This window comes from Corvus hawaiiensis, chromosome W (assembly GCF_020740725.1).
Source record: "Corvus hawaiiensis isolate bCorHaw1 chromosome W, bCorHaw1.pri.cur, whole genome shotgun sequence".
Classification (NCBI taxonomy): domain Eukaryota; kingdom Metazoa; phylum Chordata; class Aves; order Passeriformes; family Corvidae; genus Corvus; species Corvus hawaiiensis.
The window spans coordinates 1,427,240-1,499,328 of record NC_063254.1 but is presented as its reverse complement, the minus strand read 5'-3'; the positions used below and the strand labels follow the sequence as shown (position 1 = coordinate 1,499,328).

Below are 72,089 nucleotides of genomic sequence, written 5' to 3'. Positions count from 1 at the left end.
TTTCCTCTCCCCCCTCTGAGGCTCAGTTTAAAGGCACAGAAACGCACAGGATTGATTTTCTGGGCATAGAGCAGGGATAGGGGGATACACATCATAAAGTCACCCCATGACACTCCCACAGAGGGAGTGCTGTTCCTCCGTCTACCAAGCCTCTGACTCTCCATAACAATGCCGCACACCCAGTGGCTGGCTCAGAAGATGACATCATCGAAGCGTGCAGGCCCAGGGACACTGTCCAACCCCTGCAATGAAGTAGGTCCCTGTCAGTGATACCAGGTACCAGAACTGGCCAGGGCAGACCTGACACAGCCAATTCCTTGGAATCAGACAGTTCTCGCTCAAGTAGCTCCTCTGAAGAGGAAGATGAGATAGCTGCTTTAAGCAGGTGTCCTGGGTTGCAGTGCATTCTATTACCATCCTCATGAGCTGTTGAAATCAGGTGGGGCAATGTTTACTTGCCTCCTCCCACCAGATTATCTTCTGTTAATGAGCCCATCAATGCCATGCCGAATGACTCAGAGATAACTGCCTCCGGACTATCTTCTGCTTAATAGGCCCATCAATGCCTTTCCTCATGACTCATCATCCCATTGTGAGATGCTCCACCAAGAAGGAGGAACCAAGCATTCCATCCTAGATATAATCTGAGATTCCAAACACCACAGACAACTCTTTCCACTGGATTCCCAGAGGACAAGAGCTACATACCCACCACTGGACCTTCCGAGGAATAGCAGACCCTTCTACAGAATCACCGCTTCAACAGAACGACATCCACCACTTCAGGAGGACTGCAGCCACCATTTTATCCGACTGCTATCGCCACCCTGACTAACAGGGTGTCAGGTTGTATCCTGACTCTGTCAATTTAAACTAGTGTTTTCTGCCTTTATTTTTTTTAAATTTCCCAATTAAATTGTTATTCTGACTTGGTGCCTCCCACTGGTTTGTTTTCAAACTAGTACAGCAGGCAAAAGAGGGGAAAGATAGCGAGAAAAGCTATAAGGGAGCGGAGCCCAATTGCTAAACGGACCAGAGCAAAAAGGGAGCCAGTTTTACAAGCCTTTCTGAGACAGGCTGTTGGTAATCAAGGGCCAATCTATGTGAAGGTTCCATACTCCCTCATAGAGTTAGAACAATGGAAAAATACAGTGGGAAAATATAAAGAAAGTCCAGACAAAGTGGCTACTTTGGTTCAAAGAGCAATTCAAACACAGAACCCTGACTGGAGTGATTTGGCAGCTATGATGGAGACATTGCTCGATCCCACTGAGAGACAGATGGTAAACAAAGCTATTATAGACTCTGTGGAATTAAGCATAGCTAACAGGACGCTACAAGGTACGGTCGCAGAAATTTTTCCAACAGATGATCCAAGGTGGGACCCAAATGTGCCAGCACAAATGCAAAGCTTAAAATGGTACCAAAATCTCATAGTATATGGGTTGAAGCATGGTGTCCCTAAAGCTCTTAATTGGGCAAAGCTTTACAAAGTGAGGCAAGATTCTAATTAATCTCCTACTGATTTTTTGAATAGGTTAAGAGAAGCTGCTACCAAATACACAAACATAGATCCTGATTCAACCGAGGGGAAAACACACCTAGTTTATTTGTTTGTAGGTCAGGCTTCAAATGATATAAGAAGAAGGTTGCAAAAGTTAGAAGGGGTTCAGGACATAAGTAAATTGTTAGAAGTAGCCTGGAAAGTGTATCGGAACAGAGACCCAAGTGACAAAGGTAAACACTGTCCTAGCAAGAAGGGTAGTCAGGAAAAGTCATCTAAGAAAGCTTCTTCCCCTATAGACAAGGATATTTGTGCTTATTGCAAGAAAAAAGGACATTGGAAAGTCGACTGTGCAATGTTGAAAAAGAAACCCCCAGTTCCCCAACTCCCATTGGGACAAGACTCATACTCAGAACGATGGGGACTGAAGGTTTCTCCCCCAGCAGAGCCTTTGGTTATAGCAAAGCTGGGGAAAGATGATATAGAATTTCTGGTAGACACCGGCGGGCGTATTCTGTGTTAAATACTTTAGAATGGAAACTGAGTCATGAAACTGTTCATGTAGTTGGGGCAACAGGGGTAACTGAAACACGGCCTTTCTTCCAACCTTAGAAATTTGAACTGGGGATGATGCCTTTTCCTGGTCTTAAAATCAAGAGTCATACACGGTTAGAAGGGGAAAAGGGATTTTACCTTGGTATTTATTTTAAAGATCCTTAGGTGCACACGTCCAGGTCATATGCATCGAAATGCACCCCACCAAAATGCCCCCCCCCAAAAGATATGGTATAACATTATAGGTTTTACTAATTAGCATATCTATCAAAATTCCCCAATGAGAGGTTCGAATGAGCCCCCCTCCCCAAGGAGCCTTCCCCTGGATGGTTCTATCTTGGTTTACAGAATGTGTTCTCCAGAGGACCTTGGCGTCTGGGGCACACTGATCCCTAGCTATGAAGCTTCTAAAATGTTTAGTCTCTCAGCTTGACAAACAAGTCCAAGAATGTAGGGAAAAAGCACTAGGAATACAGAAGTTGTAAAAAAGGTATAACAGGGGTATAAAAGAAAAGGCAAAATATCTTCATGGCATCAGGGAAGCACTGGGTAACTCATCAATTCCTTTATATGCCTAACTCCCCTAAACCATTGATAGGGAAGGATTGGTTAGAAAAATTGGAAGCCAAAATTAAATTTAGAAGAGGGGACGGCGTTCGAGTTATCATTCCAGAAACTAAATTTGTCAAAGTTGCTGCACTTTTTATACAGGACAGATGTGGTGAAATCCCCATTGAAGTTGAAAATGCTGTCAATCCAATTGTGTGGGCCAGTGATGTTCCAGGAAGATCCAAACAGGCAGAACCAGTGAGCATTGCACTCAAACCAGGAGCTACACTGGTAAGGCAAAAACAATATCCTTTAAAATTAGAGAGTCGCAAAGGACTGGCACCTATAATTGAAAAATTTCTCCAGCATGGGTTATTAGTGCAATGTGAGTCCAGGTATAACACGCCAATACTTTCAGTGAAGAAAGCTGATGGTAAAAGTTACTGGTTAGTCCAAGATTTGAGGGCAATTAACAAAATTACAGAGGACATACACTCAGTGGTAGCAAACCCTTATACACTTTTGACCACACTGAAAGATGAATTAGGGTGGTTTACTGTTGTAGACCTGAAAGATGCTTTTTTCTGCATTCCTGTACATAAAAACAGCCAAGAGCTTTTTGATTTTGAGTGGGAAAATCCTGAAACAGGGAGGAAAAGTCAGCTTACTTGGACAGTCCTACCCCAGGGTTTCAAGAATAGCCCAACAATATTTGGAAACCAGCTAGCAAAGGAATTAGAAGATTGGAGGAGACAAGAGACAAGACGGATTATCCTTCAGTATGTTGATGACATCTTGATTGCAGCCAAGACCAGAGATGACTGCATCCAATTCACTGTAAGCTTGTTAAACTTTTTGGGACAGAGTGGATACAGAGTTTCCAAAGACAAAGCACAGATTGCCAAGGAAGCAGTAGTTTACTTGGGACTTGAGATCTTCCGTGGACACCGACAGCTCATCAAGGAAAGAAGCCATCTGCCGACTTCTGGAGCCACACAACGTGAGAGAGATGCAGGCTTTTCTGGGAATGGTAGGTTGGTGTCATTTGTGGATAGCAAATTATGGATTGTTGGTAAAACCCTTGTATGGAGCAATAAAGGCAGCTGAAAATGGCCTTATAATATCGACTGAAAGCACAAGGGCTGCATTTAAACAGCTGAAACACTCTCTAATGTCTGCTCCAGCACTGGGCTTACCAGACTTGACTAAGCCTTTTGAACTTTTTACACAAGAGAGACTGAATGTGGCACTGGGCGTATTAGCACAGCGCCTCGGAAGCCAATGGAGGGCTGTGGCCTACTTTTCCAAACAGCTAGACAATGTTAGCCAAGAGCGGCCTGGGTGTTTGAAGGCCGTGGCGGCTACTGTTATCCTGATTCAAGAGGCCCGGAAACTCACCCTTGGACAACACATTGTAGTGTATGTGCCACATGCAGTAGCAGCAATACTGGAACAGAAAGGAGGACATTGGCTGTCCGGCAACCAGATGCTTAAATATCAGTCACTGCTGTTAGAACAGGATGATGTTACGCTGAAAACAACTTCTGTTGTTAACCATGCCATGTTTCTGTCCTCTACCTTAACTGACGATGTGCCTGAGCATGAGTATTTGCAGACAGTCAAGGAGGTCTACTCCAGCAGACCAGACCTGAAGGACATGCCCCTGGAAAATCCAGACTGGGAGCTGTTTACAGATGGGAGAAGCTTCATAAGAAATGGTAAACGAATGACAGGTTATGCAGTAACAACCCAGGACAAGGTGATCGAGGCAAAGGCCCTGCCGGCAGATGTGTCATTGCAGAAAGCTGAACTGATTACACTGACAAGGGCCCTAGACCTGAGCAAAGGAAAGAAGGTAAATATATGGACTGACTCCAAATATGCATTTAGTGTTGTCCACGCCCATGGAGCCATCTGGAGGGAGAGAGGACTGTTGAACGCTCAAGGTAATCAAATCAAACATGCTGAACAAATCCTTGCCCTCTTGGAGAGCATCAGAAAACCCACAGAAGTAGCCATTATGCATTATAGGGGTCACCAGAAAGGGAAAACCACTCCAGAATTGGGAAATCACTTTGCTGATAACACAGCAAAAGGAGCTGCAGAAAAAGGTATTCTTGCAGTAATTCCACAAAAAAAGATTGATTTGTCAGGGTTCACCCCAAAATATGATCAGGCAGACCACAAGTTAATTAAGTTTCTTAAGGCTGAGATCACAGAAAATAGATGGGCTGTCACACCTGCAAATCAGGTTGTAGTCCCACCTCTAATCCGTTGACAGATAGCTCGAAGAGAACATGAAAGCACACATTTCGGGTTGAAAATCTTCTGAAACATCTGAAAAAGGTAGTAATAGGAAAGGGAATGGCAGATATTGTACAATCAGTAGTGAGCAAGTGTGAAATCTGCTGCAAAAACAATCTTGATATGAGGAAAAGAGTTGTGTTAGGAGTAACAAAGGCAGGGGATCTTCCTGGAGATTACTGGCAAATAGATTTTTCTGAGTTACCACGCAAAGAGGGATACAGGTACATACTGGTATTGGTTGACACCTTCAGTGGATAGCCCGAAGCTTACCCCTGTCTCACTAACACAGCCAAGGAGGTGGTGAAAGTTTTGCTTAATCATATAATACCAAGGTTTGGGGTTCCTTTGGGTATGTAATCAGATAAGGGACCACGTTTTGTTGCAAATGTGATTCAAGAAGTTAGTTTGGTTTTGGGAATTGCTTGGGATCTGCACACACCTTACAGACCCCAAGCAAGCGGTAAAGTTGAATGTATGAATGGAACTCTTAAAGCAAAAATTAGCAAAATCTGTCAAGAGACATCCATGACGTGGGTTCAAGCCTTGCCTATTGCTTTACTGAGGATCCGCATGCAACTGAGGCGGAGGGATAACATCAGTCCCTATGAAATATTGTATGGCCGGCCATATCAAATTCCACATGTTCCAGGTGAAATTCACATGAGGGGAAAACTTGATTTGCAGAGATATCTAATGGCTTTAGGTTCCACTTTGCAGAAGCTCCAGAATTACATCGTGTTATCTAGACCCATAGGACTGGACACCCCTGCACATCCCTTCCAGCCTGGAGACTGGGGCTATGTTAAGTGGTGGGACAGTGATCCTCTACAGGCCAAGTGGAGAGGACCATTCCAGATTTTGCTGACCACCCTCACCACAGTCAAAGTTGCTGGCAAAGGACCCTGGATTCACTACTCCAGAGTTGAGAAGGCTTCTGCTCCTGAAACAACTGAGAAAACAGAGACTGATACAAATGAAGATGATGTACTTTAAATTATTTTTTTCCTGTGCTTATTATCTACACAGTTGGTAACCCTGACTTGGGTTTGGAACCAAAATTTGCATATGATTCTAGCCCAAAGACATTCATTTGGATACAAAACTAATAATTGACATGTAAACTGAAGTGGAAAGATCAACAAAATTTGTTTACAATTTGAGAACTAACTCAGATCTTACATTAGATAACATTCAAAGATAACACATTGAGTTCAGATTGTATCTTCCACACCCTGGTTTCATGGTGTCTTGGGGTGATTTTATGATGTGTATCCCATATCGCTGTTCTATGCCCAGAAATTAATTTTGTGCCTTTCTATGCCTTTAAACTGAGCCTGAGAGGGGGGAGAGAAAAGTGTACTTTTTCAAAGCAGTTTGCAGTTTGTTTTCATGTTTTCAAAGACACAGATAAACCTCTCTTGCCTCTAACAGCAGCAGAGGGAGCGGGAGGAAGCAGCTTGCTTTCCAGCCAGTTTTTCAGCTCCATTTTCTCCGGAGAGAGACAGAGTTGGACCTTTGTGTTCCTGGGACTTTGGGTTTTTTTTCCCCTTCTTCTTTTTTGGACTGTTTCAACATCAGAACACATCTGGACTTTTTCCATTGAGGTGGAGGCCCTGGAGAAGGGGTCCCACCCTGTCCCAGCTCCAAGGAGAAAGAGAGGAGAGAGATCTACAGAAGGACTCTGAAATTTTCCCAGGTTTCTCTCAGCAGAGCAAGAGGTTTTATTATTTAGCATTATTATTCTTTTCCTGTGTGTTTGTTAAATAAATAGTTTTTATCTCTTTCACTTTCCTTTGAGGAAAATTTATTTTTTCCCGAACCTGGTGGGAGAGGGCTGGTTGTAACCTGCTTTCTATCAGAGGATATTTTCCTCCAAATTTGTCCAAACTGGCACAAATAATTAGTGGCGCCGAACTGCGTGGCTTGAAGGAAAGTGAAAAACCGGTACTAATTACATTTTGGTGTCAAATTCCCAGCGTGTTCACTTGTCAGAGGAAATAACTTTCAGGGATGGGACTACGTGATTACACAGATTTCTTGTTTAAAATAACAAAACACATCAGTTGAGGCGTGAGATTTTGCAATACCTCCAAATAACGGTGACTAGTCACAAGATTTAGAGTTACATCGTAATTTATAACTTTCTAATCCAATAGACACTTAAAACGACACTTTGTTTTGGATTTATGACCTATCACCTGTGGCACTTCTCACTGCAATGCAGCTATGTCTTGACCAATAACTTCTCATGTCACGTACACACAGATGTCTCTCTTATACCATCTACATTCTTAAACTATATAAAATCACACTATTATATTTAAAACCCTCCACCAGAACACCCAGTGTTCATTTTTACTTATAAGAACACTGGCGTGTGATCCTCTTGCTTAAGATCTATAAATCTCTGTCAATTAAGCCAGACCTAGTCTCTTCCAGGGTTGTAAATCAAAACCTCCTTTAATTGCAGGAGTTTCTACTCCTCTGTCTCCCACATCTCCCCCTCCTTTCTGCACCAAAATAACTCCTTTGATGGATTTATCAATCATTCGCTGTACACATTGAAACAGACATGGCACCATTATGAGAACTATTACTATAACTTCCAAAATGTATAGGCCTGTTGTAAGACATTTCTTTACCCACGATGCTAAGCCCCATCCACTAAACAAATTATCTAGCCAAGTTCCATCATCAATTCTTATTTTTGACACACCCTCTTTAAGTTATTGTATGCTCTTATGAATAGATTCTGAGTGGTCAGACAGATTCATATAGCACATCTCTTCAAAGTCTTTGCATACATGTCCACGGGCCAGCAAAAGAAAATCAATGGCTGCTCTGTTTTGCAAAGTTGCATGCCTCACATCTTTGACATCTGCTAAAAGGCCACTTAATGCAAGGGATGTGGCATTAGATTGTTTACTCAGCCAACATCCCAACTGATCCAACTGCTTTAACACAGCTACTGAGGCAACTGGTGGCATAAGAAGAGATGTTGCAAGCCTTTTTCCATAACCCCATGGGGTAAAATCATCTTTACATTCTGGTCCATATTGATGCGGAGCAGATCTTTTTTGTCTGTGTCTCGTTGGGTAAGCTCTCCCAAAGTACACGGACCACCTTTGATGTTTGAAGGGATAGCTGGCCATGCTCTGTCTCCACATACAAAAAACATTCCTCTTGGTAGTTGCAGAGGAATAGAGCTAGGTGCAGATGAGACTATATAAGTACAATTACACCAAAAGGAGTGGTTCTTATACACAGGGTGATGTGGAGAAACATCTCTCATCAGTGATTGATTAATGTTTGTAGAATGGTACTCAACACAGAATTTTACATTTACAGAACCAAGGATTTCTAATTCTTGGGGTTCATCAGAGGCTTTAGGAAGATAGGGAGTCCACCATTCCCATGTATTTACTGGGGTATAGTGTTGCTGCCTGTTCTGAGCTTTCCCTCCCCCTCCCAAAGACACGTGCTCCTGCCCATGTGCTCCGAGCTCCTTTGTTCCAAGCACGGGCAAAGCCAAATGTAACTCAGACTCTTTAGCAGTGTCTGATTGGCCGGTCACCCCGGGTCTGCCCCCAGTCCTCCCCTTTCCCCTTCTCCTAATAAAAGATGGTCTAGGGGAGGCTCCGCCTCTCTCTCAGCTCAGCTACTTTCCTGTGAACATCTCTGGTTGTCTGTCTCATTTGAAAGCTTCTAACTGCAGGGAATTGAGCGAGCAGGGAGCTATATTTCTCCCTCTTTGCTTCTGCTGATGGTATTTGCTCTGCAGCTGATTCAGGTACCAATTTTAGAGCTACTAAAGTGCTAGATCGCCCGTGCTACCTCTCAAGGCTGCTCGAGGCTTTCTAAGGCATTGAAATACAAGCGCTAGCCGGTATAAAGCTGAAAAGATACCTTCCACATTTGGCGCCCAACGTGCAATCTCTGAACGCCAGTTCTGAGAGACTTTCAGGGTGTCCCGGCAGCTGTGTCTGCTGGAGTTAGCTCTGCACGTTCTGCTGTGCCAGCTCTGTGTAGCGAGGTGTTACTTTTTGTGTAACATCGAGCCCAGAGCCTCAGCCTGTACCCTCCCCCACACCACGCGGAGAGGGAACGGCTGGTAAGCAGAAGACCCTTCTTGCGTGTTTTTTTTCTCCAGACCTGCTTTCCTGTGGTAAAATCCAGAATTCTGGTGAGTATTTCCCTGCTGGTTTAGGGGCTCCTGTCTTAAGCTGGTGCCTGTGTAAACTTTCTCTTTTTTTTCCTCCTTTTTGGCGAGTAAGGGGTTGAGGCTTGGTGGTGCATTCATAATGGGATCTGAAGTTTCTGCACACCATAGAGAAATATACCACCAAGTTCAAAGTTACCTTTCTTTAACTGGGCATAAATACCCTAAAAATCTAGTTCAATCTTTTGTACACTGGCTTTTTCAGTACTTTCCTAATCTGACCTCTGAAGACATAAGATCTGCTGAATTTTGGGATAAGGTGGGGAGAAAACTCTCCTCTCTTAGGCATGCAGGAGACGAAACAGTTTCAAAATTCTTTCCTCTCCTGTTACTAAGTTATACTCTGCCAGAGAAAAAGGCAGTACATGAAAAGCCACTGCAAAACCCCCCTGTTAATTCCCTTATACCCTCTTCCAACCCCTGTGTCCCTGACCCCTCTTCCCCTACGCTGGAAAACACAGCTAGAGCAGACTGCTTCTCAGCACAGGAGAGCTATCGTCCTCCTGGCTCACCCGTGTTTCCTCAGCACCCTGCCTTGGATGGGAATCCGGAGCCCGTCCCAGGACCTTCCCAACCCCTTTTCTCCACTCCCTTTTCCCCAGTTTCTAGCCCTCATGTTTCAACCGCGCGTAAAAACCCCTTCTCCCCTGATCTCTTTGTTCCCAGGGACAGCCATTGCCATGTGCTCACAGCCCGGGAAAAAACCCCTCCCCCCAACCCCTTTTCTCCGAGTTTGTTTGTCTCCAGTAATGGCGGACGCAACGTTTCTTCACCCCCAAACTACACCTCCCACAATCCCTTTCTCCCCCATCCCACAAATCCCTTCTTGTCCCCATCCCCTCCCACTCCTGCGTCACAACCTGACCCCGCCCCTGACCCCGCCACCACAGTGTCGTGTTTCACCCCTCCCTCTGTTCCCGCCCATGGCTCAAGTACCGCCCCTGCCTCCCACAACCCCGCCCCCAACCCCTCCCCTCCTCCAGCCCTGTTCCTGTCTCCACTCCCCGCCCCTGCCCCTCCACTCCCCGCCCCTGCTTCCCATTGTCCCGCCCCAGATTCCCACAATCCTGTGACTGCCCCTCTGAATCCGGGAACCCATGGCTACCAGGAAGTAACTGCAACTGCTTCTACTACACTCTCTTGTACTAGCAATGGAGCTAACCCTGACTGGAAACCCCTTCCTTATTCTGATATTAAGGATTTGTGCAAGGCAATTAAGGAGTTTGGAATGCATAGTAATTGTTTTAAGAGCCTTTTAAGTGCTACTTTTGCAACTCACTTACTTGTACCTCATGATTTACTTACATTAATGCAAACTCTTCTCACACCTGGTGATTTTATGATGTGGAAAAAGCAAGGGAAAATAATTTTATCTGATTTATTGAAAATTTTGTGGCAAACTCCAGATAATTACCTGGATTTTGAAAACAATTATATCACATTAGACCTTTTATCTGGTGACAATATGGCAAATCCTCAAAAACAAGCAATGCTTATCCCTCGTCCAGTTCTTACTGAAATCACACGTGCTGCTGAAAAGGCCTTAACATTACTACCATCTCAAACTCCTAATTCTCATTATACTACCATCAAGCAATTGCCAAATGAAAATATTATTCACTTTTATAACCGTTTGTGCGAAGCTGTCTCTTCCCAGGTCCCTAATCCTAACCTCCAACAAGCGCTCCTACTCGAACTTCTCCAAGTTAATACAAACGATGCTTGCAAACAAGTCATTCTCACTCTCCCGCTGTATCCTCCTCCTACTGTTGAATCCATCCTCGAAGTCTGTACGAAGAAGGTGCAGCTGAACACAGCTGCTCCCTTTTTGAAAAAAGTGGGGATGGTTGGGGAAGTTGTAGAGAATGTTACGGGTACAGGAGAAACTCAATCGCGTGGTAACTTTATATGCTATCGTTGTCAGAAAAAGGGACATGTAGCTCACAATTGCAGAGCGATTATAAATGCTGATAAAAACTCTTCAAAGACTGTTTCCCCAGGTCAACAGCAGGGAAACTAGCGACTCAACGCGTCCTAAGGGCTCCGCGTTCAGACATAAATAGGGCTGCAGACAAAGCAACTTGGGCTTCTGGACTCAGGTTTAAGGTAACCTGTGATAAAGCACACCATTTCAACAACAACAAACAGACTGTCATACCCATCTCATTCCAGAATGTGGACCACATGCCAGAATTTACATACCTTTTTGTTACTGGGGACACTCGGGAAACACCTGCTGGGATAGAGGTTACACCCACACTCATGAAAATGGATCAGAACGGGTGTTCTAACCTAATGGTACAATGTATATATCCACCGTACTTTATGCCAAAGGGTCAAGTCATTGCACAGGCCATTCCACTGCCCAAATACCTGCCCACAGATGGTCATATCCCAGCCATCTGTTGGACTGAGGTTTTGGGAAACGACAAACCTGTAATAGAATGTAAGCTCCGTTACAAATCACATAAAATCGGTATAATGGGAATGTTAGACACAGGTATTGATGTGTCTGTCATTCCATTTGATAAGTGGCCTACGCAATGGGAGTTGCAATTTCAGGGCATCATACAAGGGATTGGAGGTACCCAAATTGCAAAGCAGTCCAAACACACCATCCAAATTGAAGGTCCTGAAGGACAAATAGCGACACTTCGTCCATATGTCCTAGACACCAAATTCACCCTGTGGGGAAGGGATGCCATGTCTCAGTGGGGAGCAAAAATTGATATCACCCCTAGACATCAAAATTTTCCCTTGCAGGCCACTGAAGCAGAGTGCCATCCACATAAATTAACTTGGAAAACAGATGAACCCGTTTGGGTTAACCAGTGGTCGCTAAAAAAAGAAAACTTAGAGGCACTCAAAACATTAGTAGCTGAACAATTGGCTGAAGGAAATATAGTTCCAACTAACAGCCCATGGAACACACCCATGTTTGTAATACAAAAACCGGGAAAGAACAAATATAGGCTACTCCAAGATCTTAGGGAAATTAATAAGGTTATTGAAGAAATGGGACCCCTTCAACCAGGTATGCCATCACCTTCAATGCTCCCACAACATTGGCATTTAGCTGTTCTTGACATTAAAGATTGCTTCTTTCATATTCCACTCCACCCTGCAGATGCCCCCCGATTTGCATTTTCTGTACCATCTCTTAATTGTGAAACTCCCATGGAACGTTATCATTGGCTTGTGCTTCCCCAAGGTATGAAAAATTCCCCAACTCTCTGCCAAGAGTATATTGCTAAAATTCTATCTCCCATCCGTGCCAAAGCAGAGAAAGCCATCATCCTGCATTACATGGATGATGTGCTGGTGTGTGCTCCCAATAATCAGTATCTCGAGCAGGCACTTAACATAGTGATTGAGGCCCTAGAGGCCAAGGGCTTTGAATTACAACCAGAAAAAATGCAGAGAACAAGCCCTTGGAAATACCTCGGACTCAAAATCACAGAAACCTCTCTCACCCCAACACCTGTCACCATTAATAATAACCCAAAAACACTAGAGGAAGTGCAACAGATCTGTGGGACGCTGAAGTATTTAAGGTCCTGGTTAGGACTCACCACAGAGGATGTAGCTCCTATTGCAAACCTAGTAAAAGGGGAAGGCGGTCCAGCAACCCCTAGATCCCTGACAGAAGAGGCAAGGCAGTCTCTCAAAAAGATACAAGAGCTCATTTCCACCAGACAAGCACACAGGTATCAGCGCTCCCTCCCCTTTAAGCTTGTCATTCTAGGGAAGGTACCACGCTTTCATGACCTCATATTTCAGTGGGACAAAGAGCAGAAGGAACCCCTCATCATAATTGAATGTGTATTCCTTCCACTCCGACCTCCTAAAACCATCACACAGCCACAAGAACTAATGGCAAAAATTATCACGAAGGGTAGAACAAGGCTCTGCACCCTGGCAGGATGTGACTTTGCATGCATTTACTTACCTGTAACAACTGACGCATTAGATCACCTACTCCAAAATAATATAAATTTACAATTTGCATTAGATAGTTACTCAGGCCAAATCTCAAATCATTACCCAAAACATGACATGTTTAATCTGCCATTCTCTTTCATCCCTCGAGAGATTCAAAGTAGAAAACCCCTCGATGCGATTACCGTTTTTACTGATGCTTCAAGAAAGAGTAAAACGTCTGTGGTCACATGGAAAAATCCAAAGACGCAAAGGTGGGAATCTGACATCGAGGTAATCCAGGGATCACCACAAGTAGCTGAACTAGCAGCTGTCATTAGAGCATTTGAGAGGTTCAAAGAACCCTTTAATTTGGTCACAGACTCAGCATATGTAGCTGGAGTAACTGTTAGAGCTGAGCATGCTCTCCTAAAAGAAATCTCAAACAAGAAACTTTATGATTTGCTCTCAAAGCTAATTTATCTGGTTTCCCACAGAGAGCATCCCTATTTTGTCATGCATGTGAGGTCACATACAAACCTGCCAGGATTTATTGCAGAAGGTAATCGTAGAGCTGATGCTCTGGCTATGCCAGCAGACATAGTTCTATCAGCCGACTTACCAAAGCTCCCCCAAGTTTTTGAACAAGCAAAATTGAGCCATGCCATGTACCATCAAAATATTCCTGCTCTTATCCGCATGTTCCATCTGTCGCGGACACAGGCAAAAGCAATAGTGGCAACATGTCCCAACTGCCAGAAGCTACAGCTTCCATCACTGGGCATGGGGGTCAATCCCAGAGGCATTAATAGCAGTGAAGTGTGGCAAATGGACGTCACACATTTCCCTGAATTTGGGAGATTAAAATATGTTCATGTTTCTATTGATACCTTCTCTGGTGCTATGTATGCCTCTGCACATGCAGGTGAAAAGGCTAAGGATGTTGAAAAACATCTTGTCCAAGCTTTTGCTGTGCTCGGCATACCTGAGGAGAGAAAAACTGATAATGGACCTGCCTACACCACTCAGGAGTTTAAAAACTTTCGTCAGCAGTGGGGATTTCGACATGTTACAGGTATTCCTCACTCCCCAACTGGACAAGGCATTGTTGAACGTGCCCATCAAACCCTCAAGCGAATGCTGCTACAACAATCAGGGACCACCAAACTCAACTCACCTGTCCTCAGACTCAGCAAAGCACTGTTTACCATAAACTTCCTGAATGGCACCTTTGAGGATCTAAACCCTCCCATCTATCGTCATTTCCAGAACACCAGGAGACCGAAACTGAAGGAAAATCCAGAAGTCCTGATCCGGGACCCAGAGACTCAAAAAATCCAAGGACCATACAAACTTTTAACTTGGGGACGTGGGTATGCCAGTGTATCTACCCCTCAAGGACTGAGATGGATCCCAGGGAAATGGGTAAAACCTTATGTCACTTCCTCAAAAGTTAAGGAGGTTAAAACTGCCTCCTGGAGGAGACGCCGTAAAAAGAATCCTGATTTTGCACCTTCATGTAAACCCCCTACTGCAGATTTTGATGTTAACCCCTTAAGTTAAGTTGCACTGTTTTGCACTCAGGTTTTGCACTGTATTTTGTAAATCTTCGTCCTGATACTCCATACCATAGATGTCCTGACTAAACCCCTGAGTTTTGACTGGGGAACTAGTTTAAAGGCATCCTAGGTACTGTCGAGTTGTAGGGACGATAGATTACAATTATATTTTGCACTGTTGTTTTGTTACTGTTCTATGCACTTTTAAGTTACTAAGAGTTACAACCCAGCTTTAAAGAAAAAAATAGGGAATTGTTGCTGCCTGTTCTGAGCTTCCCCTCCCCCTCCCAAAGACACGTGCTCCTGCCCATGTGCTCCGAGCTCCTTTGTTCCAAGCGCGGGTGTACTAGTTTGAAAACAAACCAGTGGGAGGCACTAAGTCAGAATAACAATTTAATGGAAATTAAAGAAAAGGGGAAAAAAAAAAGGTAAAAGAAAACACTGTCAAACTGACAGAGTCAAGGTACAACCTGACACCCTGTTAGGCAGGGTGGTGGTAGCAGTCTGGTAGAATGGTGGCTGCAGTCCTCTGAAGCAGTGATCCTGTAGTAAAACAGTCTGCTCTTCCTCAGGAAATCCAATGGTGGCTGTGTAGCTCCTGTCCTCTGGAAATCCAGTGGGAAGCCGGTGTCTCTGGTGTTCAGCCTCAGATTATATCCACGATGGGATGCTTGGTTCCTCCCTCTGGGTGGAGCATCTCACAATGGGGTAACGAGTCATGAGGCAAAGTGTTGATTAGACTCGTTAACAGAAGATAGTCCGGAGGGAGTTATCTCTGAGTCAGGCAGCAGGACAATGATGGGCAATTAACAGAAAGATAGTCTGGGGGGAGGAGGCAAGGAAACACTGCCCCACCTGATTTCAACAGCTGATGGGGATGGTAATAGAATACACTGCAACCCAGGACATTATCCACCCCTTATTCTATTACCATCTGCATTATCCCAAATCAATACCTTCTTAAACTCTAAAACACACATACATATATATATATATATATACACAGTGAAACCTACACACCGTTCTCACCTAAGATTAGGTCTCCTTGTGGTACACAACGGGTTTCCCCATCTTTCTGCATTACCCACCAAGTGCAACCAGGTCCTTGAGCAAAGACAATCCCACGGATGGGTTTGTCTTTGCCTGAGGTGGGATTAATCCAAACAGTCTTTCCTAAAATACCTCTCAGGTGTACCACAGGGACTCTATCTCCATCCACTGTGTGCAAGGGTTCAGACTCGGCGGGACCAGCTCGATTGATGGACCCTCGGGTATTGACTATCCAGGTGGCTTTTGCTAAGTTCACTTCCCAATTTTTGAAGGTCCCCCCACCAAGTGCCTTTAGGGTAGTTTTAAGTAGTCCATTGCAGCGTTCAACTTTTCCAGCAGCTGGTGCATGATAAGGAATATGATATATCCATTCGATACCGTGTTCTCTGGCCCAGGTGTTGATGAGGCTGTTCTTAAAATGAGTCCCGTTGTCTGACTCGATCCTATCAGGGGTGCCATGTCTCCACAGGACTTGCTTTTCCAGGCCCAGGATGGTGTTCCGGGCTGTAGCATGAGGCACAGGGTAGGTCTCCAGCCATCCAGTGGTTGCTTCAACCATGGTCAACACGTAGTGCTTGCCTTGGCGGGTTTGGGGAAGGGTGATGTAGTCAACTTGCCAGGCTTCACCATACCTGTACTTTGACCATCGTCCACCATACCACAGAGGCTTCACCCGCTTGGCCTGTTTGATTGCAGCACAGGTCTCACAACTGTGGATGACCTGTGAGATGCTGTCCATGGAAAGGTCCACCCCTCGGTCACGGGCCCATCGGTATGTTGCATCTCTCCCCTGATGACCAGAGGCATCATGGGCCCAACGAGCTAGGAATAATTCTCCCTTGTGCTGCCAGTCCAGATCCACCTGTGATACTTTCACCTTGGCAGCTCGGTCCACCTGCTCGTTGTTGCGATGCTCTTCATTAGCCCGACTCTTGGGTACGTGCGCATCCACGTGTCGAACCTTCACGGTCAGCTTCTCTACTCGGGCGGCGATGTCCTGCCAAATCTCAGCGGCCCAGATGGGTTTCCCTCTGCGCTGCCAGTTGGCCTTTCTCCAGTGATCCAGCCATCCCCACAGAGCATTAGCTACCATCCACGAGTCGGTGTAGAGATAGAGCCTCGGCCACTTCTCTCGTTCAGCAATATCCAAAGCCAGCTGGATGGCTTTAAGCTCTGCAACCTGACTCGATCCACCTCGTCCCTCGGTAGCTTGTGCAACTCGTCGTGTGGGGCTCCATACTGCAGCTTTCCACTTTCGATTAGCGCCTACAATTCGGCAGGAACCATCAGTGAAGAGGGCATAACGTCTTTCAGTCTCCGGTAGCTCATTATATGGTGGGGCTTCCTCAGCACGAGTCACTTGCTCTTCCTCTTCTTCAGAGGATAATCCAAAAGTCTCACCTTCAGGCCAGTTTGTTATAATTTCTAGAATCCCAGGGCGATTCGGGTTTCCAATACGGGCACGCTGTGTGATGAGGGCGATCCATTTGCTCCATGTGGTGTCGGTGGCATGATGCGTGGAAGGAACCTTTCCCTTGAACATCCAACCCAGCACCGGTAGTCGGGGTGCCAGAAGCAACTGTGCTTCAGTGCCAATTACCTCTGAGGCAGCTTGGACTCCTTCATAGGCTGCCAAGATTTCCTTCTCTGTGGGAGTGTAGTTGGCTTCAGACCCTCTGTAGCTTCGGCACCAGAATCCCAGTGGTCGGCCACGAGTCTCACCAGGCACCTTCTGCCAGAGGCTCCAGGACAGACCATTGTTCCCGGCTGCAGAGTAGAGCACATTCTTCACCTCTGGTCCTGTCCTGACTGGGCCAAGGGCTACCGCATGAGCGATTTCCTGCTTGATCTGGGCGAAGGCTTGCTGCTGTTCGGGGCCCCAGTGGAAATCATTCTTCTTGCGGGTAACCAGGTAGAGAGGGCTCACGATCTGGCTGTACTCGGGAATGTGCATCCTCCAGAAACCTATGGCGCCTAGGAAAGCTTGTGTTTCCTTCTTGCTGGTCGGTGGAGACATCGCAGTGATCTTATTGATGACCTCGGTGGGAATCTGACGTCGTCCATCTTGCCACTTTACTCCCAGGAACTGGATCTCTTGGGCAGGTCCCTTGACTTTGCTCCTTTTGATGTCAAAGCCAGCTTCCAGGAGAATCTGGATGATTTTCTCTCCTTTCTCAAACACTTCCTTTGCTGTGTTTCCCCACACGATGATGTCATTGATGTATTGCAGATGTTCTGGAGCCTCACCCTTTTCCAATGCAGTCTGGATCATTCCGTGGCAAATGGTGGGACTATGCTTCCACCCCTGGGGCAGTCGGTTCCAGGTGTATTGCACACCCTTCCAGGTAAAAGCAAACTGGGGCCTGCATTCTGCTGCCAAAGGAATGGAGAAGAAGGCATTGGCAATGTCAATAGTGGCGTACCACTTCGCTGCTTTGGACTCCAGCTCGTACTGAAGTTCCAACATGTCCGGCACAGCGGCGCTCAGTGGTGGCGTGACCTCATTCAGGCCACGGTAGTCCACCGTCAGCCTCCATTCTCCACTGGACTTACGCACTGGCCATATAGGGCTGACCACCCCTTGGCTCTCCAGTTTGCGAATCATCTCATGGATGGGAACCACAGAGTCTCTGTCGGTGCGGTATTGCCGACGGTGCACTGTTGCTGTGGCGATTGGCACCTGTTGTTCTGCAACTCTTAGCAGTCCCACGGCAGAGGGGTCATCTGAGAGGCCAGGCAATGTACTCAGTTGTCTGATATCTTCTGTCTCCACAGCAGCTATCCCAAAAGCCCAACGATGTCCTTTTGGGTCCTTGAAATATCCATTTCTGAGATAGTCTATGCCGAGAATGCACGGGGCCTCCGGGCCAGTCACGATGGGGTGTTTCTGCCACTCGTTCCCAGTTAAACTCACTTCAGCTTCCAGTACAGTCAGCTGCTGGGATCCTCCTGTCACCCCAGAAATAGAAATGGGTTCTGCTCCCACATACCTTGATGGCATCAGAGTACATTGAGCACCGGTGTCAACCAAAGCCGTGTATCTTTGTGGGTCAGATGTGCCAGGCCATCGGACCCACACAGTCCAAAAGACCCGATTCTCCCTTTCCTCTACCTGGCTAGAGGCAGGGCCCCTCTATTCCTGGTCATGTTGCATGTTGCTCCCTTCCGGTGAATATGTTCCTGAGGTCCCTTCAAGAGGATCGGTCATATTATCATTCCGGTACCGTCTGGAGTTCTGTGTGCGGGAGACCGGAGCAATATTGACTCTAGATGCGCTTCTTGTGGTAGTTGTCCCTCTTTTTAGTTCACGTACCCGAGCTGCTAAGGAGGAGGTGGGTTTTCCATCCCACTTACTCATGTCTTCTCCATGTTCCTGAAGGAAAAACCAGAGGTTACCTCGTGGGGTGTATCCTCTCTCCCTGGTTGGGGGTCGCCGGCTCCTAATGGCAGAGACTCTTGTTGGTTCTGGCGAGATCTGGTAAATCTCTTCCTTAAGTTCCTTTTTCAATTTCTGATGGCCTTCTTCAATCAAGCTCCGGACTTGCTCAGCCAAAAGACTTGTTTCCACGGATGAGACATGGGTGCGAAACGGGGCTGTGACGGTGTCCTCGTAAATCCTCAGTTTGTTCACCAAGACGCCCACCCTGTCCTCGCCTTCCCTCCATTGCAGCGTTGCCAGGTAACGGGAGTATATCTCTGGTCCAAGGCGTGCGAACCTCAACCACATCTGTGACGTGCACTGGACACCATCTGGGCTCTTAGGAAATCTCTCATCTTCTGAGAAAATGATCTCCAGCACAGCCAATTCCCTCAGGCACCGGATACCTTGTTCCATTGTGCTCCATTTTCCTTGGTGCACCTGGAGGTCTTCTTTACAAAGGTACCTGTCCCTTACACTTGTAAGCAGTCGCCGCCAGAGGCTGAGGGTTTCTTGGGTTCTCCCGATCCCCTGGTCAATGACCACATCCCAGGACAGAGATCCCAGTTGCCTGGCCTCACTTCCGTCCAGAATGGTGTCATTGGCTGCAGTGTCCCAAATGCGGAGCAGCCAGGTCAGGATAGACTCGTTCGTCTGGCGGGTGAATTCCCTCCGCAGGTCTCGCAGCTCACCCAGGGATAGCGACCGAGTGATGATCTCTGGCTCTGCCTCTTCTGCTGGGTGCGAAGGTCCTGCTGCATCCTCGTCAGTCACTATGCGGACTGATTTGCTTTTTGATTTCTTCTTCTGCACAGGGGCAACTGCAATCGGTTTAGGCTGTTCTGGTTCAGTGATGGTTTGCATGGGGACGCTGACAGTGCTTTTGGTTCCTTTCTCCTCTGAGTCAGTCTGCGTAGACATGGACGCTGTTGTTTTGCATTTGGTTCCTTTCTCCTCTGTGACAGTCTCTGTAGAAATGGACACTGTTGCTTTTTGTTTGGTTCCTTTCTCCTCTGTGTCAGTCTGCGTAGAAATGGATGCGGTTGCTTTGCTTTTGGCTCCTTTCTGTGTGACAGTCTGTGTAGACATGGTATTTGCTGCTTTGCTCCTTTTTACCTCCTCCTCAAGCAGACGTTGCACCACACTAAGTAGTGTTTTGTTTCTAAGCACGGTGTACACAATGCAGGCCATAGAGAAAAAAAAGAAGAGAACTGACAAGAAGATTATACCATCCTTAACATCCAGAGGGAACTCAATTTTTTCAAAAACTGCTGTGCCTGGCCTGAAAGGCTGGAAGAAACCACTCTCTACTCCTCCCACCAGGGGCTGGCTGTGATTGTTGAAGAGGTCCCAGACATAGGAGCCCAGACTAGGACAGCCAAACAAAATTGAGTATATATTCCGAATGGTATTCATCGCCTCGCAGGTTATTATGCTATAGACATAATAAACCAATAAAGCAATTCTCATACCATTCCCTGGTTTTAACAGGAGTAATACAACAGGCAGGTAGTTCCCCAAGTGAGGAAAAATATAGAGAGCAAGATACAGTACCCATGCAGACCAGCTGAGCACCATGGTGAATAGGTTTCTGTTTATACAAAATTGTAATTCTGACTTTTTCTCAGAGCAAGCCTCACGTTGGGCGCCAAATTATGTACTAGTTTGAAAACAAACCAGTGGGAGGCACTAAGTCAGAATAACAATTTAATGGAAATTAAAGAAAAGGGGAAAAAAAAAGGTAAAAGAAAACACTGTCAAACTGACAGAGTCAAGGTACAACCTGACACCCTGCTAGGCAGGGTGGTGGTAGCAGTCTGGTAGAATGGTGGCTGCAGTCCTCTGAAGCAGTGATCCTGTAGTAAAACAGTCTGCTCTTCCTCAGGAAATCCAATGGTGGCTGTGTAGCTCCTGTCCTCTGGAAATCCAGTGGGAAGCCGGTGTCTCTGGTGTTCAGCCTCAGATTATATCCACGATGGGATGCTTGGTTCCTCCCTCTGGGTGGAGCATCTCACAATGGGGTAACGAGTCATGAGGCAAAGTGTTGATTAGGCTCATTAACAGAAGATAGTCCGGAGGGAGTTATCTCTGAGTCAGGCAGCAGGACAATGATGGGCAATTAACAGAAAGATAGTCTGGGGGGAGGAGGCAAGGAAACACTGCCCCACCTGATTTCAACAGCTGATGGGGATGGTAATAGAATACACTGCAACCCAGGACAGCGGGCCAAGCCTAATGTGACTCAGACTCTTTAGCAGAGTCTGATTGGCCGGTCACCCCGGGTCTGCCCCCAGTCCTCCCCTTTCCCCTTCTCCTAATAAAAGATGGTCTAGGGGAGGCTCCGCCTGTCTCTCAGCTCAGCTACTTTCCTGTGAACATCTCTGGTTGTCTGTCTCATTTGAAAGCTTCTAACTGCAGGGAATTGAGCGAGCAGGGAGCTATATTTCTCCCTCTTTGCTTCTGCTGATGGTATTTGCTCTGCAGCTGATTCAGGTACCAATTTTAGAGCTACTAAAGTGCTAGATCGCCCGTGCTACCTCTCAAGGCTGCTCGAGGCTTTCTAAGGCATTGAAATTCAAGCGCTAGCTGGTATAAAGCTGAAAAGATACCTTCCACAGTATAGTGTTCCCAAACTTTTGATCCTGCAAAGGTATCTCGTAGGGGTCTATCAATTTTCTCTGGGATTGGCCAATTCTCTATTGGAACATTGGCTACACAAGTTGAAAATGGATTTTCTGGAGCTGTAGTGGACAGACATAGCTACACAAAGCTACACTACTAAAAGCAACTAAAACAAACAAAGCAAAAAACAAACTTAACATTTGATTAAATTTCATGTTTCTTGAAAGTTCTCTTGGCAAAAGACTCCTTCTCAAATTTCAATGTCTAAATGAATTTTTAAGAATATTTTTTGTATTTTCCCAATTTTGTTTACACTTCATTTAATGATGAGACACAAAAATATTTTGTACCTTCTTTAAATAGAAAGATGAGGATTATTTGCCAAAAGAGCTTTACAATATTTTCATTTATGCACTCTTATATTGACCTAAAACCTAAAATTTACAGCTTTAGCAATAAAACAAAAGATTGCAGGTATGGGCTGTAGTCTCTGCAAAGTTCACGTCTGCGTACTCTCTTCTCTACTCATAGAGTTGTCAACCTCTTTCTGCACGTGGTATGGTTTCACATTCTTGGCAGGAAGCCACCCAGGTCCTGTACCTGTAGAGACACAAGCAAACCCTTTGCCCCAGGTTATTAGTGGGAATGTACCTTCTATTTGTCCTGTTTCTGGATTTCTAATCAGAACTAAAGGATTTTCTTTCAATCTTGCATGTGTGCTATTAAAGAAATGCCTAAATATTGGAGGATCAGGCTCTGCAGAAGAACTATTCAAAAAGTTATAAACATACAAGGCTTTACTTAATCGCATCTTCTGGTTGAAGTGGAATGTTGAAAAACAGTCCTTTAAATCAATGATAACTAGCAACCAATCTCTTGGAATCATAGAGAGAGAAGGAAGTCTAGGTTGGTGATGTCCCTTATCTCTTAGCTGTATCAGCTTGTGGCATTGCTCAGGGATTGCTTACAGCAAGAGCATTAAGTGCTGTTATAAGTCTCTTATCCAACACCTCAGCTTGAGCAGAGAGCCTTTTGTCCATCATTTCAGCTTGATTGTTAATAGCTCTTTCCAGTCTTTCTCCTAATGTATCAGCTTGAACTACAGCCATATTCTGTGCAGTACCAACTTTACTACATGCTTCAAGCATATCTGAAATACTTGGTTGTATCCCTGGTAAAGCTCTAATAGTTCACTGACATTCCTCATTAGCATTAACATAAGCAAGATTCTGTAACAAAATTGGATGAGCAACATCATCATCACACTGTCTCTCCAAAGCCTGGGTCAGCCAATCAATGAAGGAAGAAAAGATCTCGGTAGGACCCTGCTTAATTTGTGTGTAGGCACCTTGTGGAGAAACCACAGGCTCAATTTGCAAAAGTGCCCTTTTAGCTGCTTCTTTAAGGTCAGCAAGGACTGTCCTTGCCAGATCTGCTTGATCTTCTGGCCTGTCATGAGGTGGATCACCTGCCAGTTGTGCATCAGAGCTGCATTAGGACCTCCTGCATAATTCTCTATTAGTTTTCCAAGAAGTCTACGCCACTTTAAATCCCACAGTAAACACTGTGAACCAGTTAAAAGCATTGAAGCAATGTTTTTACAGTCAAAAGGTGTCAAGCCCATGTGATCTAAAGTTGCTTTTAACAGCTGCTTAAAGTAGGGAGATCCCAAGCCACTCTCTTTAATAGCTCTCCTTAAATCCTTAATGTCATCATGTGCTAGGGCTTCCTGTGTCGGGTTTGCTCCTCTTCTCTCATATCTCACTGGCAACGCTAACAACAATTTACGAGCTGGGATAAGATCATCCTCTTTAGATACCTCCCGATGTATAACATTCCAATTTGTTAAAACAGGCTTTTCTCTCAGATTTACTTCTCTCTGCTTATCAGCAGAGGAAAGCCTATTCATATCTTGAAGGCTTAAATTAGATTCATCCACTGATGGTAAACACTCATCCTGAGTTTGCACATCTGCTTTGCTACTAACAACACTCCAAGTTGTCATGGGGGCATCCATCTTTGTTTTCATCGTTTCCGGAGTTGTCATTTCTGGGGATGCCACTTCCGGAGATGTAATTTCCGGGGCCTCCTGCCCTCCAGCATCACGCATCACTTCCGAGGGCTCCCCCCTCCCTTCTTTACCATCCCCCCTGTCGGGTGCAATATCACAAGCAGCGGGAGGGGGGCGACTGTAAGGGACCCCGTGGCACAGTTAAAATTTCAGAGCTGCCATTAATCACTGAGCTGTTTAACAATTCTATCACCACTCGGCAAGCAGGGATCAACACAGCCGCCACCTTATTGCATTTAGAAGCAAGATTGTAAAGTCTAGTTGCAATATCATCCCAGACTGATTTAGTAAGAAGAAGTTCAAAGCTAACGTCAGGGCAATTACGAAAAACCCAAACCAATAAATCCTTCACTTCCCTGCTGGGAAGAGGCTCAGAATGTAACTTGAGCAAGGCATCTAATTTATTATAAACATGTCTTTGTTCTTTTGAGATATTTTCACCCATCTGGTCCCTTCCTGGTCCCTACCTTCACTCAACTCAGAAGGCAGTTCTTCTACCAGCATGCTATGGGATAAATCGGCCAGCGATCCTCCTTCAAGCTACCTTTCAGCTTTAGCTGCCGCTGGATCACCCTTCCTTTCAGGGTTAGACTAAATCAGGCTCACTTCGACCGGGGGCATCCTCTTCCTGATTCCGACTTCACCGCCATAAATCCGCCACACACCGGGCACCAATTGTCGAATTTCCCGCGTGTTCACTCGTCAGAGGAAATAACTTTCGGGGATGAGACTATGCAGTTACACGGATTTCTTGTTTAAAATAACAAAACGCATCAGATGAGGCGTGAGATTTTACAATACCTCCAAATAATGGCAGCTAGTCACAAGATTTAGAGTTACATTGTAATTTATAACTTTCTAATCCAATAGGCACTTAAAACGACACTTTGTTTTGGATTTATGACCTATCACCTGTGGCACTTCTCACTGCAATGCAGCTATGTCTTGACCAATAACTTCTCATGTCACGTACACACAGATGTCTCTATTATACCATCTACATTCTTAACTTAAACTATATAAAATCACGCTATTATATTTAAAACCCTCCACCAGAACACCCAGTGTACATTTTTACTTATAACTATAGGAACACAGGCGCGTGATCCTTTTCCGGTTTGGCCAAATTTAGAAATATATCCTCTGAGAGAAGGCAGGTCACAACCCCTCCCCCACCAGGTTCGGGGAAAATAAATTTTCCTCAAAGGAAAGTGAAAGAGATAAAAACTATTTATTTAACAAACACATGGGAAAAGGATAATAATGCTAAATAATGAAATCTCTCGCTGTGGAGAAAAAACCTGGGAAAGTGTTAGAGTCCTCCCTTTGGTCTCCTCGGAGCTGGGGCTTGGCCCAGGGCCAGGCCCTCTGTGCCCGGTGGAAAGTCGTCCCAATGTGTTCTTATATTGAGCAGTCCAGTGGAAAAGGGAGAAAATCCGAAATTCCAGGGAAGGGAAAAAAATTCAACTCTCAGTCTCTCTCCGGAGAAAAAGAAGCTGAACAACGGGCCAAAAACTGACTCGGGAAACATCAAGCCGGGTGCTTCCTCCCTCCCCTGCCGCAGCTGGGCAAAAGTTGCTATCTCTGTGTGACCTTGAACAAGCTGCAAACTTCTTTGAAAAAGTTTTGCTCAGTTTTTCCTTCCCTCTCTCAGGCTCAGTTTAGAGGCATAGAAAGGCACAAAGTTAATTTCTGGGCATAGGGCAGCGATATGGGATACACATCATAAAGTCACCCCAAGACAGATCCGTTTGCTTAAGATCTATAAATCTCTGTCAATTAAGCCAGACCTAGTCACTTCCAGGGTTGTACATCAAAGCCTCCTTTAATTGCAGGAGTTTCTACTCCTCTGTCTCCCACATTTCGGTTTGAATTTAACTGCTTTGTGCTAGGGTAAAGTAGACACCATGTTGGTTGAGTTCATAATGTCTCTCTGGCTTGAAGTCCGCATGTCTTTCTGGTCCTTAGGCTTGTCTGAGGCACTGATGCCTTTCTGGTCCCTAGTCCTGTTCGCCTATCCACAACATGCTCCAATCCTGTACCTGATACGAAACTTCTACCGAGCAGGGGCACGAATCAGGATTTCTATTTTGCTGTGCTCTGTGATAATGATATGTATGATATGTGATTTCTCCGTCCTAACCCCAGTCCGAGTTTCAGTAGCCTCTTTTGGGGGTTTATTAGTAATTGCACCCAGTTTCTTGGAGGCAGAGGAGACGGGGTTTCCCAGCCTTTCATCTCCTTTCCCTTTAAATGTGATACATTATCTTTTGAGAATGTTCAGTTTCCCCTGTATGTTAAAGGGACAACCCTCCTGGTATTTTGTTGCAGTGGGGATACTGCAACATACATATATCAAACCAGGAGTCCCGTGGAAAGGAAATATATATGGACAGATTCTTGCTAGATGTTTCAGAGATGTTTATTTCTCCAGCTGCATGGCCAGGGCTCTGCCCAGGAACTGTTCCAGTCACCGGACCAAGGGTCCTTTTGCCCGCGCAGGGAACACAAACCAACCAATGGGGAACAAGGCTGAGCAGGGGCAGGGAAACCCCGTGTCTGTCCCCTCAGGGCCCCTCTCCCAGGGCTACACGGCGGGGGATGAGACCCCAACACCTCACCCGTTTTATTTTAATAGAAGGAGAATGAAAACAACTGGATAAACATAACAAGAACAGTTTCAAAACAAAACAAGCCACCCTCCTGAGTCTTTAAATGTCCAAACAGATTCTGTGGAACATCTTAGGGCTGACAGAAGGGAGACAGAACTCTCTGAGCATGCTTTGTGGGGAAACTGAGGCAGGAGAGGGTTTAACTTCTTCCCTCCCCCTTTTCATCCCCCACTCGGCATTGGAAAGGGATTTTTGGGGAAACAATTGGCAAAAGCATGGTTTTGTGAGGGAAACCATGGGTGAAAAAACGGATTGGGAATACACTGGGGGTAATAGGACATAGGGTAAAAGGGAAAGGTGGGATTAGGAAAGGGAGACTGTAGGGGGGGCTTACAATGGAGATATTATCTAACATGATGTCCTGGGTTGCAGTGTATTCTATTACCATCCTCAGGAGCTGTTGAAACCAGGTGGGGCAGTGTTTCCTTGCCTCCTCCCCCCAGACTATCTTTCTGTTAATTGCCCGTCATTGTCCTGCCGCCTGACTCAGAGATAACTCCCTCCGGACTATCTTCTGTTAATGAGCCTAATCAACACTTTGCCTCATGACTCATTACCCCATTGTGAGATGCTCCACCCAGAGGGAGGAACCAAGCATCCCATCATGGATATAATCTGGGACTCTGACCACCAGAGACAACCCTTCCCACTGGATTTCCAGAGGACAGGAGCTACACAGCCACCACTGGACTTCCTGAGGAAGAGCAGACCCTTTTCTACAGGATCACTGCTTCAGAGGACTGCAGCCACCATTCTACCAGACTGCTACCACCACCCTGCCTAACAGGGTGTCAGGTTGTACCTTGACTCTGTCAGTTTGACAGTGTTTTCTTTTACTTTTTTCTTCCTTTTCTTTAATTTCCATTAAATTGTTATTCTGACTTGGTGCCTCCCACTGGTTTGTTTTCAAACTAGTACATAATTTGGCACCCAACGTGAGGCTTGCTCTGAGAAAAAGTCAGAATTACAATTTTGTATAAACAGAAACCTATTCACCATGGTGCTCAGCTGGTCTGCATGGGTACTGTATCTTGCTCTCTATATTTTTCCTCACATGGAGAACTACCTGCCTGTTGTATTACTCCTGTTAAAACCAGGGAATGGTATGAGAATTGCTTTATTGGTTTATTATGTCTATAGCATAATAACCTGCGAGGTGATGAATACCATTCGGAATATATACTCAATTTTGTTTGGCTGTCCCTGTCTGGGCTCCTATGTCTGGGACCTCTTCAACAATCACAGCCAGCCCCTGTTGGGAGGAGTAGAGAGTGGTTTCTTCCAGCCTTTCAGGCCAGGCACAGCAGTTTTTGAAAAAATTGAGTTCCCTCTGGATGTTAAGGATGGTATAATCTTCTTGTCAGTTCTCTTCTCTTTTTTCTCTATGGCCTTCATTGTGTACACCATGCTTAGAAACAAAACACTACTTAGTGTGGTGCAACGTCTGCTTGAGGAGGAGGTAAAAAGGAGCAAAGCAGCAAATACCATGTCTACACAGACTGTCACACAGAAAGGAACCAAAAACAAAGCAACCGCATCCATTTCTACGCAGACCGTCACCGAGGAGAAAGGAACCAAAAGCAAAGCAACCGCATCCATCTCTACGCAGACTGACACAGAGGAGAAAGAAACCAAACAAAAAGCAACAGTGTCCATCTCTACAGAGACTGTCACAGAGGAGAAAGGAACCAAATGCAAAACAACAGCGTCCATGTCTACGCAGACTGACTCAGAGGAGAAAGGAACCAAAAGCACTGTCAGCGTCCCCATGCAAACCATCACTGAACCAGAACAGCCTAAACCGATTGCAGTTGCCCCTGTGCAGAAGAAGAAATCAAAAAGCAAATCAGTCCGCATAGTGACTGACGAGGATGCAGCAGGACCTTCGCACCCAGCAGAAGAGGCAGAGCCAGAGATCATCACTCGGTCGCTATCCCTGGGTGAGCTGCGAGACCTGCGGAGGGAATTCACCCGCCAGACGAACGAGTCTATCCTGACCTGGCTGCTCCGCATTTGGGACGCTGCAGCCAATGACACCATTCTGGACGGAAGTGAGGCCAGGCAGCTGGGATCTCTGTCCCGGGATGTGGTCATTGACCAGGGGATCGGGAGAACCCAAGAAACCCTCAGCCTCTGGCGGCGACTGCTTACAAGTGTAAGGGACAGGTACCTTTGTAAAGAAGACCTCCAGGTGCACCAAGGAAAATGGAGCACAATGGAACAAGGTATCCGGTGCCTGAGGGAATTGGCTGTGCTGGAGATCATTTTCTCAGAAGATGAGAGATTTCCTAAGAGCCCAGATGGTGTCCAGTGCACGTCACAGATGTGGTTGAGGTTCGCACGCCTTGGACCAGAGATATACTCCCGTTACCTGGCGACGCTGCAATGGAGGGAAGGCGAGGACAGGGTGGGCGTCTTGGTGAACAAACTGAGGATTTACGAGGACACCATCACAGCCCCGTTTCGCACCCATGTCTCATCCGTGGAAACAAGTCTTTTGGCTGAGCAAGTCCGGAGCTTGATTGAAGAAGGCCATCAGAAATTGAAAAAGGAACTTAAGGAAGAGATTTACCAGATCTCGCCAGAACCAACAAGAGTCTCTGCCATTAGGAGCCGGCGACCCCCAACCAGGGAGAGAGGATACACCCCACGAGGTAACCTCTGGTTTTTCCTTCAGGAACATGGAGAAGACATGAGTAAGTGGGATGGAAAACCCACCTCCTCCTTAGCAGCTCGGGTACGTGAACTAAAAAGAGGGACAACTACCACAAGAAGCGCATCTAGAGTCAATATTGCTCCGGTCTCTCGCACACAGAACTCCAGACGGTACCGGAATGATAACATGACCGATCCCCTTGAAGGGACCTCAGGAACGTATTCACCGGAAGGGAGCAACATGCAACATGACCAGGAATAGAGGGGCCCTGCCTCTAGCCAGGTAGAGGAAAGGGAGAATCGGGTCTTTTGGACTGTGTGGGTCCGATGGCCTGGCACATCTGACCCACAAAGATACACGGCTTTGGTTGACACCGGTGCTCAATGTACTCTGATGCCATCAAGGTATGTGGGAGCAGAACCCATTTCTATTTCTGGGGTGACAGGAGGATCCCAGCAGCTGACTGTACTGGAAGCTGAAGTGAGTTTAACTGGGAACGAGTGGCAGAAACACCCCATCGTGACTGGCCCGGAGGCCCCGTGCATTCTCGGCATAGACTATCTCAGAAATGGATATTTCAAGGACCCAAAAGGACATCGTTGGGCTTTTGGGATAGCTGCTGTGGAGACAGAAGATATCAGACAACTGAGTACATTGCCTGGCCTCTCAGATGACCCCTCTGCCGTGGGACTGCTAAGAGTTGCAGAACAACAGGTGCCAATCGCCACAGCAACAGTGCACCGTCGGCAATACCGCACCGACAGAGACTCTGTGGTTCCCATCCATGAGATGATTCGCAAACTGGAGAGCCAAGGGGTGGTCAGCCCTATATGGCCAGTGCGTAAGTCCAGTGGAGAATGGAGGCTGACGGTGGACTACCGTGGCCTGAATGAGGTCACGCCACCACTGAGCGCCGCTGTGCCGGACATGTTGGAACTTCAGTACGAGCTGGAGTCCAAAGCAGCGAAGTGGTACGCCACTATTGACATTGCCAATGCCTTCTTCTCCATTCCTTTGGCAGCAGAATGCAGGCCCCAGTTTGCTTTTACCTGGAAGGGTGTGCAATACACCTGGAACCGACTGCCCCAGGGGTGGAAGCATAGTCCCACCATTTGCCACGGAATGATCCAGACTGCATTGGAAAAGGGTGAGGCTCCAGAACATCTGCAATACATCAATGACATCATCGTGTGGGGAAACACAGCAAAGGAAGTGTTTGAGAAAGGAGAGAAAATCATCCAGATTCTCCTGGAAGCTGGCTTTGCCATCAAAAGGAGCAAAGTCAAGGGACCTGCCCAAGAGATCCAGTTCCTGGGAGTAAAGTGGCAAGATGGACGACGTCAGATTCCCACCGAGGTCATCAATAAGATCACTGCGATGTCTCCACCGACCAGCAAGAAGGAAACACAAGCTTTCCTAGGCGCCATAGGTTTCTGGAGGATGCACATTCCCGAGTACAGCCAGATCGTGAGCCCTCTCTACCTGGTTACCCGCAAGAAGAATGATTTCCACTGGGGCCCCGAACAGCAGCAAGCCTTTGCCCAGATCAAGCAGGAAATCGCTCATGCGGTAGCCCTTGGCCCAGTCAGGACGGGACCAGAGGTGAAGAACGTGCTCTACTCTGCAGCCAGGAACAATGGTCTGTCCTGGAGCCTCTGGCAGAAGGTGCCTGGTGAGACTCCTGGCCGACCACCGGGATTCTGGAGCCAAAGCTACAGAGGGTCTGAAGCCAACTACACTCCCACAGAGAAGGAAATCTTGGCAGCCTATGAAGGAGTCCAAGCTGCCTCAGAGGTAATCGGCACTGAAGCACAGTTGCTTCTGGCACCCCGACTACCGGTGCTGGGTTGGATGTTCAAGGGAAAGGTTCCTTCCACGCATCACGCCACCAACACCACATGGAGCAAATGGATTGCCCTCATCACACAGCGTGCCCGTATTGGAAACCCGAATTGCCCTGGGATTCTAGAAATTATAACAAACTGGCCTGAAGGTGAGACTTTTGGACTATCTTCTGAAGAAGAGGAAGAGCAAGTGACTCGTGCTGAAGAAGCCCCACCATATAACGAGCTACCGGAGACTGAAAGACGTTATGCCCTCTTCACTGATGGTTCCTGCCGAATTGTAGGCGCTAATCGAAAGTGGAAAGCTGCAGTATGGAGCCCCACACGACGAGTTGCACAAGCTACCGAGGGACAAGGTGGATCGAGTCAGGTTGCAGAGCTTAAAGCCGTCCAGCTGGCTTTGGATATTGCTGAACGAGAGAAGTGGCCGAGGCTCTATCTCTACACCGACTCATGGATGGTAGCTAATGCTCTGTGGGGATGGCTGGATCGCTGGAGAAAGGCCAACTGGCAGCGCAGAGAGAAACCCATCTGGGCCGCTGAGATTTGGCAGGACATCACCGCCCGAGTAGAGAAGCTGACCGTGAAGGTTCGACACGTGGATGAGCACGTACCCAAGAGTCGGGCTAATGAAGAGCATCGCAACAACGAGCAGGTGGACCGAGCTGCCAAGGTGAAAGTATCACAGGTGGATCTGGACTGGCAGCACAAGGGAGAATTATTCCTAGCTCGTTGGGCCCATGATGCCTCTGGTCATCAGGGGAGAGATGCAACATACCGATGGGCCCGTGACCGAGGGGTGGACCTTTCCATGGACAGCATCTCACAGGTCATCCACAGTTGTGAGACCTGTGCTGCAATCAAACAGGCCAAGCGGGTGAAGCCTCTGTGGTATGGTGGACGATGGTCAAAGTACAGGTATGGTGAAGCCTGGCAAGTTGACTACATCACCCTTCCCCAAACCCGCCAAGGCAAGCACTACGTGTTGACCATGGTTGAAGCAACCACTGGATGGCTGGAGACCTACCCTGTGCCTCATGCTACAGCCCGGAACACCATCTTGGGCCTGGAAAAGCAAGTCCTGTGGAGACATGGCACCCCTGACAGGATCGAGTCAGACAACGGGACTCATTTTAAGAATAGCCTCATCAACACCTGGGCCAGAGAACACGGTATTGAATGGATATATCATATTCCTTATCATGCACCAGCTGCTGGAAAAGTTGAACGCTGCAATGGACTACTTAAAACTACCCTAAAGGCACTTGGTGGGGGGACCTTCAAAAATTGGGAAGTGAACTTAGCAAAAGCCACCTGGATAGTCAATACCCGAGGGTCCATCAATCGAGCTGGTCCCGCCGAGTCTGAACCCTTGCACACAGTGGATGGAGATAGAGTCCCTGTGGTACACCTGAGAGGTATTTTAGGAAAGACTGTTTGGATTAATCCCACCTCAGGCAAAGACAAACCCATCCGTGGGATTGTCTTTGCTCAAGGACCTGGTTGCACTTGGTGGGTAATGCAGAAAGATGGGGAAACCCGTTGTGTACCACAAGGAGACCTAATCTTAGGTGAGAACTGTGTGTAGGGTTTCATTGTATATATATATATATATATGTATGTGTGTTTTAGAGTTTAAGAAGGTATTGATTTGGGATAATGTAGATGGTAATAGAATAAGGGGTGGATAATGTCCTGGGTTGCAGTGTATTCTATTACCATCCTCAGGAGCTGTTGAAACCAGGTGGGGCAGTGTTTCCTTGCCTCCTCCCCCCAGACTATCTTTCTGTTAATTGCCCATCATTGTCCTGCTGCCTGACTCAGAGATAACTCCCTCCGGACTATCTTCTGTTAACGAGTCTAATCAACACTTTGCCTCATGACTCGTTACCCCATTGTGAGATGCTCCACCCAGAGGGAGGAACCAAGCATCCCATCGTGGATATAATCTGGGACTCTGACCACCAGAGACAACCCTTCCCACTGGATTTCCAGAGGACAGGAGCTACACAGCCACCACTGGACTTCCTGAGGAAGAGCAGACTCTTTTACTACAGGATCACTGCTTCAGAGGACTGCAGCCACCATTCTACCAGACTGCTACCACCACCGTGCCTAACAGGGTGTCAGGTTGTACCTTGACTCTGTCAGTTTGACAGTGTTTTCTTTTACTTTTTTCTTCCTTTTCTTTAATTTCCATTAAATTGTTATTCTGACTTGGTGCCTCCCACTGGTTTGTTTTCAAACTAGTACACATGACTACGATTTTTTGCATATATACTGCCTTTTACAGGAACACCATCAGGCCCAGTGACCTGCGATGCTTGTAACCCTTTTCTACCTTGTATAATTTTGAATTCCACCACCTCTCCATCTCCCAAGCTTGGGATGCATTTTTCAGGGTTATTCTTTTTAATAGCAGTTCTATGCACGAATATGTCTTGCTGGTTGTCACACCTTGTTATAAAACCATAGTTTTGCTTAACATTATACCATTTTACTATCCCTAAGATCTTAGCTACTATGATCTTTTCCTTTTCCCGAGTAGCTGCTGTTTTCTGTCTCACTGCGTCTTTGCTCTCTCTTTTGGTCGCTCCCGTGTTGGAATTGTCGGAGCTGCTCGTGCCTGCGCGCTCTTCCCGGGGTCGCGTTCGGGGCTGCGCGGGCCGGGCCGAGCCCCGCCGCTCAGTTCTCCGTGCGTCACCTCCTCTGGTCGCAGCTTCGCTGCCGCTGCCAGGCGCTGCAGCCACGTCTCGGCCGGGCCCCTGAGCGACGACTCCCCCGCACCCTGCCCCAGCGCGCATTTCGGCTCGGCACGGCTCCGCTCCACCGCCATCGCCGCCAGCTGCCGCCTGCGCGCCGCCCCTCTCGGTCGGGCGTTCACGGGGATCACTCCACAACGCGCTGCACGGGGCCAGGTGGGCTCCGTCGGGTTGCGCCGCTCCCGCCGTGCCTCGCTCCGCTGCCGTCACTGCGGCTCGCTTGGCTCCGCCCGCGCGCGGGAACTGCCATGCTGCTGCTCGGAGAGCGCTCAGTGCACGTGGCCTGGGTCGCATGGTCCCTGCGCCAGGCTTCCCTTCGCCAAGACACAGCTGACATTGCTCAACAGTCTCGGTAACTAAATAACATTCACGAAAATATTCTTCCATCGGCATATATTTTGACTCCAATATTAACTGTCTCCAAATGGTTTTCCAAAAGCCCTTCGCAAGAATTAAATCCCAAGAAACATAGAAAAAGTTCTTAAACAACCATGCCAGGAAGTGTTTCAGTTCTTTTTGAGCTTGAATCCAGCTAAAATTTGCAAATCGTTGTTCAAGAATCTTTTCAAGTTTAAGATAAATGTCCATATGCGGCTCTGAGAGCCAAGAGTCTTCCCACGGTTCCTCCATAGTTTAGATATGGAATAGCAAAGCAAAACCAAGAAGAGGAATCCAAAGTTTCCAGGGTTTACTCACACAAATCAGTCGCTTAGGGATCAGGGTGGCAAATCTGCTCGCAATTCGCCACCATTATGTTGCAGTGGGGATACTGCAACATACATATACAAAACCAGGAGTCCCGTGGAAAAGAAATATATATGGACAGACAGATTCTTGATAGCTGTTTCAGAGATGTTTATTTCTCCAGCCGCATGGCCGGGGCTCTGCAGAGGAACTGTTCCAGTCATGGGACCAAGGGTCCTTTTGCCCGCGCAGGGAAACACAAACCAACCAATGGGGAATGAGGCTGAGCAGGGGCAGGGAAACCCCGTGTCTGTCCCCTCAGGGCCCCTCTCCCAGGGCTACACGGCGGGGGAGGAGACCCCAACAGTATTTAATCTGGTATGCTTCCTCTATGTGGTTTGCAGCTTGTCTAGAATGAGAGCTCAGATTTCCAGGGTGACTGCTGAGACACCTGATCCAGAAATGAAAAATCCTGAGTGATGTGGGGAATGGGAGGATATGGGCCAAACCCAGAAGAAATTCTCTGACCCAATAGCTTGGAATTGTTGCCCTGAACAAATTTAGAAACCAGCTGAGATGGGGAAATATCTGAAAGAGAAATACAATGACAAATCTAATGAGAAAAAGCTCACTGCAATATGTTGGGCCTTGGCAGATGCCTATCGCACACTGCTAGGCACTGTAGAGCAGCAGATAAAGGCAGAGGGGCAGGATGATAAATCAGCAGACACCCCAGTCACTCAGACTGCAGCCAAACCAGACAGCAAGCACAAGCCAGATGGAGAGTCTAAGCCATTGACAGTGGCTCCTGTCACAAGGAAAAAGCAAACCACCAAAACTGATCGTCCAGTGAAAGATGATGATGATGCAGGGGAAGGAACCTCAAAGCCACCAACTGACTCAGGCACAGAAACCGTTACTGAGTCCATGTCAATAAAGGACCTTCACAGCCTAAGAAAGGATTACACCCGACGGTCTGATGAATCCATAATAAGTTGGATGGTCCGTATTTGGGATGCTGTAGGTGATGATGTGATGCTGAACAGTGCAGAAGCGAGGCATTTGGGATCCCTGTCACGTGATCTAGCTATTGACCAAGCGATAATAAGGGGGGCTGAGTCTGCCAGTCTCTGGAGACGGGTCTTGAATGGCACGAGGGATAGATATCTGTGTGGAGATGATCTCTATATGCAGAAAATCCAGTGGAAGAGCCTATGAAGGAATCCAAGCCACCTCAGAGGTAATGGTCACTGAAGCACAACTCCTCCTGGCACCCCGACTACCAGTGCTGGGGTGGATGTTCAAAGCAGAGGTTCCCTCTACCCACCATGCCACCAATGCCACATGAAGCAAAGGGATTGCTCTCATCACACAGCGTGCCCGTATCGGAAAACTGAATCACCCAGGGATTTTGGAAATAATCACAAATTGGCCTGAAGGTGAAAACTTTGGTCTCAGTGACGAGGAAGAACAAGAACAAATGACACATGCTGAAGAAGCTCCACCATACAACCAACTGCCATCAGAAGACACACTCTACGCTCTTTTCACCGACGGTTCTTGTCGCATCATAAGGATGAAATGAAAGTGGAAAGCAGCCGTATGGAGTCCCACACGATGGGTTGCAGAAGCTACTGAAGGAGAAGGGTGATCGAGCCAACTCGCTGAACTCAAAGCTGTTCAACTGGCCCTGGACATTACTGAAAGAGAGAAGTGGCCAAAGCTCTACCTCTACACTGATTCATGGATGGTAGCCAATGCTCTATGGGGATGGCTGGAAAAGCGGGAAAAGGCTAATTGGCAGCATAGGGGAAAACCAATCTGGGCTGCTGAAGAGTGGAAAGACATTGCTGCCTGAGTAAGAAACCTAACTATGAAAGTCTGCCATGTAGATGTCCATGTCCCCAAGAGTAGGGCTAATGAGGAAGACCAAAACAACAAGCAGGTAGATCAGGCTGCAAAGATAGAAGTGTCACAGGTAGACTTGGACTGGAAACACAAGGGAGAGTTGTTCCTAGCTCGATGGGCCCATGATGCCTCAGGTCATCAAGGCAGAGATGCCACCTATAGGTGGGCATGAGACCGAGGGGTGGATCTAACCATGGACAGTATCTCCCAGGTTATCCATGATTGTGAGACATGCGCTGCGATCAAGCAGGCCAAGCGGGTGAAGTCCCTGTGGTATGGTGGGCGATGGTCCAAATACAAGTATGGGGAGGCCTGGCACATTGATTACATCACACTGCCTCAAACCCGCCAAGGCAAGTGCTATGTGCTCACAATGGTAGAAGCCACCACCGGATGGTTGGCGACCTACCCTGTGCCTCATGCTACAGCCCGTAACACCATCTTGGGTCTTGAAAAGTCCTTTGGAGGCATGGTACCCCTGAGAGAATTGAATCTGACAATGGGACTCATTTTAAGAACAGCCTTATTAACACCTGGGCTAAGGAACATGGCATTGAGTGGGTGTACCACATCCCTTACCATGCACCAGCTGCAGGCAAAGTGGAACGGTGCCATGGATTGTTGAAAACCACCCTGAAGGCACTGGGTGGGGGAGCTTTCAAGAACTGGGAACAGCATCTGGCAAAGGCCACCTGGTTAGTTAACACCTGAGGTTCCACCAATAGAGCTGGTCCAAGCCAATCTGAATCCCTGCATACAGTAGATGGAGATAAGGTCCCAGTAGTGCATGTCAGAGGTCTGTTAGGAAAGACTGTGTGGATAAATTGTGCCTTGAGTACAGACAAACCCATCCGTGGGGTTGTCTTTGTTCAGGGACCTGGTTGCACATGGTGGGTAATGCAGAAAGATGGAACAACACGTTGTGTACCACAGGGAGATCTGATTGTTGTGTGAAAACCATCTGTAATGTGACATGCCTGTATACCACTGCTTGCTGAGTGTCACTGTCACTGTTTGTACATAGTTGTGCATATATATATGAATTAATGTGTGTGTGTACAGTTAGAAAATAGTTTGGGCATTGAGCCAATGATATGGGATAAGGGGTGGAATGTCTTGGGGTGACTTTATGATTTGTATCCCCTACTGCCGCTCTATGCCCAGAAATTAATTTTGTGCCTTTTCTGTGCCTTTAAACCGAGCCTGAGAGGGGGGAGAAAAAAAAACAACTGAGCAAAACTCTTCAAAGCAGTTTTTTCCAGGACGCTCTGATGTCTCTGCTCCTGCAGTAGTGAGAGAGCGGGGAAGCACCCTGCTTGCTTTTTTCTGCCAGTTTCTTGGGTTTTTTCCTCCGGGGAGTTGAACTTTGTTTTCCTGGGACTTCGGTTTTTCCCTTCTTCTCTTCTGGACTGTTTCAACATCAGAACACATCGGGAGAATTTTCCACCGAGGCCCTGGAGGTGGGCCCACACTGACCCAGCTCCGAGGAGGAGAGAGACCACAAATACAGAAGAACTCTGAAATCTTCCCAGGTTTTCTCTCTACAGTGAGAGGTTTTATTATTTAACATTATTATCCTTTTCCTGTGTGTTTGTTAAATAAATAGTTTTTATCTTTTTCACTTTCCTCTGAGGAAATTTTATTTTTCCTGAACCTGGTTGGTGGGAGGGCTGGTTGTAACCTGCCTTCTATAAGAAGATATTTTCTTCCAAATTTGTCCAAACCAGCAGATGTTCCCACCTTCCTTGACAGACCCCTGTCTTTCAAACCAGGACACAAGGACATTTTGTTTTCCACCAGCACCTCAGAGACATAATAAGAAATAGGGCAAATAAGCCCCTGGAACAACTCCAAAGGGGCAGACCCAGGGGTGGTTACTGGGGAAACTGATTGGATGTACCTGCTAGATATACTAATTAATTAGCCTTATAAAAATTGTAAAAATCCTTTATCATGTGTGCATATAGCCATATTTGTGCACCTGAGAGCTTTCATTAAAGATCTGCTTTTTATCTAACTCCTTTAACACTGTTGCAAGGTCTTTCCTTTTGTCTTAGGCAAGAATGGGAGATGTGATGTTACGTGGCTGTCTTGAGCACACTGATCATTAAATGGTTGAGTTTAAAATTCTCAGTGTAATGAGAAAAAAAGACTGCAGAGTTGCTACCCTGGACTACAAGAGAGCAGACTTTACGCTATTGAGGGAATTATTTAGCAGAGTACCCTAAGAATGTACATTTGAAGGCTTAAGGGTCCATGAGTGCTGGTCAGTCTTTAAGAACCACCTTTTAAAAGCACAGGAACAGGCAACTCCAGTGTGTCACAAGTCAAGCAAACAGGGCAGAAGACCAGCTTGGCTGAACAAGGAGATCAGGAAGAAAAAGAAATTGCATGATCTCTGGAATCAAGGTCAGGCTGCATAGGAAGATTACAGAGCTGTGGTTCATATATGCAAGGACAAGATACAAAAATGTCAAATCTCAATTAGAGTTGAAACTGGCCAGTGTTCTTTCAGACAACAAGAAAGGCTTTCTTAATGTATGTTAATAGCAAGTGGACGTCTGTTCCAGTTTGGCCAAATTTAGAAATACAACCTCTGAGAGAAGGCACAACCACCCCTCCCCCACCAGGTTCGGGAAAAATAAATTTTCCTCGAAGGAAAGTGAAGGAGATAAAACTATTTATTTACCAAACACACAGGAAAAGGAAAATAATGCTAAATAATAAAATCTCTCGCTGTGGAGAAAAATCCTGAGAAAAGTGTTAGAGTCCTCCCCTTGGTCTCCTCGGAGCTGGGGCTTGGCCCAGGGCCAGGCCCTCTGTGCCCGGTGGAAAGTCGTCCCAATGTGTTCTTATATTGAGCAGTCCAGTGGAAAAGGGAGAAAATCCGAAATTCCAGGGAAGGGAAAAAAATTCAACTCTCAGTCTCTCTCCGGAGAAAAAGAAGCTGAACAACGGGCCAAAAAACTGACTCGGGAAACAGCAAGCCGGGTGCTTCCTCCCTCCCCTGCCGCAGCTGGGGAAAAAAAAGTCTCTATCTCTGTGTGACCGTGAACAAGCTTCAAACTGCTTTGAAAAAGTTTTGCTCAGTTTTTCCTTCCCCCTCTCAGGCTCAGTTTAGAGGCATAGAAAGGCACAAAGTTAATTTCTGGGCATAGGGTAGTGACATGGGATACACATCATAAAGTCACCCCAAGACAGAGATAAAAACTATTTATTTAATAAACACACAGGAAAAGGATAATAATGCTAAATGATAAAACCTCCCACTCTGCTGAGAGAAACCTGGCGGAAAATTCAGAGTCCTTCTGTAGATCTCTCTCTCCCTCCTTGGAGCTGGGACGGGGTGGTGGGCCCACCTCCAGGGCCAAGGCCTAGGTGGAAAGTCCTCCCAATGTATTCGGATGTTGAAACAGTCCAGCAGAGAGAAAAGGAAAAAACGAAGTCCCAGGAAAACAAAAGTTCAACTGAGCAAAAAAACTGCCGAAAGCTGGCTGGAAAGAAAAGCAAGCTGGGTGCTTCCCTTCCCTCTCGCTCTCTTCTCCCACTGGCAATGTAAGAAGACAACCCTTGAGATGTTCAGTGTTTACCACTTCCATAATAACCTTGTTCAGTTCACTTAGGGAGAGGAGTCTCTCTTGCTCATGCTATGGAGACATCTCCACAAGAAGTTCTCTCATGGCTTCAGTATCACGAGACAGTCGCCTGTGTTGGTTCTTGTCATAGGTTAGCAAGCATAGTCCTGGAAGGGATGTCCTTGCTAAGGGGTGCTTACAGCTTCCTCTGGGGCCTGACAGAACCTATCAGCTGGCCAGTTTGAATATGGACAATTCTTTAAGCCACTTAAAATTGTGACCGCCTCTGTGATCCACACGTAAGAATAGACAAACCCCCCACAGCTCTCTCTCTCTCTCTCGTTTCCGGTGCAGGGACAGGTGGCTACGGGACCCGTGCAGGGGCCAGAGGGCCCGGACAGGCCCTGCTCGGGCCAGGCTGGGCCGGGCCACGGCCATCCTGGAGTCGATGGACCTGTTCCATCCGTGGAACCCCCCCCCCACTGCCTTGCCGTGGGCAGCCGGAGCGGCTTGGCTCTCCCCTCCTCTCCACTGCGATAAGAAACACTCAACATTCCAGCTGCAAAGCTGCAAGGCCGAGGCGAGATTAACCCTTTTATTGTTGTGAAGAGCTGAAAAACTGAGGGAACAGAGAGAGGAGATGCTTAAAGCTGAAATTCTGTTGTGAAGCTATGATATATCAGAGTATCCCGTTGTAATTCCATGAAGATATGGGGGGGTGGAGTGTTCAGCTCGTAAGCAAAAGCACCTGCGTTGAGATAGGCAGATGCTGATGCAGCTGTAATTTCATGAGAAGTTTGGACAGGGAGAGATGGACCAGATGAGGACTTTTGCTCCAAATGGGAAAGGAGAAAACCTCAGTTCCTAGAGATGCTCCCAGAGATAGTCCTAACAATGAAGATGAGGAAGACCCTTTGCTCCCAGGGAAGGAGAAGGGCCTCTGTTTTTGTTTCTGAACGGCTCAACCTTAAAATTGTACCCCAAAAAACTTCAAGAGTGGACCCTCGAAAGCAGTTGCGGGAAAAGCTGCAAGTTGGGGGAAAGGGACTCACATGCAGGCAGAGAGACTCCTCTTCCTAAATGGACTGAACAATATTTGGAAGTGGGTGGCTGTCTCGTTGTGATAATGTTTTCATAGCATGAGCAAGAAGAGACTTCTCTTTCTAAATGGACTGAACAAGGTTATTATGGCAGTGGTAAACAGACTGAACATCTTAAGGGTTGTCTTTTTACATTGTCAGTGGGAGAAGGGAGGAAGGTGGGGGGAGGAGGAGAGTTCTGAAGGTATGGTATAATTTTTTTTTCCCTCTTTTAGGTCTGTTAATAAACTTCTTTATATTCTTTCAAGTTTGGTGCCTGCTTTGCATTTCTCCTAATTCTTATCTCACAGCAGATAAACAGTAATGAGTATTTTGGACCAAACCACTACACTAAATTGGTGTTTCTGCCCGGTTACAAACCCAACTCACTACAGTTCTCTGCTCCCATGTGAGAGTCCCTTCCCCCGACTGGCAGCTTTCCCACAACTGCTTTCAAGGGTCCAATCTTGAGCCACTGGGGTACCATTTTAAGGTTGAGCTGTTCAGAAACAAAGGTTCTCTTCACCCATCTCTGGGAGCATCTTCATCTCTAGGAATAGAGGCCCTCCCCCTTCCCTGGGAGCAAATGGGTCCTCATCATCATCTCTAGGACTATCTCTGGGAGCATCTCTAGGAACAGAGGTCTTCTCCTTCCGATTTGGAGGAAGAGTCCTCATCACTTCCATCTCTCCTTGTTCAAACTTCTCATCAAATTAGAGCTGCTTTAGCATCTGCTTATTTCAGCACAGGTAGTTTTGCTCACAAGTACAGTTTGAATGCTCCACCCCCCCATGCTTTCATGAAATCACAACAGGTACTCTGATATATCATAGTCTATCACCACCATAGCTTTACAACAGAATTTCAGCTTCTAAGCATCTCCTCTTTCTCCTCCCTCAGGGTTTCAGCTCTTCCTTCTTTACTTAATGTCTGCAGGCTTCATCGGTTCTGGAGGAAACTTACAGCACTAAAAGGGTTAATCTCACCCAGGCCTTGCAGCTGGAGTTCGCTTATCGCTGTTGGTCACATGATCTTTGCCAGGCGTCGGTCAGCTTCAGCTGAATCTTTGGCCGCACTGGAGCGGGGGGAGGGGCGCGATGTAGAGCCAGGCCGCACCGTCTGCACATAAAAGGGCTGGGGGGGGGGGGTCATGGATGGAACAGGGCCGCACGGCTCCAGGATGGCTGTTTCCCAGCCCAGCCCGGGCCGAGCAGGGCCCAGCCCGGCCCTGCTGGGCCACACGGGCCCAGCCCAGTTACCTGTCCCAAGGCCGGAAGCAAGAGAGAGCTTTCCCAGGGTTTGTCCATTCTTAAATGTGGACCACAGAGGTGTGTCAAGCTTTTTAAGTGGCTTAAGAAATTGTCAATATTCAAACTAGCCAGTTGATAGGTTCTGTTAAGTCATAGAGGAAGCTGTAAGCACCTCTTTGCAGGAAAACCACTTCCGTAGCTATGCTAACCCATGACAATGTCTAAAGAAAACGTTGGACTGATGCTTGTTGAAGATGGTCACCAGATTAATATGGATGAAGAAAAAGCAGAGGAGTTCAATGCATTTTTTGCTTCAATCTTTAATAATATTGATAGCCCTTGGGCTGCCCAGTCCCCTGAGTCAGAGGACCACGAATGTGGGAACAGTGACTTTCCATTTCTGGACACTGAAATTGTAAGGGAACAGCTGTCTCAGCTGAATGTTTACAGGTCCATGGGGCCAGATGGGATTCATCCCAGAATTCTGAACAAGCTAATGGATGTTATGGCAGGGTCCCTCTCAATCATCTTGGGCCTTGGGAGTCTGGATGCAGGAGTTGAATGCACAATTAGCAAGTTCGCTGATGATACTAAACTGGGAGGTGCTGCTGACTCTCTAGAGGCACAAGAGGACTTGCAGAGGGATCTAGATAGATTGGAGCATTGGGCTATGATCAGTGGGATGAAATTTAACAAGAACAAATTCTGTATTCTGTGCCTAGGATGGCATAACACCAGGCACAAGTATAAATTGGGAGAGGAGTGGCTGGCGAGCAGCCCTGCAGAAAGGGATCTGGGGGTGCTGGCTGACAGCAGGCTCAGTATGAGTCAGCAGTGAGCCCTGGCAGCCAAGAGGGCAAACCATGTTCCTGGGTGCATGAAACACAGCATAACCATCCAGTTAAAAGAGGTGCTTATCCCTCTGTATTTAGCATTGGTGCAGCCTGTCTTGGGGTGACTTTATGATGTGTATCCCCTATCCCTGCTCTATGCCCAGAAAATCAATCCTGTGCGTTTCTGTGCCTTTAAACTGAGCCTCAGAGGGGGGAGAGGAAAAAAAACAAGCGAAATTTTCAAAGCAGTTGTTCAAGGACACAGATACACACTCCTCTGCGTTCTCCTTCTGCAGCAGTAAGAGCGGAGGAAGCACCCTTCTTGCTTTTCAGCCAGCTTTTGGCTCCTTTTCTCCAGAGGGAGACGGAGAGTTGAACTTTGTTTTCCTGGGACTTCGGTTTTTCCCTTCTTCTCTTCTGGACTGTTTCAACATCAGAACACATCGGGAGAATTTTCCACCGAGGTGGAGGCCCTGGAGGTGGGCCCACATCGACCCAGCTCCAAGGAGGAGGAGAGAGACCACACCTACGGAAGGACTCTGAAATCTTCCCAGGTTTCTCTCCACAGCAAGAGGTTTTATTATTTAGCATTATTATCCTTTTCCTGTGTGTTTGTTAAATAAATAGTTTTTATCTCTTTCACTTTCCTCTGAGGAAAATTTCTTTTTTTCCTGAACCTGGTGGGGGAGGGATGGTTGTAACCTGCCTTCTATAAGAGGATATTTTCTTCCAAATTTGTCCAAACTGGCACACAGCCTCACCTTGAATATTGTGTGTGCTTCTTGGCCCCACAATCAAAAAAGTATGTTGTCTCAGTTTGAGACAAATTATGAGGAAATGTCTGAAATGAATGTGTCCTCTAATAGAAGGCAGGTTTCAGCAGCCCCTTTCCCACCCAGGTTCAGAAAAAAATTTCTTGGAGGAAAGTGAAAAAAAAGCTGTTTATTTAACAAGCAGGGTGCACGCAGGCACAAGAGAACGAATAATGTTAGATAATAAAACCTCTCACTGTGGAGAAGACCTGGTAGATTCAGAGTCCTTTCTGTAGGTGTGGCTCTGCTCTTTCTGGAGCTGGGGTGCAACGTGGGCCCCTCCGGACCGCAGTGTGGGGGCCTCCAGGTAATGATGTTCCAGACCGGAGCAAAGCTGAACAGTTCCAGGAAAAGAAGAAGAAACCACAGTCCCAGGAAAAACTTCTTGCCTCAGCTAACGAACAAAAAGCTACCTAAAAGCAAGGAATTTTAAACTCTCTCTCTCTCCTGAGAAAAAGAGCCAAGAGCCGGGGGAAGGCAGGAAGGTGCTTCCTCGGCTCTGCAGTGGTGAGAACGCGGGGGAGTCTGCGAGTCCTTGAACACAAACCATGCTGAAGAATTTGCTTGGCTTCCCCCCCCCCTTTCTCTCGGACCCAGACTAAAGGCACAGAAAGGCACGGGATTCATGTCTGGGCAATAAGCAGTCGGTAGGGTATACAGCATCATAAAGTCACCCCAAGACAGATGTGAAGGTCCTTGAAGTGCCCCCAGAGGAGGGCAACAAAGCTGGTGAAAGGGCTAGAAGGAATGTCCTATGAGGAGTGGCTGAGGACTACGGGCTTGTATAGTTTGGAGAAAAAGTGTCTGAGGTGTGACCTCACTGCTCTCTACAGCTTCCTAAGGAGGGGAAGTGGAGAGGGAGGTGCTAATCTCTTCTCTCTGGTATCCAGTGACAGGATGTGTGGGAATGGTTCAAAGCTGCAGCAGGGGACATTTAGACTTGACATTAGGAAGCGTTTCTTTATAGAGATGGTAGTCAAACACTGGAAGAGGCTTCCTAGAGGTGGCTGATGCCCCAAGCCTGTCAGTATTTGAGGCATTTGGACAATGCCCTTAACAGCATGTTTTAACTTTTGGTCAGCTCTGAATTGGTCAGGCAGTTGGACTAGATGATCCTTGCCTCTCCTCCTATTGTTTGGAACCACCGAGAAGAGCCTGGCTCCATCCTCTTGACACCATCAGATACTTATATACATTGATAAGGTCCTCTCTCAGTCTTCTCTTTTCCAGTCTGAACAGGCCCAGCTCCCTCAGTGTTTCCTCATAAGTGAGGTGCTCCAGTCCCCTAATCATTTTCATAGCCTTCCACTGGACACCCTCCAGGAGCTTCATGTCTTTCTTGTCCTGAGTAGCCCAGAAGTGGACACAGTACTCCAGGTGAGGCTTCACCAGGGCTGAGTAGAGGGACAGGATCGCCTCCCTCAGCCTGCTGGCAATGCTCTTCCTAATGCACCCCAGGACAGCATTGGCCTTGGCCACATGGACAGCTTGTTGTCCACCAGTATTACAGCAGGCCTGGGCCCTAGGGTATATCACCGTGTCCCGCAGCCATAGGGAGGAGGAGGAGGAGAAGATCCAGCAGGCAGGAATTGTGCTGCAAGATTGATCTATTTAATTATTTTAAAAACTCTTTTATAGACTTTTTTTCTTCATAGTCTAATTGGACAAAGGACCAGCCACCCCTTGGGGGTGATTGACTAAAATCCTAAAACATCCATTGTCAAAATATTTTTCTACTATACCATAAATAGGACTTTTCAAGGTTGCAGGTGGCTTAGTTGTTTACATTCTCTGCTACCTCTTCTGTGAGAGAGAAAAGTCTCTCACGGACTTAGAAAATAGCAAGAAAATCCTTGCTAGCAGCATTTTTGTATCTACAATTCCCCCTTTTTGTTTTATAAGATAACAACTCTACTATTAATCCTAAATAGAGATCTACATCAGTTATTAATTCTAAATATGTCCTTAAGGCTTTAACTATCTGACTCCATAACAAGAATTTTAAAGTTAAGTCTCTGCTTGTGGAAGGACCATCCCAGTCTCTGCTTGTAGAAGGACCATCTGCCTGATGGTTGACATCTTGGTCATCATCAGAAGAGTCATTAGGCCGATGATCTACATTCCGGTCGCCATTTGGATGGTTGGAGTTCTGGTCATCATTTGGAGGTTGCCTGTTCTGCCTCTGGTGCCGTAGGTCAGGGCAAACGCATTTTGAAGGTAGCCACCGTACCCCAGTATCTGTGGAAACGCAAGCATACCCACGACCCCAAATGATAAGCTCATGCGGGCCTTCCCACTGGTTAGTGAGTAAATTCCGCACCCAGACTTTTGCCCGGGGCAGCTGTCTCTCGCCTGCAGACTGCAATGAGAGAAAATGATTCAGAATAACAGTATTATTTGAATTTTGTGGTACTGTAAGGCGATTAATTGTATACAAAGCTTTTTCTAGTCGGCCTCAGTAACCAAAGGTTCCTGTGAGAATCATTGAAAAGCCATGATAACAGCTCTTAATTCAACTAACTCAGCAGAGTCTGACTCGGATTGGTGTGTCGATGAACCACTGAAAAGGCAGTGTAGGATACTGTGCACCCTTGCGCACAGTGACCCGTGATAAAAATTTGTCCCAATCCGTATGCCCCAAGCTGCCAACACATCCTGTCCCCAAAGGTTAAGGGAACTGGTAGTAACATAAGGCCTAATTGTAGCTGTGTGCCCCTCTGAGTCCTTCGCCACCACAGGCCGTTTGCTTAAATAGCTCTGTGTGGTTCCTCCTAATCCTGAGATGGCTGATCCCACCGGGACTAAAGGCCATGAGGGAGGCCATGCAGAGAAGGAGATGATAGTTACATCATGCTCTTGAACTGCTTAACACACAGCAAGGGCAAACTCGAACAGCACATCACCACCCGTATCAATCAAACCTCGAAGCTGAATCCGGGGTGGACAGGCGTTCGGCAGGACCAGGGTACATATCATCTGTGGCCTTTGGTCAGAGATGTTTGCAGTCCAGAAGGCCTGCGGAAGTCCCGTAGATCCACTGCTGTTATCTTCGTGAGTTTGTTGTTCGATCCTGGGGACACAGAACTTAAAAGGCACTAATTTAGTAAGACAGGTCTTTTCAGGAATAGTTACAGGGGGTTTTTGCGTGGAGACCATAGCGCAAATCTGACCTTTAAAGTCAGCATCAATAACTCCTGAGTGCACTAAGATTCCTTGATGGGCAACATCAGGTTTTCCCACCAGCATCGCACTGGATCCCTGGGCTAGGGGTCCATATGCATCCAAGGGAACCTTATAAATACCGCTAGAGTCTAAGACGACTGCGGCTGCGGCGTGGACGTCAAAACCGTCTGATCCCTGGGTGCCGTCTCTAGGGTGGCTGGGTAGGCCTGTGTCTGTACCTGTGCCACTCTCTGGGGGAGCGACTGCATCGGAGAACAATTCCCCCTCCTTGCACCCCGGCGGAAGTTTCCCGACAACGGTTGACCATTGTCATGAGTCTGGGATCTACAGTAGTCCGAGCAATGCCCTGGCCTGCCACACCTCTTGCACTGAGGGATCGGTGTGTTCTCTTTTTGGTTTGGCTTAGGCCGCTTCCGTTTTTTTGCCTGTTTTGGTTGCTTTGGTTCACGACCAGAAGATGCGTGAACAGGCTGCAGGAACGCAGCCAAAGCAGACCTTCTCTGGTTCCCAGATCCCACCTTAGCACAGGCTTCGACCATGTCTGTTACCTCAGGATCCCCTGGTAAGGCATCTATGATTTTTCTGCACTCCTCGTTTGCGTTATCTCTCACTAACTGCCTTAATAACAACTGTCTTAACCCGTCATCCTCAACCTGCTTCTCGAGAGAAGCAGTGACTTTCTCTACAAAAGAGAGGAATGACTCTGATTTCCCTTGAACTATTTCAGTATATCGCTTTCTGGGTGCAGACAACTCTAAGGTTTGCAACAGGGCAGCCATGCCGACCTGTTGAGCTGGCTGCAGGACGCTAGAGGACAAGGTACCCTTTAGACTGGGATCAGAGAAGGGACCAGTCCCCATAAGAGCATCCATTCCCACTGTACGTCTAGGATCGGCAGCAGGGAGCCGCATATTCGCTAATGCAGCCTTGTTGGCCAGCTTTCTCCAGGTTTTCTCAAAAACTGTAAATTGTACAGGTTGAAATAGAATTTGACCTAAGTGTCTGATATCAAATGGAGCAAGCAAATCTGTATTTATCACCCTTATTATCTGCATAACCTCAGCAGAACCTAGCCCATATTGTGCCACCTTGGATTGGAGGTCCTGGGCAACTTTCCAAGCAATTACCTCATGCTTAGCATGCTCGCCAGAATTTGGGAGAGCCTTATACACTGGGAAAGCTTGGATCTCCCCTTTTGGGGAATCCCTACCATCTGGAACTTCTGGCACAGCCTGTGGATGAGGTTTAACAGCTTCCCGGTTACGCCCAGAATCCTCAAATCTATTTGGCATTCCAAGTGTTTCCAATAACTTCCAGTCACCCTCCTCCAACGCCCGCATTTTAACTGACTCTAAGAAGCGACTGTAGTGGGTCAGACGCACTGTTACCGTGCAGTCCTGAAAGGTCCAGGGGCGAGACCGGCGCAGCCTTTTCCTTCGCCGCCCGGCTACAGCTGCCTGACGACCTGGGGCCAGAACCTCATCTGCCTCACTTCCTCACGATGAGTCATCAGGCAAAGGCAACTCAGAGACGCTGGGAGTGAACAGAGATGGACGGGGAGGGGCACTTTGGCTAAGTTCGCTAGAGCCAGAACAGACAGTACAGACTACAGCTGGCTGTGCTGCAGTTTGAACAGCAGCTTCTTTACGGGATGCCATCTCGGCCGGTCCCGACCAAGCCGGTACTGGAGCTGATGCCGCCGTCTGTGGGGCAATGGCCGCGCCTGGCGCCGCCGCTGGCCCTTGGTCCGCGGCCGCGTTCAGTGCCACTGGCGCCGCTCCTGTTTCGAGTTCCCTGGCCACATTCAGCGCCGCCGCCCCCGGCCGCCCCTCCACAGCCGCCGCCCCTTCCGGGTTTTCCAGCGGCAGGGCTACTTCTAGGTTCGCCGCTGGCCGCACCGCTTCCTGGTTTGGAGCCACGTCTCCCGCGGGCGGCGCGGGCAGTGCTGGCGGCGCGGGTGCCTCTGGCATCCGCAGCAGTAGCAAGCTGAATAGGTCCTCCACCCTTCGGGATATGTTCGGTAACTCTGTCAGCAAAGGCAGATGCTGTATTAAAAGGTCGATGGCTCGGTTCTGCGACTGTGCAGAACAGTCCAGAGCCAAGAAAGGCAGCGGACCACGCCCAGGCAGTCTCGGTGCAGGCATGCCTGGCGCTATGCCGGCTAAGAAGTTAGATCCAGGCGATTTTGGCTCTGTTGGTGCATACACAACCGGGCTAGGAGCCGCTCTGGGGGTCCAATTCACTAAGCCGCTAATTTGCGGCCCTGGATAAGCCGTGGCCACCGCCGAGCTGAGTGGTAATGCAGGCTGTGCACCCTGCCGCTGCCCCGACACCCCCTGCCTCTGCCGGCGTGGAGTCCCTAGGGACCGTGGAGTCCTGCGATTGTGCAGGGTGAGGCGGTGCAGGCTCTGCCTGTGGAGCCGGGGAAGTTTTTCCGAATCTACCATCATTTGCCCCGGAAGCCCAGTCAGCGGGGTCCCCCTCGGACATTCCTCCGTCACTCATCACCAAAATAGGCGAGCCAGCTCTGCTGCCACAGTCAAAGTCGGTCAGCAGAATAAATAACGAACGCCAGGTTTGATATAATTCTAACACTGCTGGCTCCTCAGACGGGAGCTCGTGTCGGACAGCATAGCCAAGTTCCTGCCATAAGGCAAAGTCCAGGGCAGTATCTCTGTCCATGGAAATCTCTTTTAAGGTAGCCCAGTCTAATAATTCCCGAACTGAGTTTTCAGGAATGGAGGTGTGCATTATACTAAACACACCTTTCCCGACCAGTACGACAGCGTCGGTTTGTGAGCCGCTGTTCGCCATTTCTCAGTCCTGTCAGACTTCCCGGTCCTGGGGGGGAAGGGGAACAGCGTACCTCTAGAGGAATTCGGCTTGGCTCGCAGCAGCAGGACACGTCAGAGAGTGCAGATCACGTTGGGCAGCACCAAATATTACCACTGGCCTGGGCCCTAGGGTATATCACCATGTCCCGCAGCCATAGGGAGGAGGAGGAGGAGGAGAAGATCCAGCAGGCAGGAATTGTGCTGCAAGATTGATTCATTTAATTATTTTACAAACTCTTTTATAGACTTTTTTCTTCACAGTGTAATTGGACAAAGGATCAGCCACCCCTTGGGGGTGATTGGCTAAAATCCTAAAACATCCATTGTCAAAATATTTTTCTACTATACCATAAACAAGACTTTCCAAGGTTGCAGGTGGCTTGGTTGTTTGCATAACTCTGCTACCTCTTCTGTGAGAGAGAAAAGTCTCTCACGGACTTAGAAAATAGCAAGAAAATCCTTGCTAGCAGCATTTTTGTATCTACACAGCAAAAGATTTTGTTATTTAGCATTATTATCCTTTCCCCATGTGTTTGTTAAATAAATAGTTTTTGTCTCTTTCACTTACCTTCGAGGAAAATTTATTTTTTCCCGAACCTGGTGGGGGGAGGGGTGGTTGCGCCTTCTCTCGGAGGATATATCTCTAAATTTGACCAAACTGGAACGCCCAGGCAGCTTTTGCTTTACATATTAAATTGTCTTTAACTCGATCCATTAATCTTTTTGCCCTCCTTCAACTTCTTTCATCCCCCAGGAGAGGGGAGTGAGTGAGAAGTAGGGTGGGTGTTTGGCTGCTGGCTGGGGTCAACCCACCACAACAGTGAAGGGATTAAGCGAAGATTGTTACCTTCTTTGAATTATAAAGGGAAAAAGAGGGAAAAAAATAAAAAGTAGAAAAGTAAACACAGTGTCTTGGGGTGATTTTATGATGTGTATCCCCTATCGCCGCTCTATGCCCAGAAATTAATTTGTGCCTTTCTGTGCCTTTAAACTGAGCCTGAGAGGGGGGAGAAAAAAACTGAGTGAAACTTTTCAAAGCAGTTTTTTTTCAAGGACACACACACTCGTCTGCATTCTGTGGCAGCGAGAGAGCGGAGAAACACTCTGCTGGCTTTTTTCAGCCAGTTTTTTGGGTTTTTTTCCCTCCAGAGAGTTGAACTTTGTTTTCCTGGGAGTTTGATTTTTCCCCTTCTTTTTTCTGGACTGTTTCAACATCAGAACACATCGGGAGGATTTTTTTTTCATCAAGGCCCCGGAGGAGGGCCCACCCCGTCCCGGCTCCGAGGAGGAGGGGAGAGGCTACCTACAGAAGGACTCTGAAATTTTCCCAGGTTTTCTCGCCACAGTGAGAGGTTTTATTATTTAGCATTATTCTCGTTTTCCTGTGTGGTTGTTAAATAAATAGGTTTAGCTCTTTCACTTTCCTCTGAGGAAAATTTCTTTTTTTCCCGAATCTGGTGGGGGGAGGGATGGTTGTAACCTGCCTTCTCTCAGAGGATATATCTCCAAATTTGTCCAAACCGCCACAAATAATGAGTGGCGCCTAAATGCGTGCCTCAAAGAAAGTGAAAAACCTGTACTAATTATATTTTGGATTGAATTTACTTATTCTGTGTTGGGGTAAAATAGTCACCATGTTGGTTGAGTACATAATGTCTCTCTGGGTTGATGTACTCATGTCTTTCTGGTCCTTAGGCTTGTTTGAGGCACTGATGCCTTTCTGGTCCCTAGTCCTGTTCGCCTATCCACAACATGCTCCAATCCTGTACCTGATACGAAACTTCTACCGAGCAGGGGCACAAATCAGGATTTCTATTTTGCTGTGCTCTGTGATAATGATTTATAAGACGTTAACAGAGGTACAGGCAGCTGTTCAAAGTGTGTATGATATGTGGTTTCTCCGTCATAATCCCGGTCCGAGTTTCAGTAGCCTCTTTTGGGGGTTTATTAGTAATTGCACCCAGTTTGTTGGAGGCAGAGGAGACGGGGTTTCCCAGCCTTTCATCTCCTTTCCCTTTAAATGTGATACATTATCTTTTGAGAATGTTCAGTTTCCCCTGGATGTTAAAGGGACCACCCTCCTGGTATTTAATCTGGTATGCTTCCTCTATGTGGTTTGCAGCTTGTCTAGAATGAGAGCTCAGATTTCCAGGGTGACTGCTGAGACACCTGATCCAGAAGTGAAAAATCCTGAGTGATGTGGGGAATGGGAGGATATGGGCCAAACCCAGAAGAAATTCTCTGACCCAATAGCTTGGAATTGTTGCCCTGAACAAATTTAGAAACCAGCTGAGATGGGGAAATATCTGAAAGAGAAATACAATGACAAATCTAATGAGAAAAAGCTCACTGCAATATGTTGGGCCTTGGCAGATGCCTATCGCACACTGCTAGGCACTGTAGAGCAGCAGATAAAGGCAGAGGGGCAGGATGATAAATCAGCAGACACCCCAGTCACTCAGACTGCAGCCAAACCAGACAGCAAGCACAAGCCAGATGGAGAGTCTAAGCCATTGACAGTGGCTCCTGTCACAAGGAAAAAGCAAACCACCAAAACTGATCATCCAGTGAAAGATGATGATGATGCAGGGGAAGGAACCTCAAAGCCACCAACTGACTCAGGCACAGAAACCGTTACTGAGTCCGTGTCCATAAAGGATCTTCACAGCCTAAGAAAGGATTACACCCGAAGGTCTGATGAATCCATAATAAGTTGGATGGTCCGTATTTGGGATGCTGTAGGTGATGATATAATGCTGGATGGTGCAGAAGCGAGGCATTTGGGATCCTTGTCACATGATCCAGCTATCGACCAAGCGATGATAAGGAGGGCTGTCTGCCAGTCTCTGGAGACGGGTCTTGAATGGCGCGAGGGATAGATATCTGTGTGGAGATGATCTCTACATGCAGCAAACCCAGTGGAAGACCATAGAACAAGGGATCCAACGCCTGAGAGAACTAGGGGTGGTAGAGATTGTCTTCACTGATGACCCAGGATTGAAGAGTCCAGACCGGGCCAGAGTTAATCCATTCATGTGGCGAACACTCATACAACTTGGGCCACAAGAATACGCTTCTGCTTTAGCAATAATGAAACCAGACTACGGTGCGAATGAGACTGTGCAGGATATGGCGACGAAGCTCCGAGCATATGCAGATTCCGTGCATGGCCCAACACATGCAAATATTGCAGCTGTGGAAACACACATGCAGAAATTGGAAGATAAGATGGAGAAGAATCACCAGGAACTCAAGAAGGAGATTAAAGAGGGCCTTCTCCAAATCTCAGCAATACAGATCAGAGATTCTGCTACCAATCGTTCCCCAGAGAAAGAGAAAAGGTACAACCCACAAAGAAAGCTGTGGTATTTCCTGTATGATAGTGGGGAAAACATGAGGAGGTGGGAAGGACAACCCACTTCTGCTCTGGCAGCACAAGTGTGTGAATTGAAGGAGCGCAAGTCTCAGAAAGGAAGTTCTACCAAAAAGAAAGTAGCTCCAGTTGCCTGTAGCCAAACTGCTGGAAATGATGGAAAAGACGATGACATGTCCGATGTCCTTGAAGAAACCTCTAAGATGCAGGCCCAGGGAAAGAAGGATAACCAGGCATAGAGGGGCCCTGCCTCTAGCCAGGTAGAGGCCAGGGAAAACCGTGTTTTTTGGACTGTGTGGATTCGTTGGCCTGGTACATCAGAACCACAAAAATACGATGCCTTGGTTGACACTGGTGCACAGTGTACAATAATCCCATCGCAGCATGTGGGAGTAGAATCTGTTTCTATTGCTAGTGTAACAGGTGGATCACAAGATTTGACCCTGGTGGAAGCTGAGGTGAGCCTGACTGGAAATGAGCAGAAGAAACATCTCATTGTGACTGGCCCAGAGGCCCCGTGCATTTTGGGCATAGACTTCCTCAAGTGGGCTTTTGGAATAGCTGCTGTGGAGACAGAGGGCATTAAGCAATTGAACACTTTGCCTGGGCTATCAGACAACCCATCTGCAGTAGGCCTTCTGAAGGTGGAAGAACAAAGAGTACCAATTGCTACCTCGACAGTGCATTGCCGACAGTACCGGACAACTCGAGATGCTCTGATTCCCATCCACAAGATGATCCGTGAGCTGGAGAGCCAAGGGGTGATCAGCAAAACCCACTCACCCTTCACCAGCCCCATCTGGCCTGTGCGCAAATCAGACGGAGAATGGAGATTGACTGTAGACTATCGTGCCTTGAATGAAGTGACTCCACCGCTGAGCGCTGCTGTGCCGGACATGTTGGAGCTCCAGTATGAGCTGGAGTCCAAAGCAGCAAAGTGGTATGCCACTATTGGCATTGCTAATGCATTTTTCTCCATTCCTCTGGCAGCAGAGTGCAGGCCTCAGTTTGCCTTCACCTGGAGGGGTGTGCAATACACCTGGAAACAACTGCCCCAGGGGTGGAAACACCATCCCACCATCTGCCATGGGCTGATCCAGACTGCACTGGAAAAGGGTGAGGCTCCAGAACATTTGCAGTACATTGATGACATCATTGTGTGGGGGGACACCACAGCAGAGGTGTTTGAGAAAGGAGAGAGAATCATTCAGATTCTCCTGGAAGCTGGTTTCGCCATCAAGAAGAGCAAAGTCAAGGGACCTGCTCAAGAGATCCAGTTCCTGGGAATGAAACGGCAAGATGGACGGCCTCAGATTCCCACTGAGGTCATCAATAAGATCACAGCAATGTCTCCGCCAACCAACAAGAAGGAAACACAAGCTTTCCTAGGTGCCATAGGCTTTTGGAGGATGCATATTCCTGAGTACAGCCAGATCATGAGCCCTCTCTACCTGGTTACCCGCAAAAAGAACAATTTCCATTGGGGCCATGAACACCAACAAGCCTTTTCCCAGATTAAGCAGGAAATCACTCATGCAGTAGCCCTTGGCCCAGTCAGGACAGGACCAGAAGTGAAGAACGTGCTCTACTCTGCAGCCGGGAACCATGGTCCATCCTGGAGCCTTTGGCAGAAGGTGTCTGGTGAGACTCAAGGCTGACCACTGGGATTCTGGAGCCGAAGCTACAGAGGGTCTGAAGCCAACTACACTCCAACAGAGAAGGAAATCTTGGCAGCCTATGAAGGAATCCAAGCCACCTCAGAGGTAATCGGCACTGAAGCACAACTCCTCCTTGCACCCCGACTACCAGTGCTGGGGTGGATGTTCAAAGCAAAGGCTCCCTCTACCCACAACACCACCAATGCCTCATGGAGCTAATGGATTGCTCTCATCACACAGTGATCACCCTGAATCGCCCTGGGATTTTGGAAATAATCACAAATTGGCCTGAAGGTGAAAACTTTGGTCTCAGTGACGAGGAAGAACAAGAACAAATGACACATGCTGAAGAAGCTCCACCATACAACCAACTGCCATCAGAAGACACACTCTACGCTCTTTTCACCGACGGTTCTTGTCGCATCATAAGGATGAAATGAAAGTGGAAAGCAGCCGTATGGAGTCCCACACGATGGGTTGCAGAAGCTACTGAAGGAGAAGGGTGATCGAGCCAACTCGCTGAACTCAAAGCCGTACAACTGGCCCTGGACATTGCTGAAAGAGAGAAGTGGCCAAAGCTCTACCTCTACACTGATTCATGGATGGTAGCCAATGCTCTATGGGGATGGCTGGAAAAGCAGGAAAAGGCTAATTGGCAGCATAGGGGAAAACCAATCTGGGCTGCTGAACAGTGGAAAGACATTGCTGCCTGAGTAAGAAAGCTAACTATGAAAGTCCGCCATGTAGATGTCCATGTCCCCAAGAGTAGGGCTAATGAGGAACACCAAAACAACAAGCAGGTAGATCAGGCTGCAAAGATAGAAGTGTCACTGATAGATTGGAAACATAAAGGAGATTTGTTCTTAGCTAGATGGGCACAGGATGCCTCAGGTCATCAAGGCAGAAATGCCACCTATAAGTGGGCACGAGATTGAGGGGTGGATCCCATGGATAGTATCTCCCAGGTTATGGCAGCTGGTGTGCAGTCAGTAGCTCTGACCGTGGAAGCTTTGACCGGTCCAGAGAGATGGTCCCAAAAGAGATCGTCTTCCCGAGGCCTGGTGTCTTCCCTCAGCTGCTAGCTAGAGGGCCCGTGCAGAAGCTGTCAGCTCTTTAGTGATCGTCAGCTCGTGATTTCAGCTCTTGCTCTGCTGGGCAGCCTCCAGGCCAGACCAGGGAGAGAGAGACGAGAGGCCCATATAGCTGTACTGCACGAGGTAGCTTTATTAGTCCAGCGAAGGGGAGGCCAGGGACGACCAACTCTCTGCCCTCGCAGGGGCAGGGGGCTAGCTTTATAGGGATACAGGGGGTGGATGTCAGAGGGTAAGGGACAATGGGTTACAAAGGATCTGCATAGGGTCTCCCAGAGGATTCTGGGTTTGTCTTCTCGCCGTAACTGAAGAGTAGCTCCCTTTCCAAGGGAGTTCTGCTGGGAGGTTTAGGCACTCTTCTTATCTCAGCAGACGTCCCTCCAGGGCAGGAGCTGGGCATGCCCCACACCAGGTTATCCATGACTGTGAGACATGCGCTGTGATCAAGCAGGCCAAGTGGGTGAAGCCCCGGTCGTATGGTGGGCGATGGTCCAAATACAAGTATGGGGAGGTCTGGCAGATTGATTACATCACACTGCCTCAAACACACCAAGGCAAGCGCTATGTGCTCACAATGGTAGAAGCCACAACAGGATGGCTGGAGACCTACCCTGTGCCTTGTGCTACAGCCCGTAACACCATCTTGGGTCCTGAAAAGCAAGTCCTTTGGAGGCATGGTACCCCTGAGAGAATTGAATCTGACAATGGGACTCAATTCAAGAATAGCCTAATTAACACCTGAGCTAGAGAACATGGCATTGAGTGGGTGTACCATATCCCTTACCATGCACCAGCTGCAGGCAAAGTGGAACGGTGCCATGGATTGTTGAAAACCACCCTGAAGGCACTGGGTGGGGGAACTTTCAAGAACTGGGAACAGCATCTGGCAAAGGCCACCTGGTTAGTTAACACCCGAGGTTCCACCAATAGAGCTGGTCCAGCCCAATCTGAATCCCTGCATACAACAGATGGAGATAAGGTCCCAGTAGTGCATGTCAGAGGACTGTTAGGAAAGACTGTGTGGATAAATTCTGCCTTGAGTACAGACAAACCCATCCGTGGGGGCATTTTTGCTCAGGGTCTTGGTTGCACATGGTGGGTAATGCAGAAAGATGGAACAACACGTTGTGTACCGCAGGGAGATCTGATTGTTGTGTGAAAACCATCTGTAATGTGACATGCCTGTATACCACTGCTTGCTGATTGTCACTGCCACTGTTTGTACATAGCTGTGTATATATATATGTATTAATGTGTCTGTGTAGAGTTAGAATATATTCGTTTGGGCATTGAGCTGACAATATGGGATAAGGGGTAGAATGTCTTGGGGTGACTTTATGATGTGTATCCCCTATCGCTGCCCTATGCCCAGAAATTAATTTGTGCCTTTCTGTGCCTTTAAACTGAGCCTGAGAAGGGGGAAAGGAAAAAAAACAAGCTAACTTTTCAAAGCAGTTTTTTTTCTAGGACACACACACTCGTCTGCGTTCTGCGGCAGCGAGAGAGCGGAGAAGCACTCTGCTTGCTTTTTTCAGCTAGTTTTTCGGGGTTTTTTTCCCTCCGGAGAGTTGAACTTTGTTTTCCTGGGAGTTCGATTTTTTCCCCTTCTTCTTTTCTGGACTGTTTCAACATCAGAACACATCGGGAGGATTTTTTTTTCATCAAGGCCCCGGAGGAGGGCCCACCCCATCCCGGCTCCCAGGAGGAGGGGAGAGGCTACCTACAGAAGGACTCTGAAATTTTCCCAGGTTTTCTCGCCACAGTGAGAGGTTTTATTATTTAGCATTATTCTCGTTTTCCTGTGTGGTTGTTAAATAAATAGGTTTATCTCTTTCACTTTCCTCTGAGGAAAATTTCTTTTTTTCCCGAATCTGGTGGGGTGGGGTGGGGGGGGGTGGTTGTGACCTGCCTTCTCTCAGAGGATATATATATCTCCAAATTTGTCCAAACTGGCCCAAGTAATTAGATTGATTATATGACTGATGTGATTTGAAAGTTCATTTCATTATATTGGTTTACTTCTTCATTGACCAGGTATTGTTTTTTTCATTTGCTTTCTCTCAGATGATAGCCTTGTGTGGTACAACCAATGAATCACTATATTTCTTTAGAGGCGTGAAAGTCTGTCACACTATATGGTATCTAATGGATTAAAAAATGGGCAGTAGTAAAATTGTCTTTCCTATCTTAAGTTATTAAGACTGATAAGAAGACCATTTATACTTAGACAAAGCAACCAGAGAAGAAACATTACTGGACCTGGTGGTCACCAATGCAGATGAGCTCCTCAGAGAAATTAAGACTTGAGGCAGACTGGGATGTAGCAACCATGCCCTGGTTGAGTTTGTGATCTCAAAGAGCCTGGTGAGGAGAAACCAGGACCCTGAGCTTTGGAAGAGCTAACTCTCAGATGTTTAATGAGTTGGTGAATGAGATCCCCTGGGTAACTGTCCTTAGGGACAGATTTGCTGACCAGAGATGGCAACTCTTTAAGGCCAATTTTCTTAGAGTGCAAGAGCTCTCCATCCCAGTGTGTAGGAAATCAAGCAGGGCAGGCTGGAAAACAGCATGGCTGAGCAAGGATCTGCTCCTCAATGTCGCTGTTGAGACGGTCACAACACACATACACTCTGCCCCAAGCAATGGCAAAAAGCACATTTATTATTTACACAACTTCTTTTATACACTTTCTTAACTACATGTTCATTGGCTATTATTTTGCTACAGTACAATACTATTGGTTGTCTGTGACTGATAGGTAAAGCTTTGTAAAGGGAAGGCCTGGTAAAATCATGGCTCTGTCCTGTTACTTAGCCTAAGAAGAAATGGACTGTGGGAGAATGACTCAGCTAGAATAGAGGAAGTGAGGCTTGCTGCGTGAATGCCTCGTGCCCGCACCGTGGTGTATGGTGGTTGGTTAAATTTGGTTTGTTGTGCCTTAAAACTATGTAAACTAACAACCGACTAACGGCATAAAAAGGCCAGGTTTTTTGTAAATAAAGTTCCTCCTTTGCACCTGCCTGGGGACTCCTCGCTGCTTCCTAGTGTTACATCTGGTGCCTGAATGCGGAAAACAACCCTACAATGAAGAGCGGACCTCTCCCAGGACCGAAGCCCCTGGGCCCCAGGAGCGGCCCCGGCCCGCAACCTGCACCGGTTCCCGTGGACCCCCCGCAGAGGCCCCAGGCAGTGCCCAAGCCCACACAAAGGACTCTGGCGGGGGCTCTAGGCAGCGCATCCCTACGGTGAACTCTGGCGGCGAGCTCCAGCGGCAAACCGAGGCGGCACTCTTAGAGGACCCGAGCGACCTCTCAGCTTCACCTTATCAAACTTCAGTGCGCGCATTCGACACTGTGAGGCGAACTGCGATTGATAATGGGTACTAAGCTGTCTCTTGAGCAGAAACAGACCCTAGAGATGGTGCGGTAGCTTTTACGAAGGCAGAACAGAGATGTTTCCGATGCTTAATTCCTTTCTTTCCTAGATTGGCTATCTACGCATATCAAAGATCTCCCACTAGCCAGCATTTATCACCTAGATGCTTGGCAAACAGTTGGGCAAAAACTTTTCTATCTCGCGAGTGCGGGTGATGTCTGTGCGTCCAGGGATCTCGCGACTTGGGGAATTTTAATGTCAGCTCTTAAAGAATCTAATGCGGGTTTGGCTGCCCCGCTCTCCTGGGAACCTGTCTCTCCCCCCATACAGCTACCCTCTTCGGCAGCTGTCTCCCAGGGAGACGCATTCCTGCATAACAGCTGCCTCACATTCCAGTATCCCCCGGGTCCTAGAACTCCCTCACCGCCCGCCCTTCCCACCCCCGCCCCGCCCAACCCCACCTCTGTGCTGCCTACTCCCCCCACGGCCTCTGTTCTTCCTGGCCCTCCCAGCCCCGCCTCTGCGCCGCCCACCGCTCCTATGGCCTCAGTGCTGCCCACCTCTCCTAGAGCCTCTGCACCGCCCACGGCTTCTCCTGCAGTGCCTCATCTTTCGCCGCCTGCCCTCTCGGCACACGCCCCCCCTACGGCTGCGTCACCAGCCCCCTCCACAGCTACTTCACTTCTGCCAACCTCTGTGGCCGACTGTGGCCTCCCGGCCCTGGATGCTGTCATGGGTGAGCAAGCATAGTCCCGGAAGTGATGTTCTTGCAAAGGGGTGCTTACAGCTTCCTCTGTGACCTGATAGAACCTATCAGATGGCCAGTTTGAATATGGACAATTCTCTAAGCCACTTAAAGTTGTGACCACCTCTGTGATCCACACTTAAGAATAGGAAACTCCGAGGCAGAGCCTCTCTGTCTCGTTTCCGGTGTTGGGACAGGTGGCTGCAGGCCCCGTGCGGGGGCCAGCGGGCCAGGCCCAGGCCCTGCTCAGGCCAGGCCGGGCCGGGCCACAGCCATCCTGGAGCCGATGGGACCTGTTCCACCCGCAGAACCGCCCCGCCCCGCCCCGCCACTGTGGCCAAGATTCAGCTGAAGCTGCCCACCGCTGTCCGGCAGAGGTCATGTGACCGACAGTGATAAGCCACATTCCAGCTGCAAGGCCGAGGTGAGATTAACCCTTTTAGTGCTGTGAAGAGCTGAAAACCCTAGGGAAGAGAGAGAGGAGATGCTTAAAGCTGAAATTCTGTTGTGAAGCTATGATATATCAGAGTATCCTGTTGTAATTCCATGAAGATATGGGGGGGGTGGAGTGTTCAACTCGCACGTGTGAGCAAAAGCACCTGCGTTGAGATAGGCAGATGCTGATGCAGCTGTAATTTCATGAGAAGTTTGAACAGGGAGAGATGGAAGCAATGAGGACTTTTGCTCCAAATAGGAAAGGAGAAAACCTCAGTTCCTAGAGATGCTCCCAGAGATAGTCCTAACAATGAAGATGAGGAAGACCCTTTGCTCCCAGGGAAGGAGAAGGGCCTCTGTTCTTAGAGATGAAATGCTCCCAGAGATGGGTGAAGAGAACTTTTGTTTCTGAACGGCTCAACCTTAAAATTGTACCCCAAAAAACTTCAAGAGTGGACCCTTGAAAGCAGTTGTGGGAAAAGCTGCAAGTTGGGGGAAGGGACTCACATGCGAGCAGAGAGATTCCTCTTCCTAAATGGACTGAACAAAGTTATTTGGAAGTGGGCGGCTGTCTCGTTGTGATAATGTTTTCATAGCATGGGCAAGAGAGACTCCTCTTCCTAAATGGACTGAACAAGGTTATTATGGAAGTGGTAACAGACTGAACATCTTAAGGGTTGTCTTTTTACATTGTCACTTGGAGAAGGGAGAAAGGTGGAGGGAGGAGAAGAGTTCTGAAGGTGTGGTATGATTTTTTTCTTCTTTTAGGTCTGTTAATAAACTTCTTTATATTCTTTCAAGTTTGGTGCCTGCTTTGCATTTCTCCTAATTCTTATCTCACAGAAGGTAAACAGTAATGAGTGTTTTAGACCAAACCACTACATTAAATTGGTGTTTCTGCCCGGTTACAAACCCAACCCGCTACAGATGCAGATGTCCCTACAGCCGTGGTGAATATCAAGGTCTCTCCAACTAGTCCCCCGCCCTCGCCCTCGCAGGGCCTCTGGAATGCTGCAGCTACCCTGCCCCCATGTAGGCCCCCGGGCCAAGCCACCCCTCCACCTAGGCCATGCCAGGAGCTGCTGGCCAGCTCTGCTGTCCCTCCGGAGACCGTTACTTTGAATAGCTATTCAGACACAGCATCTTGTGATGCCCAGGCAGTACAGCAACTGTACCCTACACATGATAGGGACTGGGTCCCCCCATATCTGACTGCATACCCAGTTGTCTACGAGCTGGCCAGGCCTCCATCCTATAAAGATGTAGAGTACTCTGTCCTGAAGGAGTTGCGCAGGCTGGCAAAAGACGCAGGTACAACTTCTGAGCAACTCATTACATATTTACAGACATTAAGTTCTGCCTATATTCTCACTCCTGCTGACTGGAAAAATATGATGAGGATGGTCCTGACAATGACCCAATATCTTGTATGGTTCTCGGACTACCGCTCATCTTGCCTTTCTCAGGCAGGGCATCTACAATAGAGGGATCCCCCTGTCCTTGTGGTTCAGTTAACTGGTGAAGGTGTGTTTGAGAACGCCAGAGCCCAGACTATCCATGTGATGTTTATGACCTCATTGCCTGTCTTTCCATTGCAGTGCTGTGTCAGGTTCCAATGACAGACAAAGCTGCTAACATTTCTTATACCAAGGTTGAGCAGGGACCAAGCGAGCCTTACACGGTTTTCATGAATAGGTTCCAGGCAGCGCTGGCCCGACAGGTGGATGATGAGGACACACGACAAAACCTGTTATGGCAACTCGGGTATGAGAATGCGAATTCTGACTGTAAAAAAACCCTCTTGTCTATTTGTAATCGCCACACTTGTGATATAGTGGAGATGGTTAGAGCTTGCCAAAATGTAATTATTCCATCCTGTAGCACTAACCCCCCCACTGCAGCTTACGCAGCTCGGTTGCAGAAAGAGCATGGCAATTGTTGCCATCGTTGTGGGTCCCTTGATCACCTGAAGAACAATTGCCCTCTGCAGCAACCAAGAGGTCAATCTCCTTCCATTAATGCCCCTACCACTAAGTGTCCCCTGTGCAAAAAGGGGTTCCATTGGGCTAAAGATTGCCGCTCTCGCTGTGTTGTGGACCATAAACCTGCAGTCTTGGGAAACCGCCCTCGGGGGGCAAATTCGTGCGCCCCGCAGAAACAAACAAATGCGAAACACTGTGTCTGGCAAGCCAGCTCATCCCAGCAACCTCCGGAAGTGCCGGACTGGACCTGGCCACCAGCCAGCCAGTAACTCTGGCGACCACCTCGGTTCATTTAGTCCCTACAGGGGTATGGGGACCTATTGGCAATAATATGCATGCTTTACTAATCGGACATTCTTCTACCACTAAGCTAGGGCCCTTTGTGTTACCTGGTGTCATCGACTCCGACTATGAAGGTGAAATACAGATTATGCTCTGGATGCCCGAGCCACCTTGCTTTATACCCGCAGGCCAGCGACTCGCACCGCTTGTTTCATTCTGCAGCACAACCCCGGGTGGAAAAGGTAAGCGTGGTGCTGCAGGCTTCGGAAGCACTGGCCAGCCTCAAATTTTTTGGGCAAGTGCTATCACAGCAGCTCAGCCAACCATGGTCTGCACGATTGATGGTAAGGAATTCAAAGGACTTGTTGATACTGGGGCTGATGTTTCCATTATCAAAGCCAGTGACTGGCCTAGTGATTGGCCCACAGTTGATCCTGCCTCAACCCTGGTTGGGGTAGGAGGGCTTCAACGCCCTCACCAAAGTGCCCACCTTTGCCTTGTTCATGGCCCCAATGGGCAGACTGCCCGCATTGCACCATTCATTGCTCTAGTGCCATGTACATTGTGGGGACGTGATGTCCTGGGACAGTTTGGAACTACTGTGAGCATAAACACTGACTCTCATCAAACCCTTTTTCATAGAGGCCATTGAACAGCCATTCCAAACACAAGTACTGAACATATGTAAGCTCATATGGAGGACTGATGACCCTATCTGGGTCTCTCAATGGCCCCTACGTCAGGAACGGCGACAGAACCTACAGCAGCTTGTAGATGAACAGCTGTCTCTCGAACATATACAGGCATCCTCTAGCCCTTGGAACACTCCTGTATTCTGCATTCCCAAGAAAAGTGGTAAATGGCGACTGTTGCATGACTTGCGCACGGTAAATGCAGTCATTGAACCAATGGGTGCCTTGCAACCTGGACTTCCCTCTCCTGCAATGATACCTCTCGATTGGCCCCTCGTTGTCATAGACTTGGAAGACTGCTTTTTTACCATTCCCTTGCACCCTGATGATGCACCTCGTTTTGCTTTTTCAGTGCCCACCCTGAACTATGCAGAGCCAATGAAAAGGTATCACTGGACAGTTTTGCCACAAGGCATGTGCAACAGCCCAACTATATGCCAGAGGGTGGTGGACCTTACTCTGTAACCTGTCCGCCACCAATTTCCTGAAGCAACCGTGTACCACTACATGGATGATATTTTACTTGCAGCTAAAGATCATTCTGTTTTGTGTTCCATACAGGTGGCTGTCATTCAGGCAGTTTAAGCGGCTGGCTTGGTCGTTGCACCTGAGAAAGTGCAGCAGCAGGCCCCGTGGCATTACCTAGGGTGGAAAATTACTCAGCAGACTATCTGCCCTCAGCCTGTAAAGCTTTCTGTTAAGGATAACCTGACCTTGAATGATTTGCAGAAATTGTTAGGTTCCTTGAACTGGTTACGTCCCATTCTAGGTTTATCCACAGAACTTTTGCACCCCCTGTTTGCTTTACTCAAGGGTGATCTTAATCTCAGTTCTCCCTGACGGCTGACTCCTGAGGCTAAAAAAGCCCTAGAGCGTTGTGCTCAGGCTCTGGAAAGTTGTCAGGGCTGGAGATGGGACCCTGATGAACCTGTTTCTCTTGCTATAGTGGCTAGCAAGATTCAACCCTTTCCTGTCTTGTTTCAGTGTTTTCCTGATGACAGTGATCCCTTGCATGTGCTGGAGTGGCTATTTTTACCTCACACGGCAACAAAAACTGTATGGACTGTCCGTGACATGTTTGCACAGCTAATCATGAAAGGCCGTGAGCGGCTGGAGACGCTCAATGGCCATGATCCACATGTGATCTATGTACCTGCCAACAAAGAAAACTTGTCATGGTTGTTGTCAGAGGACACTAACTTTCAGACTGCACTTGCAGACTTTTCAGGACAATTGTCTATCCACTACCCTTCACATCGCCTGTGGACGGAGGTGGGTAGCCTCCCCTTATATGCAAAACGCTGCTGCAGTATGACTCCGGTCGACAGAATGACAGTTTTTACAGATGCATCCAGCAGAACCAGCAAAGCTGCAGTAGTATGGTGTGAGGGTGACTCTGCCCGATGGCATAAAAGGGTTCTGACTGTGCACAAAGCTTCAGTGCAAATGCTAGAGTTAGCTGCTATCTGCTATGCTTTTCAGTTGTTTTCACAGGAACTGCTCAACATTGTAACTGATTCTGCATATGCTGCTGATATAGTTGTTCGTTTGGAATCTTCATACTTGCACTATGTTGATAACCCACTTTTATTTGCAGAGCTGCGTACACTGTGGCTTTTGATTAACAACCGGCAGCATGACTTTTATGTGCTTCATGTCTGTTCTCATACAGGTTTACCTGGACCTATCATGGAAGTTAATACTTGTGCTGATCTTACTGTCATGCCAAATGTTGTGCCTAATAAGTTTGCTCAGGCTAAGCTGTCTCATGACTTCTTTCATCAGAATGCACGGTCTTTACGAAAGCAATTCCAATTGACTGCCTCACAAGCTCGAGACATTCTGCTTTCCTGCCCCTCTTGCCGTAGAATTGCTCCTGCTCCTTTAGCAGAAGGTGTCAATCCTTGAGGCCTAACTGCTAATTCTGTCTGACAAACTGATGTTACTCATGTTCCAGAATTTGGTCATTTAAAGTATGTTCATGTAACTGTTGACACTTTCACATGTTTTTTGATGTTACTCGACACTGGCTCACATGCTTTGCTACTTTGGGCCTCCCAGACACTATAAAGACTGACAATGGGCCTGCTTATGCTTCTGAGCGGACTTGCCAGTTCTTAAAGCAATGGGGTATCTCCCACAGCACGGGTATCCCTCACTCTCCCACTGGTCAGGAAATTGTTGAACGTGCCCACAGAACACTGAAAACTATGCTTCAGAAACAAAAGAAGGGGGAGTTGGAGTGCCCACGATAGATTAGCAAAAGCCCTGTATGTTCTCAATTTCCTGAATCGAGATGAAGCTGGCCAAACAGCATGTGAAAGGCAATATTCTTTTGATACAAAGGCTTGTCCCAGGCCTCCAGTGATGGTAAAGGACCCAGTAACAGGGCAGTGGGCAGGACCTTTAGACTTGTTAACGTGGGGAAGGGGTTATGCTTGTGTCTCCATAGGTCACCATGTGAAATGGGTTCCTTTGCGGTGTGTGCGACCATTTGTTGCATCATCCTGATCAGTGAAGGCACTGCAAGTGTCATACCCCCTACACTGGATGGTGCAACCGTATGGATCACCCTTGCAAATGTTACGCACACTGATACTATGTGCATCTCTACGACAACTGCTAGTGATCTTTTTCGCACATGCTTGGTAGGGGTACCCATTGACAAGAAATGCTCTGGTAAGCTGTATAATGAAAGTGTGCAGCAAAACTGCACGGCCCCAGGTATATTGCAGCATATGTGGTGGTGCCAGGACCCCTGGCGGAAGACCGCAGGACAGGATGAGATATGGTATCAAGATATGAGAAGGATGCATGACTTTCCAGCTTTGCCCTCACAGCCACAAGAACTAGATATGCTAGGGACTTTGCGCACTTCGCTATGCTTTTACATTGATGGTACGTTTGGTGTTTATATAAACACTGTTAACTTTGATGTCTCCCCTAAAGGTATTTTCAGCAATGCTTCCTTGTGGTGTAATCGGACCTTGGAAAGTCAACTGACATCTGGCATCAGCACTATTGCACTCCCCTTGGACTTGTTCTTAATATGTGGGGAGTGCGTCTGGAAAGGTATACCAGGCACAGTTGTTGGTGGACCTTGCACCATTGGCCAACTAACCTTGTGTCACCCAAATTGGCTGCTCTAATTGTTGCAGCACAGCGTCGCGTTAGGCACAGCACACAGGTTCTTAATGAGAAGTGCGATCCGACGGTAACTTTCTGGAACACCGCAGAGCACATCTCTGCCAGTTTAGTGCCAATAATTGGTACTGCTCACACTTTGGCTTCTTTAAACAAGCTTGGCTTCTGGCTTGCAAAGGAAGCTAACGCCACTAGTGCCGCTCTTTCAGCTATGCTAATGGACGTTAAATCAGTGCGACATGCAACACTGAAAAACAGGGCGGCCATTGACTTCTTGCTGTTGGCTCAAGGCCATGGATGCGAAGATTTTGACGGCATGTGCTGCATGAACTTAAGTGATCATTCAGAGTCTATCCATAAGAGTATCAGTAATCTGAAGCAGCTCTTTAAACAGTTACAGCAACATAATGAGGGTGATTGGTGGGGGGTGTCTTCATGGCTCAACAACCTCGGCTTTGGCTTTGGGGCATGGTTTAAACACTTAGCAATGTATGGCATAGTTATCCTTGGTGTGTTCTTAATGATTATGATATGTATCCCATGTATTTTATCTTGTGTGCAACAAATGATCAATAACAGTCTTAATAAGACAATGGCTATACCGACACAGTTTTAGCTGTGCAACACTTAAAAAACAAAGAAGGGGGAAGTGTGACCGGTAGGTAAAGCTTTGTAAAGGGAAGGCCTGGTAAAATCATGGCTCCGGCCTGTGTGGATACTAAAAAGCTAGGAGCAGAGGAATTTTCCAGCTGCTGAAGCATTTTGTGAAGTTTTTCCTTTCTCATACAGCTAGCTGAGAAACAGTGAAGACAGTTTTGTAAACTAATTCTCTATCTCTGCACCTGGGGTTTGTTTTCCAGTCTTTTTTTGGTATATTGGAAAAAATATTTTGAATGGGTGTTAGAGAACCTCAGCCAATCCTTCTAAGGGGTGGTTGGTCAAAGGACCAATGACCTCCTACCACTCTTGCGGACCACGTTATATAAACCAGTTTATAATTATTTAAATAGAGCTATTCTCCTGACTTGAATCGTGTCGTTCTTTTCGCCGTTCTTGGTACAACAGCGACAGGCCTGTTACTTAGCCTAAGTAGAAATGGACTGTGGGAGAATGACTCAGCTAGAATAGAGGAAGTGAGGCATGCTGCGTGAATGCCTCATGCCCGCACCGTGGTGTATGGTGGTTGGTTAAATTTGGTTTGTCATGCCTTAAAACTATGTAAACTAACAACCGACTAATGGCATAAAAAGGCTGGGTTTTTTGTAAATAAAGTTCCTCCTTTGCACCTGCCTGGGGACTCCTCGCTGCTCCCTAGTGTTACAGCTGTCTATAGTGTACACACATTCTTTGCTAAACATCAGCCAGTATCCTCCCCTTTGCAGCTGTTACAACTTCTTTCTGCTGTTTATCTTCTTGCTTCTGCAATTCTCACGGGTACAAACTGACCGTATCAAGGGAAATGTCTGCAAGGCCTTCAGAGCAGCTGTCGGTTCCCACACCTCAAACTGAGGAGTAAGAAGGAAATGCACAGCCAGTGGAAGCAGGGACCAGTGACCTGGGGAGAATATTGGGATATGGTTCGGATGTGTAGGAATGGGGTCAAGAAAGCCGGATGGAACAGGACTTGGAAAGTGTGCCGGTTTGGCCAAATTTAGAAATATATCCTATGAGAGAAGGAAGGTTACAAACCATCCCTCCCCCACCAGGTTCGGGAAAAAATAAATTTCCCTCAAAGGAAAGTGAAAGAGATAACTATTTATTTAACAAACACACGGGAAAAGGAAAATAATGCTAAATAATAAAAATCTCTCGCTGTGGAGAAAAAACCTGGGAAAGCGTTAGAGTCCTCCCTTTGGTCTCCTCGGAGCTGGGACTTGGCCCAGGGCCAGGCCCTCTGTGCTCGGTGGAAAGTCCTCCCGATGTGTTCTGATATTGAAGCAGTCCAGCAGAAAAGCTAGGTGTAAGAGCTTTGGGGTGGTTCGGACGGTCGGGAGATCTCTATAAGCAGATCTTGGGACATGCGGTTTATTGCAAAGGGCGTGGGTATAGGGGCACTGCTTAGAGCTGCAGCTGGCAGCTCTGAGCAGGCCCAAGAGAGCAAGAGAGTAAGCGAGTAAGTAAGGAGAGAGAGAGAGAGAGAGAGAGAGTGTAAGAGTGTGCGAAGAGTAAGAGAGGAATGGAATGGTGAAGTCCTGGTTACAATACAATAAATCATCTTCTGTACTGAATATTCTAATTGTCACTAACCAATCTAATACAAGATACAAATCCTATAGCATTTACATACAGCCTATAAGAGTTTTTATATTACCATAGAGTGTTACATCTTAACTTCTAAAAACTACTCTTTGGACCCCTTCTGCTGAGCTAGTAGGGTCTGCTCTGACCCTTGGACCTGCCTGCAAGCAGAGGGTATTGTTCAATCAAGAGGGGATTACTTCAGTCGGCCATACCATTGTTTTCCAGTTGTTCAGTAACTAAGACTTGGTATTTCAAAAGTGGCTTTCATTTCGATGTCGCTTGTAGTTTTCATATTCCCAAAATCTTTTGTCAGGCAATCATATTTATAAGGCTTTCCTGTTTCATCTTCCCCAACAGCTAGGGGCTGGAGGAGCAAAGTCCTTCCCACTGTAAGGGAAGGGATGGTTCGAGACCACTTTTCTATAGGACCTGATGAGATGCATCCCAGGGTCCTGAGGGAACTGGATGATACTGTTGCCGAGCCACTCTCCATCGTATTTAAAAAGCTATGACGGTCAGGCAAAGTCCCCAGTGACTGGAAAAAGGGAAACATCACTCCTATTTTAAAAAGGGTAGAAAGGTAGACCTGGGGAACTACAGACTGGTGAGTCTCACCTCTCTGCCTGGGAAGATCATGGAACAGACCCTCATGGAAGCAATGTTAAGGCACATGCAAGACAATGAGGTGATCCGAGACAGCCAGCATGGCTTACTAAGGACAAATTGTGCCTGAGCAGTCTGGTGGCCTTCTATGATGGAGTGCCTGCAACAGTCGACAAGGGAAGAAAGACTGATGTCACCTACCTAGACTTCTGTAAGGCCTTTAATACGGTCTCATATGATATCCTTATTTCCAAATTGGAGACACATGGATTTGAAGGGTGGACTATTTGGTGGATGAGCATTACAACCCATCCCAGGAGATGAGAGTAACCCAGGATCTTGTTAATAGATTCCTTGTGGTGGATTACAGTGAAACACTGGATGATTGATGTGTGTAAATATATGTATATAGGGTTTATTTTAGAACAATTTGGTTGCAAAGGAAAGCAGGTATGTAGCCATTTTGATTTTTATTATTATCTATAACAATATGAAAGCATTGCAATATGAAAGCACAAAAATATCATCCAATGACACGTGTAAGGGAAAAGAAAGTGAGAGAGAATAAGAGAAAGAGAATGAGTGTGAAAATCTCACCACCCTGTTGACCTTTGATGAGTCTTGATTGTTGCAGCTTAGATGTCCTTTGGTTGAAGTGATGGTCTGTGGCGGGGGGAGGGGGGGGAAGCCCACAAAACACAAAGTCAGATGGGTTAAAATACACTGAGGCTAGGTGGGAACACCCAGGTACCTCCCATGAGGGGAGGAGCATTCAGTCCTCTGGTGAAAGGCCTCAGAAATGAGTCTGGGGGCACTTTGGAAGTCTTTTATTGTTTATGACACCTTCTAAGACATGACAGCTGTCTCTCAGGCATTTGAGCCAGGGATGCCCCATCAGACTTTCCTGGGGGGGGGAAGGGAAGGGAGTTTTATAACCCAGTGGTTTGTATAAGGGAGGGCAATTTAGCATGTCAAGAGGCTTCATCCTGTCTCCTGAGGTTCCTCTCTTATCTCACTCATAGCCCATCCTTCACCCTCTGTCTTGGAGCTTTAGCCATTACACACCCAAAAGTTGGCTCTCCCACCTCCAAACACAGCTCCACAAAGCACCCTGGTGTCTTCACCAACTAAGGAATGTTTTGAGTCATTAACCCATAAAAGTCCAGTCTCTCACAATGAGGAATTGGCATCCACAGCCAGAGACTTGTGGTCAATGGTTCTATATCCAGGTGGAGGCCAGTGACAAATGGTGTCCCTCAGGGCTCTGTCTTGGGACTGGTGGTCTTTAATACCTTGATCAATGACATAGTGGAATCGAGTGCACCCTCAGCAAGTTTGCAGATGACACAAAGCTGAACAGTGCAGCTGACACAACAGAAGGAAGGGATGCCAGCCAGAGGCACCTGGTCAAACTTGAGAAGTGGGCCCATGAGAACCTCACGAAGTTCAAGAAGTCTAAGTGCAAGGTGCTGCACTGGGGTTGGGGCAATCCCAGACATTAGTACGGACAGGGAAATGAACTCCTTGAGAGCAGCCCTGTGGAGAAGGACTTGGGGGTTCTTGTGGATGAAAAGCTGGACATGAGCCATCAGTGTGCACTTGCAGCCCAGAAAGCCAACCATATCTTGGGCTGCATCAAAAGAAGCCTGGCCAGCAGGTTGAGGGAGGTGATTCTCCCTCTCTACTCTGCCCTCGTGAGACCCCACCTGGACTACCGCGTACAGCTCTGGTGTCCTCAGCACAAGAAAGATGCGGATTCGTGTCCTGGGTAACCCAAACTGTTACTGTATGCCATATCTATCGGTGTCCAAAATTGTTACTGTCACTTTAAGACCCTGCTGCCAGAAAACGGAACGGTGGGGCAGGGAGGGTGCCCAGGCCTTTTAAAGTTGGAGCATGGAGGGAGAGCTCCCTCCCTTGCCTCATGGCTTTTGCTCAAGGCAGAGGCTCTGCTTTGTGGTTTTTTTTTGTTCCCCTTTTGGCTTTTGCCAGAGAGCTGAAGCAGTGCAGGTGGAGGCTCCCTTTTGGGTTTTCTTTTGTTTATTTTTACGAGGGGTTTGCTCCGGGCAGTTTTGTTTTTTCTTTTTCCGAGGAGCTGCATTTCTCGGTCCTTGACTGCCTCAAGGAGAATTCTGCGAGCGCCTGACTACAGCCGCAGCATTGCACTTGGAGGAGCGGAACAGCCCAGTTCCATGCGGTAATCCCATCCCGCCAGCAGCGCCCGGCTGAGGTGAGAAGGCACGAAGTCCAAGTCACTCCAGCCGGTCGCCTTGCCGTCTTCTGCCGAGAGGAAGGCGAAGTCCCTTCGTGAGTTCTAGCCCTGGACCGAGTACCAGCTGCTGGAGTGTGCCAGCTAAATCAGGGGGATGGGGAAGCAGAGATTAAATGATTTGCTAAGAAGTTGTTTGTCAGAAGCAATGCATACAGCTTGCTCAACACTTATTGTGCCTACCAAAGCAGGTTGAGAAGATATAAGACTATTGATAAAGGGAAGGAATCTTGACCAAAGATCCTGTTTTTAACCTAAAGCTAACTCAAACCAGTCTTGAAGTTTGGACTTGGGCCAGGGACATAAAGAGCATGCGCAGGGAAGCAAGGTGAAAA

General features: G+C 47.5%; 1 pseudogene; it reads left to right on the top strand.

Moving 5' to 3' along the window:
• Positions 1 to 52,954: 52,954 nt before the first annotated feature.
• On the top strand, positions 52,955 to 66,008 carry LOC125319327 (annotated as a pseudogene).
• Positions 66,009 to 72,089: the final 6,081 nt, after the last annotated feature.